Below are 72,089 nucleotides of genomic sequence, written 5' to 3' on the forward strand. Positions count from 1 at the left end.
AAGTCTTTTTCACTTTACATCCCAGTTTATGAGTGAAAGATTTTGTCAAAGAAAACCTAAAGGACCAGTGTAATATGAGAGGAATCATGGAACTTGCTTTGCAAACAACCAATCCAAGTTTGATCCTTAAAAGTACATACAATTTCCCATGCTCCATTTGGAGTTATCCTAGAGTACAGAGCCAGGAGTAAGCCTGAGAACTTGCCAAGTGTAACAGGGAAAGAAAAAAGAAAGAAAAAGAAAAAGAAAAAGAAGAAGAAAGAAAGAAAGAAGAAAGAAAGAAAAGAAAGAAAGAAAGAAAGAAAGAAAGAAAGAAAGAAAGAAAAAAGAAAGAAAGAAAGAAGAAAGAAAGAAAGAAAAAAGAAAGAAAGAAAGAAAGAAAGAAAGAAAGAAAGAAAGAAAGAAAGAAAGAAAAGAAAGAAAGAAAAGAAAGAAAGAAAGAAGAAAGAAAGAAGGAAGAAGGAAGGAAGGAAGGAAGGAAGGAAGGAAGGAAGGAGGAAGGAAGGAAGGAAGGAAGAAGGAAGGAAGGAAGGAAGGAAGGAAGGAAGGAAGGAAGGAAGGAAGGAAGAAAGAAAGAAAGAAAGAAAGAAAGAAAGAAAAAGAGAGAGAAAGAAAGAAAAGAAAGAAAGACAGAAAAAGAGAGAGAAAGAGAGAGAAAGAAAGAAAGAAAGAAAGAAAAAGTGAGAGAAAGAAAGAAAAGAAATAAAGAAAGAAAGAAAAAGAAGGAAAGAAAAGAAGGAAAGAAGGAAAGAAAGAAAGAAAGAAAGAAAGAAAGAAAGAAAGAAAAAGAAAGAAAGAAAGAAAGAAAGAAAGAAAAGAAAGAAAGAAAGAAAGAAGAAAGAAAGAAAGAAGAAGAAGAAGAGGAAGGAAAGAAGGAAAGAAAGAAGGAAGGAAAAGAAGAAGGAAAGAAGGAAGGAAGAAAGAAGAAAGAAAGAAAGAAAGAAAGAAAGAAAGAAAGAAAGAAAGAAAGAAGAAAGAAAGAAAAAGAAAGAAAGAAAGAAGAAAAAGTAAGAAAGAAAGAAAGAAAAGAAAAAAAAGAAATAAAGAGAAAGAAAGAAAGAAGGAAGGAAGGAAGGGAGGAAGGAGGAAGGAGAAAGGAAGGAAGAAGAAAGAAAGAAAGAAAGAAAGAAGAAAGAGAGAAAGAAAGAAGAAAGAGAGAAAGAAAAGAAAGAGAAGAAAAGAAAAGAAAGAAAAGAAGAAAGAAGAAAGAAAGAAAAAAGAAAGAAAGAAAGAAAGAAAGAGAAAGAAAGAAAGAAAGAAAGAAAGAAAGAAAGAAAGAAAGAAAGGAAGGAAGAAAGAAAGAAGGTAAAGAGAAAGAAAGAGCCAAACTCTCCCCTAACAAAGTAAAAATGTGTATGATCATTACAGTTTAACGTATACATGCATAAGGTGTCTTTAAATACATGTGCATAGATGAGGAAATACGTGTTTGTGTTGTGGGGTGGAGAGAAATAGAGGATGAGAGGAAAGAAATATCTCTGTGCATCTATGCACAGATTATTTGGATGAAAAGGACTATAGTTAATATCCTTCTGCCCTTAAAATCAGACACTTAATCACTGACTGCCTTAATACTTGACAAGCCAAGCCTCTATTAATTCTCAGCCTCACTGTTTCAGCATGTGCCGTTTGGAGCAAGGAGCTTCTAGCAAGTAGGAGAACTCACAGTATAAAATACATGGTAAAGGGTGACACCACTTAAAACAGGTCATGGGCTTTGGATTTCATGATACACACAAGAGAGCACAGTGTTTCCGAAAGGCAGTAGCAGCCAAATGGAGGGAAGCATAATCCTTCTAATACGATCAGACAAAGAAAAATGAGTCCTTGACAAATCAGAATATCTAACTCATGACTGTGACTCCATATAGCATAGGTTAAAGAGAAAGTAATTATTTAATCAATACAAGTAGCTAGCATAAAGATATTTCTCACACTGGTTCATACAGCTGCATCCATTTCGCTACCAGTGTAAGCAAATTGACCTATTTCCTCACCTAAATTTCTTCGACATATCTAAAGTGTAAGAACATTACAGGCATGTAAAAGCTGGTGTACACAGTCCTTCCATAAATGTCTGATTAAAAATGGAATTCCTATCTCAAGATAGAAAGATTATAATGGTGCAGATATCAGTCGAATTTGTGTTTGTAGTCTCAAGACTGTCCTAAAACAGGAAACCTTAGATTTGCTTCTGGTTTTCTCAGGCTGCTCCTAAGTAGCCTCGTTGTAGAAAGTATGGCTGCACAGAGACACTTGGGTTCACCTATGGGGACAAGAAAGGGACTTTCAGGTCACTGCGTGCTTGTGAGTTCGAAGCAATCATTCCCTACGAGAGGGACCACATTCGAAAAGGATTGACAGTTTAGACTGAAAACAGCTTTCAAAGAGACTAATCTTATAAAGTATTGCAAATGAATAAGGGCAACAGGAGTAGGTGTTCACCTGACAGTCTCTGCCGTGCAAGATGAGAGCCTGTCTGTACTCACACATGCGCTGACTTAAAAAAAAAAAAAATCCCCTAAAAAAACAACATCTTTGCTACGGAGACGTTTTTTAACAAGTATTACAGAAAGAGAACCAGCTACCAAAAAGAGTTGCCAGGGCCAGAAGGAGCCATCAATCGAAGCAGTTTACATTTCAAAGTTTTTTCCAAGAAGAGTGAAAAACGTCTCTCTGCCTTGGTGAAGAGAGGCGCTGTAGTAAGGAAACCACAGGCTACCTTTCTCTGTCTAGTTTTTCTCCAGAATAGTCCTTTAACCCTTAAATTGATGCCAACCAGTACAGATAAACAGAAGTGTTTGCATCTCGTGGGGCTTGTGCTCTGAGCTGTCTCAATAAAAATCATCTTTCTTGTATGAATTTTCAAAGGAAAGAGACTTTTTTCTTTCTATTGGGCACTCTTTTAGATTAATAAATCACGTTTACTTCCATACTCCATGTTATCTAATAACACGCAACAATTGAAAATACATATCAGTGTTAGAATAATTTACTACCCTTTGGAGATAATTTAGATATGGACTCTTCCTTGTCTGAGATTCTTGTGCAATCCAAAAAGTGAATTTAACAAGAGTTTTATTTGCTCGTCTCTTTAAAACCAATGATTTTTAATTTGAAAGAAAAAGTTTACAGTCGTTACTTTGGTCCAGTAGAGGCAGTGGGGAGAGAGCTCATTAGTTTTAGGCACAATTTTCAAAATTTAGATGTATATTTTTGATTTCAGCTTTTAATTTACTGCTTAATTTTTCCATGTCATTTCTAAACACCAAATCTAATTTCCTGAGGCTATTAGACTCAATTCTATACTTGGATTATTTCTTCTAGAAAGTCGAAAAGAAACATTACGGGGGAAATGTAATTTAGTAGTTAAGATTTGGAAAAAAGAAAATAACCACAAACAGTGGAGATTTTCATCTCTGGCGTAGATCCCAATTAGACATTCCCTTACACATCTCCCTCCACACACATGCCCCTTGTGCCAACAATCTTCTAATTGTGTCATCACAACTTCTTGAACTACAGGCAATTTATAAAACCACAATAAAAATTAGATCCTTGATAACCCAAAAGTATTGCCATTATCATTTTCTTCAAGTGCAATAGAAAAGCTCTCATAAAAAAAAAAAGAACAAAAAAGCTGAAAGCCTCTTCTTTCTCTTTTTGCACAGACATTAAAGTGTTGTTCAATGCGACTATAAATATCAGTCACTATCTTAGATTGATCTATTGATGCAATTACACAATATCACTGAAAGGCATTACCAATTTTCATACCAACATCTGTGTCATTGGTTCTAATGCCATTGGTTCTAATGAACTCCATCTGACCTGGTCAGAGGCTGTCAGCATATAAGGTACATAATTCTGTCAACACTGATCCATTACTTCTGCTCAGTTTGGGGGGCCAGGCCAATAGCGTCAAGTCAAAGATAATTAGCAGCCCTATCAATAACCAGCTACAGGATTTTCACCTAAGTGACAGGGAAGAAAAACCCAGAGGTAGCAATGTAAAGTGGAAAGGGTAGAATCCGTGCATTCTGTGGTTCGAGCAGCTGCTATGGACTATCAGCATCACCAGGAGACCTCATTGCATTAGCATAAATTCAAATGACAAATGCACAGTGCTATTCAGAGACTCATTAATTTGCAATGGGTGCAGTGCTCATGACATATTAGTGCAAAATTCAAATGTCTTTGTAGCAATGTGAATTTAGTTGTGAGACCAAAGTCGCTAAAATGAAACTGTGTGGGTTTTTTTAGCGGTTTATTAAATTATGAACTGTGATGACTATATCCGTGCATCTTTTTAAGCAGATGAGGTCCACCGTGCTCCAGCGGCAAATCGCATAGTTTGTGTTGTTATTTTCCTGTCAGACAATTTCCAAGAGGCAGATCAGATTCGAGACAGTCGGCTTTGCTCCGCTGCGTGCGGACTGAGAGCTCCCCCTTCTGGATAAAAGATATTGACACTAAGAGACATCCTAGCCATTTATTGTCTTCTTTTTGTATTACCAACAGGTTTTCGTGCAAAGAATTTCACTTTCTACCTAACCTCTTCAAAAATCATAATTTTCCACAATTCATTGTAAATGAGCACATATCTCTCTATACAAAATTCAGAGTAGCCACCCACACTAGGAGTAGATCTTTTATAATCTTATATGCAAATATTCCAAGACCTCATCTACCAATATCTTTTAATTACTTAATCTATATATACCAAGAATTTATGCAAATCAGTACTGAAATTTTCATACGCATTAGGTTTCATACTTCTATTAGCAAGGCCATAATATTAACATTCAACTGCATAAAGTAGAAAGCATAGATACATAATGGCTTTTAAACAAAGCCACCAAGTATACATAGTATTCGACTCAGTTTAATTAGACTGAACAAACTCAGATTTGAAGAGATTCAAATTATACCTGGATTATAGAATTCTTATGGACTAATTTTTCTAATTCATGGAATCTCCTGTTCAGTTATTTCAATTTAATTCAATAGATTATCATTGATATACCTATTTTAAAATGGCAAGCTGTATATATACCAATAATGCCTCAAATGAGTACCACAGTATTATGGAGGTTACCTTTCTCTTAAATATGATGTTACTAAAGTATATAAAATGTCAGTAGCTGCTTTTCTCAGTATTCAGAGTTCACAGTCTCCCAGTACATACAATCACATTTATATTATATAAAAACTCATATTCATACAAAGTACTTATAAAGATATACATTTCTGAATAGATAATAGACATCAAACCATATAAGAAACTTCTGAATGAATTGAAAAGCAAGTTACTACTTGAAAATGACTTTCAGGAGAAGAGAAAATCCACAAGTGAAAGATTTGACCTTTGTTTACTTGAAGTACCTAATCTGCATTAGCTTATGAAAAGTATACATTACCAGCTCCTTATAAAAATGTGTTTATCCCTTTCCAAACTTCAAATAAATTATGTAACTTTAAAAGATGTTATGTCATCCTATTATTCACTCTCAACTTAATTATGCAGTTTCTGGGCATTCAGTTGATGTGAGTTAAGGAAAGCTATTCCTCTCAAAGTGATGTATTTTTCAATTTCATTTTACAATATCATTGATGCTTTGTGTTTTCTTCCACAATTAAAAGTGGGATTGCTTGTAATCTGTTCCACTTACTTGCAGTTCAATTGGTCTTGAGTTACTTAGCAGGTTCATTTTATTTTATAGTAAATGCTACAGAGAGTTACATTGCTAATGAGGATTGAGAATAATCTCTTTACATTAAACATCTGGAAAGAGCATGTACTGACCAATATCAGATTTATTACTGTAGCTTGAAGCCATGCTATTGCTTTTGCCTAATACTGCTTCTTTTGTCAAGTACTTAAAATCTAAACTCACAGAATACTAGCACTCATACTTAGTCATCATGAGAAGCAAAGGCTCAGAAAAAGCTTTCAAGCTTACTTAGATCTAATGGCTAAAAAGTAGTAAAATTGAGACAACAGCATTGGTTTCTAGATGTTTCTTCTCAAACTTTAGCACTCAAAATAAAATAAAAATAAACAACCTGGAGCATTTGTGAAAATATATTATTGGGACCTTTCCCAGAGATTCTAATTCAGTTTGAGAACACCTATGGGTAAAAATCAGCATTTTCAGTAAGTTGTTGATGAAGTTGTACTTGGGGGGCTCATCAACTACTAGTTTCTAAGCTGATTTTGTATATTTTGATTATCTTATCTCAAATAAATTTTCTTATCCTGATCAGAAAAACACACTTAATACTTAACCACATCCCTTTGCTGTTGCCTAACAGAGGGTTGATGTAAAACCCCACAGTGTGAAAAGTCTGGAAAGACTCAGAAAAAAAATAAGATAATAGCAAAGTATTCGGTGCTAGGATAAGGTATTTGGGAGCAATAGTAAATTCTATAAAGATGATGGTCACAGAGATGCACCTATATATAGCATGCATGTCCAGATATCAAGGTAGAATACAATGTTAAAATATACCACACAAAGTCCTTTTCTCTTTTCTTCTTTTTTCTTTTCCTTTTCCCTCCCTTTCACCAAATCCCCCTCCACTTTTTACCTCACTCCTTTCTTTTGCTTTCTCCCTTCCATCCTTCTTTCCTTCTGTATCACTTATACCTGAAGCATTTCCTAGAGTTTTTGTCATCACACTAAAGCCAAATATAGTATAGTTCTATGATTTCCAGGCTATCTGACCTCTTTCATTATCTCTTACCATAATCACTTTTCAATTTTATGAGTGTAACAATCTCTGAACTGCAATTTTCTTAGATCATAACAAAATTTAGCTAGTAACCAAATATAGGGATGCTGGATTTATCCCTCCATTGATTTTCCTGATTAGCTATTAATATTTAGACCAAAATAAAAGTTCTTTTCTGACTTTAAGAGAACGTAGCACTCAAAGACTTGAATAAAATTGAAACTCATCATTACCTATATAGTATTTGCAAATTTGGGTCATAAGAGCCAAAAGGAAAAAGCTACTTTGAAATCTGTGCCTGAAGAATCAGCTTAGACAGACAGGAGTAAATTCAAGAGGAATTTCACTCAGAAACTTGCCTATTACTTTGCCTAAAGAATCCAAATAGCTTATTTGATACTTTGGTTTCCTAGCTGTAATTTATTTTCTTTTTTCATGATTTGGTGAGTACTGCATTGTAGGTGCTAACTAAAATATAGAACACACAAACATTGTTTTTAAAGTAATTTCACTTTAGAAACTGAAAATGATGTTAAAAAATTTAGCTTATATATAAAGATACATATTTAGCAATATATACTTAGCTCCTATGTATATAAAGATGTTTTCTATCATACCATTTTATTGGAATAAAAGTATTTCTTTTTTCCTAAGATTTTTAAAAACACATTACCTTTACTTAATCTTTTTAGAAAAAAAATGTATTTTACATAATAGGGTTGTTTCTGTTTAAAGTCCTCCATCCCCAGAAAGCATATCTCTATATCTGAGTCTCTACAGTAGGATATTACATGAAAATATACTTTAATGTTTTATCTAAACATCTATAGAAAAGGAAAAATTTCATTTTCAAATAAGTTCCATACATGAAAGATTTACAACTAATTTAACTGTTTTGCTTATACTTACTTTTCTACCATTGCCCCTATCTTTCAAATTAAACAGTCTCCTAAAAATTAAAATACATTTTGACTTAAGAGAAGGTATCAATCACTAGAGAAACTTTGCTGGACTTGCAATAAGCTTAAGCCAATACATTACATTTGTCATCACTTCACATAGTCCTCCCTCTAGGTCAGCAGAGCTTCCTAATCCCAAATTTGTTCCCATCCTAATTTGTTTTCATCTTATTTTTTCTTCATGCTCAAATCTCATTTATTTGTTTACTATAATTCTTAAAGCTTTGAAATTTCTGGATAGTTCCAGGCATTTAATTTTCTCTAACTTGTACTAGACTAGTTAATGTTTCAAAGATCATTATGAAAGATTCATGAACAACAAAAATGGAATTTGTTTATTCAGGACAAAAGTCTATAGGAATATAATTCTTCTTTACAAGACAATAAAATACTTACTTGTCAGAGGAGAAATAAATTCTGTCCTTTAAAAAAATCATGCAAAATCAAGTTTTATAATTCAGAAGTTATTTGGCAAAAGGTACAATAATGTAAGTAGCAAACAGCTAGCCTCGTGTGAAGAATGAAACAAATAAAAACTATCTATTAATTCAGAATATCTGCTCAACAACTATAGTTTTATTTATACCTTTTCATTTAAAAATATTTGCACACACGCTATTTTTATCCTTTGGTAAAAATAAACTAGGTATTTTCTGATATATTAAGTTTAGTCTCTTTACCTGTTTCTAAATGATCTTCTCTCTGATATTTTTAAGAGTTGTTTTCTCACACTCTAGTTATGCAAAGGCAATAAAAATAAATACAGTTTGTCTCATGAACGAATATTTATTAATGAATAAGTGAACATTCTCTGTACAATTTAAAATTCTATACCCACCATAAAATTCTACCAGAGCATATTTTTGCATGTAAGCCTATTGGTAATTTGATTTTAATAAGAAATCAGTAAAATATGCATATTACAAATGAAGAGAGTACAGGTTCATATATGCCATTTATAGTAAGATTTTTTATTTCAGAGCTTAATAATGAACCTCCCTGGGGAAGATTTAATAAAGCAGGTGCTCATATTGAAGGCAGTTTTGCCTTTCCCTCCCTCTTTCACTTTTACTCCTACCCTCAAAGAGGGGAATGGTGAATCTCAGTAAGATTCAGGACCCATGTGTATCAGGATAAATTTAATAAAGATTATTCTGGACTCTAAACTACCTAAATTGTCAGGATCTCCACCCAGCCCCCTATTTGCTACCAAAGGTGTGTTTACAAGGTACAATATGCCCTGTGAAATTATAAATTATAGGCTGAACATTCTCGCTCCATTCTCACCACAAGAAGTATAAAGCCAGGTTGAAGCAATTTGCGATTGCACATTGTTTCAAATCTAAAGAAATACTAGTTGCGTGGGGGGTGGGTAGAGGTGGGGGTAGTTCTTAACTGTTCTTTTTCTCCTAGAGAACACGGAATATCTAAAACATGTTCAATCCTGTTAATGCTTGTCAAATATTTCACAGTTCAGCTTTGTTCAAATTTTTTACTGACTATGAAAAAATCAGTTTGGTAGGATTCAGATTCTAGAGCTGGGAGAGCTGAAAGAGACCTTAAATAACCTTTTACTACCATGACTATAAATGAGAAACTGAGTCTCAAAGAAATTTCAGAACTTGCCCAAGATTTTGCATAGACTCCAATTTTAAATCAAGTCTGCAGATAACCAGTTTAGCAGCCTTCCCACTACTCAAGTCAATAGATTTTTCTAAAATAATCAAGCAATTTTGAGAAGTCAAACAATGTGATTTCACGATTAAGAGGAAGTTGTTATACTATATCAGGCTTGTGTAGAATTTCGTTTGTTCAGAATTTCACTTGGTACTTAGTCATTATAGTCAAGTAGTATCATTAGATTTCAATTACAGAGATCAATTTTAGTTCATTAGCAAAATAAAATGCTCGAAAGGTCCATGTAATTTCTTAAAAGCTGCTAATTTCAAAAGTGAAATACTTTTCATAAAAAAAGGAAAGAAAATGCGCTGAGGTTAAACCTCAGCTGTTCAAATCTCACGGTCTTGCATTACCCAGGTTTACTTAAAAAAAATGAATAAAAGCATAATTCAAAAATATAAACAGGAAGGTAATCACTACTTCTTCTTAGTTTTAACATCTTTCCTAAAATACATTAGGCTCACAAAAATAAATTATTAGTGTTTTAGGTTCAAACTAAGATGAACAAGAAACCACATAAAGGAAATACCAGATTAAACTTTACAAGAGGAATATTAGCTATTGGTATAAAAAAATGGATGGAAATAAAATAGTTGTTAATAATGCTTTATCAGGCAATTTTAACAGAATTTCTTTTCTAAATAATAAATGTATTTAAGCACTATGATTACAAATATGTTTATAGCTGGGTTTCAGTTATATAAAGGAACACCCACTCTTCACCAGCATTGCCACCATCAATGCCTCCCATCTCCCTCCTCGGGTTGTGGGAGAAAGGAACTCTCATTCACTGCTAGTGGGAATGCCATCTAGTCAGCCTTCATGAAAAACAAAATGGAGATTCCTCAAAAAACTGGAAATGGAGCTCCCATATGATTTAGTCATACCACTAGGAACATAAAAATACAATACAAAAATATCCTTTGCTCAATTATATTCATTGCAGCGCTATTTACAATAGCCAGAATCTGGAGACAATCCAGATGCCCAACAACAGATGAGTGGCTAAAGAAACTGGTACATATACACAATGGAATACTCTTCTGCGGTCAGGAAAAAAAAATCATAAAATTTTCCTATATATGGATAGACATGGAAACTATTCTGCTGAGTGAAATAAGTTAGAGGAAGAGAGAAAGATAATAGTCTCACTTATCAGACTTTCTTAACTGGGTACTATTGTTGCTATCCAGGAAAACTCTAATCAGCTAAGGAGAGCTAAAGTAAAGAAAAGGCAATGTTCACATCTCAGTTGATGCTAATATTATCTCAATAAAATTATATGAGTGTCTGGGATAAAGTAATTGACAAAATATATAAAAAAGCTTTTATCCTTTTGTCAAATATTACAATATTACAGCATCAACTTTGACAAAAAAAGAAATACAAATGTCCAAAAGGCACATAAAAAAATGCTACACATCACTAATCATCAGAGAGATGCAAATCAAAACAACTATGATGTACCATCTCACAGCACAGAGATTGGCACACATCACAAAGAATGAGAACAAGCAGTGCTGGCGGGGATGTGGAGAGAAAGGAACTCTTATCCACTGCTGGCAGAAATGCCGTCTAGTCCAACCTTTATGGAAAGTGATATAGAAATTCCTCCAAAAGCTGGAAATCGAGCTCCCATACAATCCAGCTATACCCTTCCTCACACCTATATTCATTGCAGCACTATTTACAATAACCAGCTCTGGAAACAACCAAGATGCCCTTAAACAAATGAATGGCTAAAGAAACCGTGGTACATATACACAATGAAACATTATGCAGCCATCAGGAGAGATCAAGTCATGAAAGTTTCCTATACATGAATGTACATGGAATCTATTATGCTGAGTGAAATAAGTCAGAGGAAGAGAGATAGAGGCAGAATAGTTTCACTCATCTATGGGTTTTAAGAAAAATTAAAGACATTGAAATAATTTTCAGTGATAAGGGTCGGAAAAACCAGCTCAAGATATGAAGCTCACCACAAAAGAGTGTTGAGTGCAGTTAAAGAAATAACTACGCTGAGAACTACCATAACAATGTCAGTGAATGAGGGATGTAGAAAGCCTGTCTGGAATACAGGCGGGAGGTGGGAGGAAAGAGATGGGGGCATTGGTGATGGGAAGGTTGCATGGTAAGAGGGGTTTTCTTGTTATTACTGAAACCCAACTATAATTATGTTTGTAATCATGGTGTTTAAATAAATTAAAAAACAAGAAAGGAAGGCAGGGGAAAAAGAGAGGAAGGAAGGAAGGAAGGAAGGAAGGAAGGAAGGAAGGAAGGAAGGAAGGAAGGAAGGAAGGAAGGAAGGAAGGAAGGAAGGAAGGAAGGAAGGAAGGAAGGAAGGAAGGAAGGAAGGAAGGAAGGAAATGGAATATTATACAGCACAATAAAATAGAACACAGCTATAAGGAATGTTAAAATCATGCAATTTATTACAGCACAGAACTGAAAGATCAGAGTTCTAACTGAAGAAGTCAGAGAAGGAAGGATAAACACAAGATAATTGTATTTGTGGTATACAAAGTAACTGGATGAGAGAATACAATGTTTTAAAGGGGGACTTACCAGAGTATAGCTAGAAGGAGAAAAACAAAGAAGAAAAAAATCAAGTACAAAAGAGGAAGCAATGGGGAGCAATGGTAAAGGGAATTCTAATACCTGGGTGGTATTCTAGAGTATTCTACCTAGATATACAAACCACAGAGTCAACAACACAGAACAAAAAACTCAAGTTTCAACAATATAACTTGAAAATGTGCCTGTCAAGGAGATGGGCTGGTGGGTAAGAAGGAACCTGGAAACTCTGGTGGAAGGAAGATTGTACTGATGGTGGGATTGGTGCTGGAAAATAGTACATCTAAAACTTAAGAATGAACTAGTTTGTAATTCATGGTGCTTCAAAAAATATTTTTAAAATGAAAAGGGCTAAAGACAGTATAGCAAGGCCTGTTTCAATCCCTGGCACCACATAACAGTTTCCCAAGCACAGGGAAGAGTGATCCTTGAACACAGCCAAGCATAAAGCCTGAGAATCTCCAGGTATGGTCCAAAAACAAAAGAAAGGAAAACTGAAATGACTAGAAGCAAATGTTTTCTTAATAAAAACTACTGAGTAGGAAAATTAATAGGCAATAGTTAAAAGCTTAGCTGTTTTGATTCTAGGCAAATTCTTTTTAAGGAAATGTGCTAAGGTTCTTAAAGAATTTTCAACAACAAATCCATAAACCTTAACACTATTGTAACCATGTTACCTAAGCTATAATTTAAACTATAATTAAAAAAATTGATTTGGAGAATATTAAATTCAAATCATTACACAACAGAAAGGAATTAAAGCAAATATTTGATGTCTTAATTTGCTTGCTTTTGCCATATTACCTCAAATTATTGGTCTTTGTCTAAGCCAAGTGGAACTTACTGAAAGTCTGAGATACCTGAGCATGTTTGTGTGTCTCGTAAGTTCAATGACCTTTTTTAAAATGTGTATTTTATTTTTAAACACCTGCTTTTGTTTTTATGACATTGGATACATAGTTTATATATTTAAAATATTACATTTCTACCATGTTTTTTTCCAGATTTCTCCCTTCTAGCCATCCTCCCCAAATGCTTTAAAGTTTCACAAAAAAAATTCATAACCACAAAAGTTTTGGGATCTTACAACCCATCCATCCTCTCTGTTTCCAGGCTTCTGTTATTGTTTGTTGTCATTCTTTACTCCATCTATCTGATGATTCCTCATTGTTCATTGTAATCATTCCTGGTCATTTTATAATTATTTTAATTCACTCCTCATCCTTTTTTATAATCACTCCACATCCTTTTAATCACTCCACACATGAAATGAATATGGGCTGTTGGGACCGATTGGTCCACGGTGGGCAACTTGCTAGGCAAGCACTATGCCAATGGCTAGAGCTCGGGCCTTAGGTTATTTTTTTAACTCTTATCTCTCACAGAGGCAGTTGTCATGGGCCCATAGCTTGTTCACTGCCTCCAAGCCTTCAGGCCCAGAGAGCAAGCATATCAGATGGCATTTGCCTTTTGCTCAAGGGAAAAATCTCGCAAGACCTCCAAGTCTTCAACGAGCCCCTGAGGACAACCTCCAGGTTAGATTGGCACAGGGCTTTCTTCTGAATGCCTGCCGGACTGAGTCCTGTCGCCTTGGGAAAAAGACGGGTTGCTCATGGGATTTGAAGTAACCTGGTGAAGGCTCTCTCACACTCGGACATGCTGAATAAGTACCAAGCGCGAGACTCCAGTCAGTCCAAAGCAGCAGCTGGGACCCCTACCTGAGTAGGAACCCTTGGTCCTTTCTGACATACAGCAATGCATTCCGGGAGTACAGACATGGGCTCCTGCAAACTGAGATGAGTGAGTGAGTGAGTGAGTGAGTGAGTGAGTGAGTGAGTGAGTGAGTGAGTGAGTGAGTGAATATTCTTGAGGATGGCTATCCCGGAGTAGGAGAGCATTTTCTTGGGGAACACCTCGCTTGTCTTCCAGACCGCTGCTCCTGCAGCTCCACACAGGAACCCTTCTGGCTCCCTGGGTGGCTCCTGTGCCCCTGGACATTGGCTGCCAGGGAGCCCCACAGCTCTGCAGAAGACCAATGACCTTTCCATCACCTGAGCTAACAACTAGGAAGTGGCTTCCAAGAAGAATGCACAACAGACTCCCTTTCCCCACATGATCTGAGAGGTGTCATCTCGACTTATCTATCACTGGTTGCAGCAAAGGTTGAGTTACTGGAAATCAGAACCCTAGTCAGGACTGCCCTGATCTATACTCTGCCATGACACATCCCTTGCAGTTAACACCTCAGCTTCTATGACCACCTCCATCTGAGGACTTTAAAAACTACAAACCTGGCGTCTCCTCTAGTTTCTGTTCTCTGGGTTCCAAACAGGCCTTTGGGTAAGTGCAGCAATCTTTTTTAGCCAATGCTTATTGTCAGTGTTTCAAAATAAATGCCACATATATCAACTAATATATACTCTAAGCCTATAGCAGTTGCATCTTCTCAAGACATCCATTTCATCCAACACTGAATGTGATCAACTTACACTTAAAGAAATACAGGCTTGTAAGAGATCAGACATAGCGGGGGGGGGGGGGGGATGTGAAAACTGCCACTTTAATGTTGATAAGCTGAAGGCACATAAACTCTAAGCTCCTAACAGAGGCTTACAGTCAACGCTGTTAGAAGATGGATGGATGAATGGGTGGATGGTTATATGGACAGACAGAAGAACAGACAGATGGATGGATCAATGAATGGTTGGTTGGTTGGCTGGTTGGTTGGTTGGTTGGTTGGTTGGTTGGTTGGTTGGTTGGCTGGAATCAAGTATGGTGTTTGCTTTGCATGCAGCTAATCCAGATTCCATCCTTGTTTATTTGAGCACCACCATGATGGATTCCTGAGTGCAGACAGGAGTCAGCCCTGAGCACATCTGGGTAGGACCCAAAAATAACAACAAAACCCTTATTGCCATTATTCTTTTTTTAGGTGCAGTGTTGTCTCCCAAGTGCTACCCAGGAAGGCATGGGGATGCTTTCAGCATTTCTTAACCAATAAGGAAAGAAATCCAATGTGAGGACCTGGTGATGCTGGGGCAGGGGGACTCCAGAGCTGCATCCAGGAATGTGTGGGGAACCATTTGGTCCAAGGGATAGAATAGCTAACAGAAGTATGCAAGGCATATTGCTTTAAACCCTGTACTATACTTCCAGTCACAAGAGAAAACGATTTCTTATAAATTTATAAAGATATATAGAAAAAAGTACATACTTGCCTTCATCTATGTAATTAGTGCATAAAGATATATTATTTGCTTGATTTTACAAAGAAAATATCCTTTAATTCTAGAATTGTATCATTTGATTAATTGTTCTGATAACATAAAATATTTTCTTGAAACTGTTAGCCTAGAAAATAGCATTTTAATTTTGTTGCTTCTGAAATAGCAATATTAGCAGGAAAAAAAATCATTACATAATCAAAAAATCTGTTTAGTAATCCTATCATGTTTTATGCAGCCCACATAAAGAATGTATTTTCCAGCGTATAAGACGACTTTTGAAATGAAAACTAGTCAACCAAAAATTGGGGTCGTCTTATACACCGAGTATATCCCGAAAAACGTTTTGATATGCCGCTAAAGGAAAATTGTCTGGATATTGCCACAAAACGAATTTTCCAACTCAGCCCTGCACCAATCACTGCAAGGCTGCTCAGATCGCCTCTCTAACTCAACCAATCCAAGCAGGCTTTTTATGCATGCAAATTAGACAATGTTCTGGACCCAAATCTACACTGTCAAAAGCCTGCTCAGATTGGCCAGAGTCAGAGAGGAAGTCTATTACAGCGAATATAGGCCTAAACCTATGTTTTAACTGTAAAATTAGGGTGTTGTCTTATACGCCAGAAAATATGGTACTTGGTTTCAGTCTTACGTACAAAACTAACAGTTACTCGTGTGGTAACCACTATTTTGTTTTTAAAAAATATACTCTTATTTAATAAAAATATAAAGAAGTTTCTGGATCACACAGCCTTTTGATCCAAGTGATTTACATTGCTTGTTTTTTATAGACATTGCTTGTTAAATTTGCAAGATATATGTACACATACACACAAAGTCCTGGAATCAGTCTCTCCACAACTCTTCTGGGAGTACATAAAAGGAAATAAATACCAATATTCAACTTGGGGGATATTATTTAAGCATATATGTCTGTGTATTTCCCCCTTGGAAGTTGCTTGATGAAAGCAGATTTGTGAAAAGTTTAACTAACTGAGTCAATTGCTCTAAGACATAAAGAGACTTCATTTTTTTTAACTCTATTATTTGGGAAAAGCTTGATTCAATGTTTAGTTTGAAACAAAAAGGTTTAAATAAGTGGTTGGAAAGTATACTGGATGGCAGTTTTTAACAATCTTGCTTTTTTTACATAATGTAACATACTAATGGACTACATTTTTCTTTGCTTTCTACTGTTAACTTTGAAAATAAGCAAGATACTGCCCAAATCAAAGCCAAAAACACCACAGGGTTTCTGGCTGTGAAGGGACACTTCATGCATGAATGTGGGAAAGGAAAAAGTTGATAAACAGCCAGTTGGGATGTGTGAAGAGATTATTTTTATTTCATGATGTTTTTAGTGTATAGTATCTCAGATGTTCAAAAATATATCACTGTGTCTAAAAGTCTGCAATTCCTATAGTAGATATTAACCCACGTAGTAAATCTAAAACATTTATAATAGAAATGTTCTCCCTCATCTTCCCCTCTACCCTTCCTGTCTCCCCTCTCCCCTCTCCTTTCTTTCCTCTGCCTTCTATCCTTCATCTCTTCTTTCTCTTTCTTCTCTTCTCTCTCCTTCAAACCTAGAATGCTTAAAATCAAGGTTCACAAAAATCATGTATAGACCCATTAGAATTTTAATGAATGGGCATGTGAAATGAGACTCCTAAAAAAAGTGAAATAGATGCTGCCCCTCTGCTATGCTATCTATTGTTATTTTTATTTCTTTCCTAGTCAAAATGTCTGGTACTGCAAAGTATTTCCTTTACTAGCTATCCTCTTACCATCATCGAATACCATGCTATTGTGCTCAGACCTCAATGTTCACAAAGATCAAATTGGATCAAAACTGGAAGGGCAGGAAGGGAACAAAATGAACAAATTATAATCTGCATTCTACTGTTGCTTCTATAGAATTTTTGTGATTATCTGTAAATACACACACAATATGAATATCCTGAGTCTACACTGCTAAAAATTATCTAATCGAAGTGCATAACTTTAATATTTTTGTGAAGTTTCCTCTGTGACCTACGCAGTTTTTGTACACATAAAACATTACCTGTGCTAGTCTTGTTCATTAGATCATTCTTCTCATTGCCATTGCTTCTGATAATTCTATTATGACCTTGAATTTTTCATTATTATTTAAATGCCTGCCAGTTTATAAAACATAAGTTTAATAAAAATATATTGTAATTATTTTATTTAATCTATAAATATGTTTTTGCTTCAAAGCATAAATAGGAAGTTAATTTGTTTTGCAAAATAAATGCCACAATAATGGAAAGATTAAAATATTCAAATTTTTCTCAATAAAGGACTGAATGGAGACTATTTTCATCTGACATATTAGGGGAACATAAAAATATAATTAATCAACTCAGGTAGAATCATAATTGTAAAGTGTACTTCTAATCTATTCAATGCTTGGATATAGCCTTCTCCCTAGATAACCATTTTTATCACCATAGATGAGTTTTAAAACATTCATATCAATGAATATTCTATGCTATTACATCATAAATTTGTTTCAGTGAACATTGAAGAGAGTTAAAGTTTGTGAAACAGAGATACTTAAAATCTTACAAAGTAATAGGAGTAGTTAGAGCATAGACTATACCTCTAGGTGTTCCAGGCCCATTTATTATTTGAAAATAAGAAAACCCATGATGAAATTTGTTTGTCAAGTTTTTCAGTCTAAAGAAACCAAAGGAAAAAATTAAATATTTCTCATTTAATCTTGGAAGCTAGTTGATATAAATTTCTAAAATGACATTGGTAACACAGACAGCTTTCCAAAATCATTGCCGCTCTTCTGTACTATGCAAAGAAGATCCTTTATAATGTATAGAGTTTTTCATAATAAATAAACATAAATTAATTTCATAAAAATAAAATACTTTTAAAGAGAGAAAAATGTGTGTGTTTTAAGAGTTTCTTTTTTTTTTTTTTTTTTTTTTGGTTTTGGGTCACACCCAGTGACGCTCAAGGGTTACTCCTGGCTATGCGCTCAGAAGTTGCTCCTGGCTTGGGGGACCATATGGGACGCTGGGGCACCAAACCGCGGTCTGTCTTAGGCTAATGCTGGCAAGGCAGACACCTTACCTCTAGCACCACCGCGCCAGCCCCTTAAGAGTTTCTTTTTATGTTTGGTTTCTCACTGAAAATATGGAAATAAATTCTTCTTAAAGTGGTGAAACCTCTGAAAGATGTTGATACTAGACTAATAAATAATAAAGATTAGCAATAGTTCCTTGTGTATTTTTTTAATTTTTGAGCCATCAGACCCTGGGTTTACTCCTGGCTCTGTGTTTGCATATAACTCCTGGTGGGGCTCAAGGGATCATTGGGGAGCTTGAAATTGAATTCCAGTTGACTACACACAAGGCAAGTGCCTTAACCTACTGTTATCTCCCCAGCTCCTTCATATGTAAATTTTTGAGGTTGGCAAATTCGAAATAAACTTCATAATGACTAAGTGGCACCCAGAAACCTGTAGGATCAAAATAAAATTTTTAACTAAAAAGTTCCCTGTTTAGCCTTACTGAGTGAAGGAAGTGGTTAGATACTAGTTTTCTTCTTGAATGCTTCTAGTTGAAAAATAAAAGACATTCTAGTGCCTCAATCTATTGAGAAAACAGTACCAGACATACATAGTCTCACTTAACTGTGCCTGAGTTACCTACACTTACAATTGTCCTGCCTATAAAATGAATTCCATAGTTCCTTAAAAAAAAAGTTGAAGATAGAATTTCCCATATTATGTAATGGTATGGGAAATCCTCTCCAAGGATCTCCCCTTAAAATTGAAAATATATGTTCAAACAAAAACTGGTACACGAATAAGAGCATTATTGAAATTAGTCAGAAGCTGAAAACAGCCCAAATGTCCATCATCAGAGGAATATATATACCAAGTATGATATGTCTGTTCATAGAATACATTCAATTCATGAAAGTTAATCAAGCATCAATAATGCTATAACAGGATGATCATAAAATGATGCTAAACATATTATGCAAGACAAGGTAAAAATTGTTCACTTCATTCACATGACATATTTGAAATAGGAAAATATATATAGTTACATAAAACTGTTTCATGATTCCCAGAGGCTAGGAGTGAGGGCAATGGGGACTGACTCCTCAGTTTGAGATTTCTCTTTGGTAAGGAAAATACTTTGAAACTAGATCATGGAGATTTTATACTAAAAAACAACTACATTATATATTTTGAAGTATTTAAACAGAAAGTTTCTGCCACATGCATTTTACCTTAACTTGTAAAATAATAAAAATCATATTTTCACATATTTTCATACGTGCTCTGGCCCTGAAAATCTTCAGGGTTGGCAAACCTGAAGTGAGAGCAGGACATGGAGGAACCCTCTCAGATGCCAAGTCTTCAGAGCTGGCAGCTGAAATTCTGCACAGCAGTATCAGAGGTATGCTGTGTTCTAGCAGGGCAAAGTCCCTTAGCAATATTTTAAGACTGCTAACACCTTTAAAAGATGCCAGTTGCAGCCCTAAAGATAAAATCCTGTTATGTTGTCTTCTATTTAGATAAAAGCAATTTTATAAAGAAAAAATTACTTGACTTCTTGGAATCCAGTTTCCTAGAAAACTTCTAGTTTACATCTACTTAACTAGTACAATTATTTGTACTATTCTGTCCACTTTCAAAGCCTCCAATAAATTATATGGTTACCCTCCTTCAAAGACACCATTTTCAGCTTCTTCTCTAATTACGCAATTGGAGTTAAGTTTTATTTTTTGTGCCATCTGCAACCCAATTCTTTGACAGGTTGATTATTGTGTCTTCTTTTGCTCTCATTTATTCTTCCTATCCTATGGTAGAGAGTTTCATTTCTGGGAACCAAAACGTTAGGATGATGACATGTCAGATTATACCACATATTTTTGTATAGCATATACTTTTAAAAGTAGTTTAATCCAGGGACAGAGAGAGGATACAGTGGATAAGGTGCTTGTCTTTCAACTATAATTTAATCCCTGGCAATTTAAATGGTCCCCCAACCACCACCAGAATATTTCCCTGAGCACAGAGCCAGGAGTAAGTCCTGAGCACTATGAGGTGTGGCCCAGAAACAACAAAACAAAACAAAAAAAAATCAAAAAACATTTTTAGGGGCTGGCGAGGTGGCGCTAGAGGTAAGGTGTCTGCTTTGCAAGCGCTAGCCAAGGAAAGACCGCAGTTCTATCTCCCAGCATTCCATATGGTTTCCCCAAGCCAGGGGCAATTTCTGAGCACTTAGCCAGGAGTAACCCCTGAGCATCAAACAAGTGTGGCCCAAAAAAACAAAAAAAAATTTTTTTCTTAAATACATAGTTAATGGGGCCAGAGTGATAGCACAGTGGTATGGCATTTGCCTTGAACACAGCTGACCCAGGATGGACTTCGGTTCAATCCCTGGTGTCCCATATGGTCCCTCGAGCAAGGAGCAATTTCTGAGCACATAGCCAGCAGTAACCCTTGAGCGTCATCGAGTGTGATCCAAAAAATGTAATTAAGCTCACTTTGAGTTAAACCCTGATGTTAATAAATGGCAGTAGTAAACCAACTTTCGATGAAACTTTGTTCACATCTATTGTGTTAGGATCAAACTTTGGATAATTCTTTTGATAATTCTAACATTGTACTTGGTAAAAAAAAATAATAATGATAAAATAGTAGTTTTTTCTGTTTTTATTTTTGGTTAGGTGGCCACACCAAGTGGTGCTCAGAAATTACTCTTGGCTTTGTAGTTAGAGTTCACTCAGTGGAACTTGGGTGTCTACATGGGGTATAAGGCATGTGCTTCACCTGTTGTGCTATCTTTTTGGTTCCATATAGTTATATGGTTTTTTACTTACTCTTACAATATATCTTCATGCAAGACTAAATAGAGAAAAATAAAAAAAAAAGTTGAAAAGACTAAAACAGACTGCAAAGCTTTCAAACTATTGATCACATCCAATTTAATGCATTAAAATGTTCTTTCTTCAATTTGAAATACGGAACTGGAGTACTGGTACAATGAGTAAAACATGTTTGCCTTGTATGTAGCCAATCCAGGTTCAATCCCTGGCACTTCACATGGTTCACAACTTGCTAGGAGTGGTCAGTTCATGAGCACAGTGTTAGGAGTAATCTCTGAGCACAGCTTGGTGTGGCCCACAAACTTTTAGAAGTTTCCTTTCATCTGAAATTTAGTGACTCAATCTTAGACCATTAATGCTATCCTAAACAAGATATACTTAGGCAATTGGGTAGCTGGATTCCTTGACTAGAGCAAAGTCTATCCTAAGAAAAGTTTATTATTATTGCCAATATTATTACCTATATTAACAATATGCTTGAAAAACTAGTGATGCTGCATCATTGTTCCCATGAAATGGGTGATCTTAATTGCCATTTTTTTATTATTAATAATTTTTATTTTGACCAAAGTGGTTTACAAATAATTCACAGTAGTATTTCAGGTACATAGAGACATTGAATCAGGGGCATTCCCACCACCAATGATGTCCTCCCTCCACCCCTGTTCCCAGCCTGCATCGCATATTGCCCTTCCTTTGCCTCCTGGGCTGCTAGTACAATCGGTCCCTTCTGTGTAGATTGGGTATCATTTCTGTTGTATTTGGCTTTGGATTTGGTGTTCAAGTCTGATCATTTTTTATTTCTACTCAATGTTCATACGACTGTTTGGTCTTGGTGCCCTCCATTATTTCCCCCTCTATTTGAGAGGCAGAACAAGATAGTTCAAGTTATGTATTTCTGTTTTAAGGTAAAAGGAAAAAAGGAAAAAAGAAAAAAAGGGTAAAAAATAAAAAGAAAAAAGAGAAAAGAAAAGAGAAAAGGGGGAGCAAAAAATTCAATAGAGCAAAACACAAACAACAAAATGGGAGGGGTCCTTCTAAAGACTATAAATCTCATTTTAAGAAGAAAAAAAGGAAAAAAGGAAGGAAAAGATAAAATTAATACAAGAAAAATCAAACCCAAAATAAAACAAAACAAGAATGAACAAATAAAAAAACCTGCAAAGCACCACAGCATTGCCATTTTTTTAATGAAAAGTAATTTTCATTATGAAAATGTAATTTTTCTAAACCATCAGTTATCTGTGACTCACTATGGTGCCAAGTTTACCACATACTATTGCTTCATCTCCAGCTCTCACTATTTTAGTTAGTTCATTCTTTCTTTTTACTTTCTTTCTTCTTTCCTCTCTTTACTCTTATTTTGTTCTTTTTCTCTTTCCTTCTTTCTTCTTTCTTTCTTTTTTTTTTTCTCTTTCTACAGTACTAAAGGCTTGCTCCTTGATTTATGTTCAAGAAGTATAGCTGGTTGGGCTCAGGGAATCACATAGGACTCTGGTTATCAAACCTATGTTGAGCACATGCAAGGAAAGCACTCTACTACTGACTATCACTGTAGTCCCAATATCCATAATTCATTATATTCCATAATTTTTTCTGTCCAAATAGGCTTATTGGCATTTTTTTACTTGTTTTCACTAACTCTCTAAATTAGTTATTCATTTGAAAACTTAAGAAATTGAATAAGAACAGGAATGCTGAGGGGAAAAAATTAACTGAGTTTAGGATCAGTGAAGGTAGAAGAATGACAAATTTTATTAAATGAATTATTTTGAAACATTATACTTTAGGAGGGTTTAGTTTTTTACAATTAAAAAATGTGCACAGAAATTGTTTTGAAGACTGCTAAAATCTTGAATATTTTCTTTCTATGCACCAGCCATCATTTCTGCAGAAGAGTTTCAAGTGAACCTTACTTTATAATTTAAAAATCTTTGAAAAATAAATTACCTTACTGAAAAAAAGTTTTGCTTTAAAATAATGTAATAGGAATATTACTATAAGACAAAACAAAATTTGATAAAATTTTGATTTGAATGAAACAAAAAGGTAAGAATTACGAGTCGGGACCAGAGAGATAGCAATAGACAAGGCCACAGTGCTCATTAAAGACTTGTGTTTAACTAACTTTTGTTCTTTTCCTGTGTTTCCAGGAAATATCATCTTAAAAGGCCAGTATGTGAGAGAGAGGAGATAGATGAAAGGCATCTGATAAGGGAAGAGGAAGGGAATAGTTAAACAGCCTATTCTTTCAGAATGTGAGGATTTTCCCTTTACTGGGGAGCAAAAATTGACTTCTCAGGAAAATTTAACACTTTCCTACATATAGTTAAGATATTTAGCACTTAAAAAATGGTGATTAAAAAATCAGCTAATTTTTTTTTACTGAGTATACTGTTCACTGGTAGAAACCAGGAAATTACTCCTTAAACTTATCGTGACTGATAAGTCAGGAAGAAGAGCTGTCCATTAAAATGATGTAATAGAATCTGAAATTCAAAAAACGTTATGTGATAGAAGTATGTGATAGGGAGGTATGTCATAGATGGAAGTTTGACAGTAAACAGTTTAGGCTGCAATAACTACATTGAGAACTATCATAACAAAATGAATGAATGAGGGAAATAGAAAGCCTAGAGTACAGGTGGTAGTGGGGTGGGAAGGAGGGAGATTTGGGACATTGGTGGTGGGAATGTTGCACCGGTGAAGGGACACAACTACAATAATATTTGTAATCAAGATGTTTAAATAAAGATATTAATTTAAAAAACAGAACAAAATGTTTATTTTTATTTGTACAGTTTAAACCTAAAATATATTAAAAATCAACAGCATCAGCTATGCATCTTAACCAGGGATTCTCATATGGACCTCCAACCAGTCAGGTATTTTGGGCACTGCTGCCTGTCTTTCTTAGTCACATACTCCTCCCAGGCCCACAATGCAGTTGTGTAGGATGTGTGCTGCAACTCCAACTCACCTCCTTTTCTCTATAGCTCAACTCCTCCTCTCAGTCTTGGGCAGAGGTCCTCAAACTATGACCCACCAAAAGCAGGCCCATAGTTCCCATTGAAATACTGGTATGTTCATTGATTTAAGTTTACTTGTTCCTCATTTTAAATATTTTATGTTTCCATTTTGGTTTTTACTTCAAAATAAGTTACATGAAGTGTGCACAGGAAATTGTTCATAGTTTTTTTTTTTTAAAACTAGTCCAGTTTTGCTCCCTGTGCGGCTCGGGGGAGACAGGGTTTTCTGTGCGGCTTGGGTGTGAGTTTTGCCCCCTTGTGCGGCTTGGGGGAAACTTGGTTCCCTGTGCGGCTTGGGTGAGAGTTTTGCTCCCTTGTGCGGCTCGGGGGAGACAGGGTTTTCTGTGCGGCTTGGGTGAGAGTTTTGCTCCCTTGTGCGGCTCGGGGGAGACAGGGTTTTCTGTGCGGCTTGGGTGAGTGTTTTGCTCCCTTGTGCGGCTTGGGGGAAACTTGGTTCCCTGTGCAGCTTGGGTGAGAGTTTTGCTCCCTTGTGCGGCTCGGGGGAGACAGGGTTTTCTGTGCGGCTTGGGTGAGAGTTTTGCTCCTTGTGCGGCTTGGTGGAAACTTGGTTCCCTGTGCGGCTTGGGTGAGAGTTTTGCTCCCTTGTGCGGCTCGGGGGAGACAGGGTTTTCTGTGCGGCTTGGGTGAGAGTTTTGCTCCCTTGTGCGGCTCAGGGGAGACAGGGTTTTCTGTGCGGCTTGGGTGAGTGTTTTGCTCCCTTGTGCGGCTTGGGGGAAACTTGGTTCCCTGTGCAGCTTGGGTGAGAGTTTTGCTCCCTTGTGCGGCTCGGGGGAGACAGGGCTTTCTGTGCGGCTTGGGTGAGAGTTTTGCTCCCTTGTGCGGCTTGGGGGAAACTTGGTTCCCTGTGCGGCTTGGGTGAGAGTTTTGCTCCCTTGTGCGGCTCGGGGGAGACAGGGTTTTCTGTGCGGCTTGGGTGAGATTTTGCTCCCTTGTGCGGCCTGGGGGAGACTTTGTTTCCTGTGCTGCTTGGGTGAGACTTTGTTTCCTTGTCGTCAGGACCGACTCCCCCCCCCCCCAGTGAGTCCCTTCCCCCGGGTGGGCGCCTGGAAAGGCAAGTTGAGCAACCGGAATAGTCGGGGGAGATAGGGCCAGCTATCTGGACTCTCAGGTGACCTAGAGCAATCCACCCCCTTGGGCCCTGGAGCGGATCAGGGACTCCCCAAGGGTGAGGGCAGAGCCTGAAAGGGTAGACTGAGGGAACTTCTTCAAGGGAGGTTTGGAGGGGGCGGAAATCCATTGACTCCCAGAGAAAGGAGGGGGGATTGAGAGCTAGGCTCAACAGCGCCAGTAACCATTGTGGCCAGGAGTGGAACTGCACCGCTGACAGAAATAAGGAGCAGAAAAGGGAAAAGACCCACAGCAGGAAGGCTGAACTCTAGGTAGCAAAGGGGAGGAGAAAGGGCTAGGCTCAACAAACTCACCCAACAGGCCCCTCTAGAAACACCTTCAGGAAGGGGTCAAAGCAGGCCAAAATTAGAAGCCACAGCACTCCAAAATACACCATTAAATACAAAGAACAATGCGTAAAGCAAGGAAATCGCTAATAACTGGAGACACCATGACAAACCCTATCAAATTTCCAAGTCCACCAAAACGCACAGATCCACGGGAAGAAGACCTAAAAGCTGTCATCAGGAAGGAAATGCAAGAATTAATAAAAGAATTGAAAGAAACCCTAGCAACCGAGTATAAGAAATCCATGGACGAACGAATCAGCCAAATTAAAGAAGAAATGTCAAAGAACATGAGAGATTCCATACAAAAAGAAGTGAAGGACTTAAAAGACAAAGTAGCAAGTCTTATGAGCAGAAACACAGAGTTGGAGAAGCACATCGAAGAACTCGAAGGAAAACTACAATCAAAAAAAGATCAAGAAACCAACAAAGAAATAAAAGGCAAAGCACTGGAAGGAAAAATCCAATATCTAATGAACAAAGACAAAAGAAACAATCTAAGAATTGTGGGTATACCAGAAGGGGAGGAAATAGGGAAGGGGGCAGAACAGGTAGTCAGGGATATAATCACAGAGAACTTCCCCACACTCTGGAAAGACACTTCAGGACAAATCCAGGAAGTCAAGAGAGTCCCTAATAAAATAGACCCTAATAAACCCACACCAAGACACATAATAATCCAAATGGCAAAAAACAAAGAGAAAGAGGAACTCCTAAAAGCAATAAGGGAGAAAAAAAACCTCAAGTACAAAGGAAAGGACATAAGAATCAAACCGGATCTTCCATTTGAAATAATTCAAGCAAGAAGACAGTGGAATGACATATTTACACGACTGAATGAAAGAAACTTCCAACCCAGGGTCCAATACCCAGCAAAACTATCATTCATATGGGAGGGCAGACTAAAAACATTCTCAAACATGAACGAACTTGAACTATTTGTGCAAACTAAGCCGATCCTAAGCGACTTACTCAGAGATGAATTACACAATCCAAACCCCCGATTGTAACAACAACCACTGCACACAATACAACTGCACAACAGTCCTCTCTATCAATAATTTCCCTAAATGTGAACGGACTAAACTCTCCATTTAAAAGACACATAGTAGAGAACTGGGTTAGGAAAAATAAACCGGACTTCTGCTGTCTGCAAGAAACACACCTACAGCTACAGGATAAGCACAGGCTTAGAATAAAAGGATGGAAAGTAATTATTCAGGCCAATGGAAAACAAAAAAGAGCAGGGACAGCCATTCTTATATCAGACCAAATTGTATTCAACCTCAAGAAAGTGATCAGAGACAAAGAGGGACACTACTTACTGATCAGGGGAACATTAGATCAAGAAACACTAACCCTGATCAATATCTATGCACCTAATGTAGAGTCAGCAAAATATGTGGGGCAACTACTGGCAAACCTGGAGAAACACATGAAGGGAAATGTGATAATAGTAGGGGACCTCAATACTCCACTATCACCACTGGACAGATCCACCAAACAGAAAAATAACAAAGAAATAAGAGCTCTAAATGAAAAATTAGAAGATTTAGGGCTAATAGATTTATATAGAGCCCTCCATCCCAGAAAGCAGAATACACATTCTTCTCAAACCCACATGGAACCTTCTCCAGAATAGACCATGTATTAGGATACAAAGCCAACCTATATAAGACCACAAAGGTAAGGATCATAAGAAGTACCCTTTCAGATCACTATGCAACAGAGGTTAAAATTGATGTCAAGAAGAAGCAATGGAGAAAAACTAGTACCTGGAGATTAAACAACATCCTGCTCAACAACAGCTGGATCAAAGATCAACTCAAGGAAGAAATAAAAAGATTCCTTGAGACAAATGACAATGAAGAGACAACATGTCAAAATTTATGGGACACAGCAAAAGCAGTAATTAGGGGGAAACTCATAGCAATAGAGGCCTATGTCAAGAAACAGGAAAATAACAAAACCAACAGTTTAAAAGATCACCTCAAAGAATTGGAACAACAGCAACAGAGAAATCCAACCACAACCAGAAGGCAAGAAATAATAAAAACCAGAGCAGAAATAAACAACATCGAAACCAAGAAAACAATACAAAAAATCAATGAGACCAGGAGTTGGTTTTTCGAAAAAATAAACAAGATAGACAAACCATTGGCAAAACTCACCAAAAAAAAGAGGGAAAACACCCAAATCAACAGGATCACAAATGAAAGGGGAGAGATTACAACAGAACCCCAAGAAATACAACATATCATGAGATCATACTATGAACAACTATACTCAACTAGGCTAGAGAATCCAGTAGAAATCGACAGATTCTTAGACAAACACCCTCTTCCAAGACTGGAAAAGGAAGATCTAGAAAGCCTAAACAGACCAATCACCTCAGAGGAAATTGAAGACGTAATTAAAAAACTCCCTAAGAACAAAAGCCCAGGCCCAGATGGATTTACAAGTGAATTCTATCAAACATTTCAAGAAGACTTACTACCACTTTTCCATAGGCTTTTCCAAACCATAGAAAAAACAGGAATCCTCCCCAACTCTTTTTATGAGGCTAATATCACACTCATTCCCAAAGAAGGCAAAGACACCACCAAAAAAGAAAACTACAGACCAATCTCACTAATGAACTTAGATGCAAAGATACTTAACAAAATCTTAGCAAACCGAATTCAGCACTTCATCAAAAAGATCATACATCACGACCAAGTGGGATTCATACCAGGAATGCAAGGTTGGTTCAACATACGCAAATCAATCAATTTGATACATCACATCAACAACACGAAAGACAAAAACCACATGATCATATCAATCGATGCAGAGAAGGCATTTGACAAAAATCCAACATCCTTTCATGTTAAAGACACTCAGAAAAATAGGGTTAGAAGGAACTTTCTTCAAGATAGTTACAGCTATATATGAAAAGCCAACAGCCAACATTATACTTAATGGCGAGAAACTAGAAGCATTCCCACTAAGGTCAGGAACTAGACAAGGCTGTCCACTCTCTCCACTCTTATTCAATATAACCTTAGAAGTCCTAGCAATAGCAATCCGACAAGAGAAGGGAATCAAAGGAATTCAAATAGGGAAAGAGGAACACAAGCTATCTCTATTTGCCGACGATATGATGATATACATTAAAAACCCTAAAGAGTCCACAGTAAAACTCCTAGAAACAATCAGCCAATACAGCAAAGTGGCTGGATACAAAGTCAATACACAAAAGACAGTAGCGTTTCTATATACAAAAATGAAGTTGAGGAGAGAGAGATTAAAAATACAATTCCATTTAAGATAGTATCAAAAAATATCAGGTATCTAGGAATCAACCTTACAAGAGAAGTGAAAGACCTATACCAGGAAAACTTCAAAACACTCCAGAAAGAAATTGAAGACGATCTAAAGAAATGGAAGAACATCCCATGCTCATGGATAGGTAGAATTAACATAATCAAAATGACTATACTACCCAAACTCCTATATAGATTTAATGCAATCCCTATCCAAATCCAGACACAATTCTTTAAAGAATTAGAACAATCATTAACAAAATTCATCTGGAACCACAAAAGACCCAGGATAGCCAAACACATACTGAAAAACAAGAAGCTGGGTGGAATCTCCTTACCTAACTTGAAACTATACTATAAAGCCATAGTAATCAAAACAGCATGGTACTGGAACAGAGACAGGACTTCAGACCAGTGGGTCAGGACAGAATTCCCAGACATAAACCCCCAGATATACAGCCAACTAATATTTGATAAAAGAGGCAAGAATCTGAAATGGAACAAAGAAAGCCTATTCAACAAATGGTGTTGGCACAACTGGAAAACCACATGTACGAAAGTGAAAATCAACCCATACCTCACTCCTTATACAAAAGTCAACTCAAAATGGATCAAAGACCTTGAAATCAGACCCGAATCTATAAAGTTTATTGAGAATAAAATAGGGAGAACACTCGAAGACCTATATATCAAAAAGGTCTTTGAGAATGGAGCACCAATGGCAAGAACCTTAGCAGCAAACATAAACAAATGGGACTACATCAAACTAAAAAGCTTCTGCATGGCAAAAGAAACCTTACTTAATGCAAGAAGACAGTTAACAGAATGGGAAAAAATCTTTTCACTAGACATATCAGATAAAGGGCTGATATCTAGAACTTACAAAGCACTCAGAAAACTGAGCCCCTCAAAACCAAACAAAGCCATAAAAAAATGGGGAGAAGAAATGAATAGACACTTCTCTGAGGATGACAGAAGGATGGCTAACAAACACATGAAAACATGCTCACCTTCACTCATCATCAGAGAGATCCAAATCAAGACAACAATGAGATACCACCTTACACCAGTGAGGATGGCTCACATCAAAAATACTGAGAACAATCTTTGTTGGCGTGGATGCGGTATGAAGGGAACTCTCATCCACTGCTGGTGGGAATGCCCCCTAGTCCAACATCTATGGAGAACAGTCTGGAGAGTACTCAAAGAACTCAGAATTGAGCTCCCTTTTGACCCAGCAATTGCACTCCTAGGTATATACCCCCAAGTTGGAAGAACATTCATTCCAAAATACGTGTGCACCCCACTATTTATCGCAGCACTCAGTATAATAGCCAAATCTTGGAACCAACCGCGATGTCCAACAACAGATGAATGGATCATTAAGATGTGGTATCTATACACAATGGAATATTACATGGCAGTCAGAAATGATACAATCACAGATTTTGCAGCAACGTGGATGGACTTAGATCATGTTATGTTAAACGAAGTAAGTCAGAAGACAAAAGATAAACACAGAATGGTAGCACTATTCTGAAGCACATAGAACATACATCTCAATCACAACTAATACTTAACAATCAAATAACAGGGTCTAACAGGGTAGAAACTCCAACCACTGTAATAGTCAACATATACCTCGGAACAGTGCCCAAAACACATGAAAAAGGAACAACACAAACTCGCGACTGCACATTATACCACAAAGAAAACAGCAACACCAGAACAGCAGCATAGAGAGAACAGGTACGTAATTAACCTTCTACAATAATGGCCCATAATAATCATGTAGAGATTGTATACAGGAACACAGGTAAAGAATACCAAGGCAAACCACTGGCTCCAATGGAAACATCCCATAAAACTACGTATTAATGCCTCTATCTTACTATATTTAAAATAACCTCTCAGCTTTTCTGTCCACAGGCGTTCTTGGATACAAAGGGCGGACAAGCTAAGATGGCAACTCGGGATACCACACGAGATACCATACCCAGTTTGCACTACGAGTTGGCCCTGAGAAAACTCTTTAACATACACTTTATCCCTAGGTTTACCTTCTTTTAGGGTTTCAAGCACGTGACCAGTCAGACCACCGAAGCAGTAACAGCGACGTACAGACCCAAACTACATGCTCTATTCACTGAACACATTCAAGCAAACCAGCATTCCCTTGCTATTTTCTCTCTTCTCACCACTTTCTTAGTTATTTTTTTCTTTTCTATTGTTTTCTTTACTTTCTATCCTTTCTCTTCTCCCTTTCTTTCTAATGTATTTTTCTCTTTTCTCCCTCCCTACCCCTTCCATACACCTTACCCTTTCCCCCCTCTGGAACTATCCCTCCACCCCTCAATCCCATCCACACCTCCCTCTATATTAAAACACTTCACCCTCAGTCCTTAATCTATTAGGCAACAAGATCGACCTCCTACCCCAACGAACCAGTACCCAGCACCCAAGAGAAGGGACACCCAGTCAAACCCACACCTCGTCCCGGGCAAGAAAAGACAGCCAACTCCCCTGCGGACTCATGCTGTGAGGCCCTCCCTACCAACTCCCCCTAACATGGACTGTTTCTTGAAACCGGACCTAGGTCCAAAAGTATCCCCAATGCAAGGACTCTTCCAAGACCTCCCTGCCGCAAATTTTTACCAACCTGAAGAAGGTCAGGGGGTGTGATAGGAAGATGCCTGGGAACCCACACATCACAAGAAAAACCCAAAAGACAATGGGAAAAACTGTACTTCCAACATAGGCATAAGACCTGTAATACACCACTTCGTTATCTGTTCTCCCCCAAATGTAAGGTAGTCTTTTGCACCACTTTGGTCCTTTAAAAACTTCGCTAACTCATTTTTGTTCTTTTTTTTTTTTTCCTCTTAAATTTATTTATTTATTTTTTAAATGTTGGTCCTATATATACATTTGTGAGCACATACGTTTTTATTTATTTTATTTTATTTTTATTATTATTATTATTATATATATATTTTTTTATCATTTTTGGGTATGTGACCTGTGTCTGTTATCCCCTCTGTCCACCCCCAACCACACCGACAATACAATGTGGCTCCACCTCCCCCTGCAAAGACACACTAAATAATGGGGAAACCTTACATATAAAAAAAAGAGCTCTTATCTACTAGAGATGGGAACTCATAGTTGTTTACAATACAGGGGTATCTCCTACCTTGAAAATATGTCATGTGGAATCACTTAGACCTCAGATGATTAGATGCCATTCATCCAGCCTTGAACCCTGGATCCCAGACATAGAATCGGCACAGCTCTTCACAACAGCTACAGGAAACAAACTCCATCCGGAACAGCCTTAATACTGCGGGGTCAACAACAAGGACCAGCTCTAACATGATATCCTGACAAAGAGGAAAATGTGAACAACTTGACCTTAGAGCAGATTAGCCTACCTTACCAGCTAACGACAAGACAAAACCAGAAGGACTCGGCACCCTTTGGTAGGTCCAAAAGCCAGATCGTGACTTACAGATGACTGGCTACTAGAACCACGACCAGACAGTATACATCTTGGGACCAATATAAAAAGCCCTAGTTTAGGGTTTGAACTATGACTTGCACAATAAGGCATGATCCCCAGTCCCAAAGGTCTGACAGAGACAACTGCAACAGAATGGGCCTTCTGGAAGCACAAAGAAAGACGCTAACCTAGGTGCCATCCTAGGTTCAGTGCAAAGACCAAGGTCACCAACCACAGAAGATGGACTAAAACGACACTGAGGTAACAGAACCTCTAGAACCACAAAGACTGACCTCACCATAAGTCCTACCTCAGTATCTGCACAGATCCTGAGGTCCTCTAAACACAGAGCTCTGAGTGTATCACCCTGGGACAGAACAGAAGTCTTCCACACGCCAAAAAACACCACCAGGAGAATAAATGATCCTGAGCAAAGTCTGGAGCTGATCCCATGACAGTATACTCAAGGACGGAGAAACCCCATATTTTCTTAGGCCATGTGAATTCCTTTCGAATGACCCCAATATTTACTGTGCCAGGGCAGGAGGGGAAAAAACCAAAATACAAAAAGCACAAAAACTTAGTATTTTATATATATGTATATATATGTGTGTGTGTATATATACATATATATCTTTTACCTTCATTTATATTGTTATTATTATTTTTATTTACCTATCTATTTTGGTTCGATTTCTCTGTTTGGGTGTGATTATTGAAAATCGTCGTCCCCAATTATACTTATTTTTTTTTATTCTTTTCTTTTCCCTCGTTATGTGCTATGCCATGTTTCTTATTCTTCAAGACCATGGCGTGTTTTTGGTTTGTTTGCTTGTTTTTGTTCTGTTTTTTGTTTGTTTGTTTGTCTGTCTGTTTTGCTTTGTTTTTTCGGCTGTTTTTTTGTGGTGCTTATCGATATAGCTGGAGTCCTCACTGGATAATTGACACTTTTTTTGGTACTGGTGGAGTGTTTCACCTTCTTTCTCTCCTTCATCTCCCAAATCGATGATGAGAAGCCTCTAGAAGGATTCCACCCATTTTGGGAGTATTAGACTCTTACCCCAGTTTATTTATCTTCTCCTTCTCAGGCAAAAACCACGCAACTTGAACTAGCTAGTCCTGCCTACAGTTAGAGGGGGAGATAAGGGAGGCATCAAGACCAAAACAGGTGCAAGACTACTAAGTAGTGGGTTGGATACAGAGGGGACCACATATTCTAGCCGCCCTGGGGGTGAGGGAAGAGGAAATGGGAGGTAGGACAACAACGGAGGGGTAGGGAGGACAATTTGGGGATGGGAATCCCCCCTGATTTATGTAAATATGTACCTAAAATGTTATTGTCAACAATATGTAAGACACTATGATCAAAATAAAAATTATATTAAAAAAAAAAAAAAAAAAAAAACTAGTCCAGCTCTCCAACAGTCTGAGAGACAGTGAACTGGCCCCCTGTTTAAAAAGTCTGAGGATCCCTGACGTCTGATTTTCTAACTATGTGATCTCAGGTAAATTGTCCTTTACACTTGGTTTAATGTTTTATGAATTTGGATAATATTTCTCATTTGTAAGGGTTAGAACTGTGAAATATTATATATATTTTTGTGTTCATCCATAAGGGAGTCAGGGACCTTATGTTCCTCTATCAAATAAAGTCAAAAACATATACAACTAGAACCATCAGTATTATAAGCATGAGATAATAACAATTAAACTTAAAAATTAAATTGCTAAAGAGTCAATGTCAACAACACTGGTTTTAGGCTCAGGGACTTTGTAAAAACTTGTTTGGCAGCTAGAATGACTTTTGTCACTCAAGTCTTAGCTTCATATTTCCACCTCAGAGGAGCTTTAGCAATGTATTATTTAATATGCAGTGTAAGGCATCAATAATTAGTCACCATTAGATAACTGACATTAATTCATAACCTACATGTCAAGCTGTAGAGTTCTCAAAAATTTTTATTTGCTAATTTGAGAATATCCTATTTTTTCTTCTAAGAGAATTGCCTGAGAATTAGGATCTTTTTACCACTGTGTTGCCCTAATACTATAATAATCATAGGTATATAACAAATGCTTATTCAACATGTATTGAAATAATTAACACAAATAGCAAAGGAAGAAATTACTTCAGCAGTCTCAGGAAATCTGGAAAGCCTTTGAGGAGATCTTATTTAAAAATGGAAGAACATAGCCAGAAAGATACTGCATGGGTGTTTACCTCCCATGCTCTCTACACCAACTCTCTTCTTGGCATAACAGTCTCTAAGCACCAGTGAGAATGACCCCTGTGCACAGAATCAGGAGTAGCCCCTAAGTACCAATGGATGTGACCCAAAAAAGTCCTTTCTCCTCCCCCCACAAAAGACAGAAAAGAATAGTTGGTCAAAATTAAGCTTGGAGTTCAAATCTCAGATCTTTCTCTTAACATAATACAAGTCTTATGACTTACAGCAATTTTTTTATTAATCTGTTCAATATCATCCTGATAGGGTTTTCATTGGCTTAAACTAAAAATTCATAATAAAGACATTTTGTCAGGCTTTGGCACATAATAGTTATATGTAACTTTAGAGTTCCTTAGAAAATACATTGTAGGTTACAAATCACAAAATAAATTTAAACAGAAATTAAATAAAATAATTATATTTTTTCATTATTTTACATACAGATACATAGAATTCTAAGAATTGTTTTCGATCCTAAGAAAGATTCAACTTAATAGTTTGTTTTTTTTTTCTGACAACCAATTCAATATTTCTTCCTTCCCTTTTTCCTTTTTTAAATTTCTTTAAAGCAGAGAGTTTAGAACACAACTAAAAGTACTAGAACATAAAAAATAAAATAAAATAAAAATACTAGAACATGTGTTTTGCATGCAGTATCCCCAGTTCAATCAGCACTACATGGTCCCCCAATCATCTCTGGGAGGATCCCTAAGCATCAAGGCAGAATTTGTCTCTGAGCACTGCCAGGTACTGCCTAAAATAAAAAAATAAAATAAATTCTACCCAAGTAGAGAAATGGGGTGAAGTAGGTTATCTACCATGTCTTTGAAACCAACTTTTACTACCTCCTAAAACGATAAACTCTAGATTAACAACCATATTTTAGTCTGTTATTTTAATAGCATGCCTTAAAATGCAAGACTAAACCCTTATCTTCACTAAAAATGTCCAGTCTTTAACCACTTTTTATACTTTTGTCTCAAAAATAAATGCTCAGGGTTTTTAACTTAATAATGGTCAATTCAAAGGAACACGTCTGAGTTTGATTATTATTCTATAAATGTTAAAGGCTTTGTTCTCACTGGAACAGTGTTAGTAACAGAGTGCAGAGTGAATTTGGAGGCAGATGGAAGTTGGAAGTCACAGGAGCACAGGAGCCTGATGTCTGTGTTCATTAAGAAAAAGAATAACCCTGAATGCTGTAAGGTTTGGAGGGGTTCATGTTCACTCTACAAGCTGTGAAGGGATGACATAGGGGTAGTGAGAGATGCATTGTAAACTGGTGGCTTCTCAAAAGTAAATAAGGGAAAGTGTAAGTCTCAAACCACACAATCTATATAAACAATATTAATTAAATACCTTCTGTCATGCTTTGCTGAATGCTAGAAAGAACAAAAATAAGAGTAAAAAACGTAGGGGATTTAGGTAATGTCTCACTGGCATAGAGTGCACAGCTAGCAAGCTGGAGGCTATGAATTTAATACCTCATGCCACTTCTATGCACCAAGCACAGTACCAGTAAGCCTGCTGTTTGAAACACGTAGTTCCTACCCAATGTGCAATTTTGAAAGCATTTCACCCAGGTGTGTAGGGGCACCACTGTTGCATTAAATAATTAAGAATGGTGCTGGATGGTGAAGGATGGAGGTGGATGGAGAAGGATGGAGAGATTTTTCTCTCCCATCCCAGGCCACGTGGCTCCGCAATCCCCATTCAGCTGCCGGGTCCCAGGTTTAGGTGAATGGCGGATTCAGACTCATCCAGAGACAGGCATCAGGAAGTATCAACTTTATTCATGCCCTATTCACCACATGTGTGTGGCCTATATCATAACCTTTCAAACACAGCCATTCTTAGCTAGCCCTGCATCTTAACTCCTTTCAGCCATCTTCCCTTTGACCAAAAGGGCAGACACCCAGAAAGCCAGAGCCCTAATCCCCTGGGTCAAAGGCCTTATCTACCTTTTCCAAGACCCCTCCCAGGAATGGGCAGGGTCTTGCAGGTAAGGTCAAGTTACCTAGGGAGAAAGGGTGGGGGATGAGGCTTCACACCTCAACTAATGATGTGCAAGCACCACAACCCTCCCTGGTCATTGCACAAACAAAAGCAGATCAAAGGAGAACTAGCTGTAACCAGCTAGATGTAACTAAACGTAACCAGCTGCATCAGGCCAGCTCCATAGACTCACTTGTTCTCAAAAGAGATATTAATTCAGCCATGAAAAATTATGGGTACTCCAGCAGAATAGCTAAAAGCTGTCAATCTCAGGAGGAGAGGGGGCCTAAGCCTCTGCCCTACCAAAACCACGCCTTCTGTATCCATTATCCATGTCGCTACATTGCCTATAGCCCTGCTTCACCACTTTTTGATTTTCTGTAGATACCAATCTGCTTAACTCCAGGTATCTGGGCTGATATCACTGGGATATTTTTGAGTGAGTATAAGCACTCATACCCACACCCACACCCAGCACCTTCTTGCACTTCTAGGAGGCCTGGCAGCTGAAATCCCTCCACAAAAGTCACAGTATCAGTAATAGTGCTTGGAAATCCTGGACAACCTCATTTGCTTAATACTGTCATTCCCATAGGAACATACAAATTTAGATTTCAATGTGTAGCTGAAGTCATTTAATGTTCATAAACAAATAAAATAACAGAATGCTCATCTAGCAACAAGAGCTTACTAAAACCCTCTGCCAATGAATTAATGACCTCATTGGAGGGAGAAAAATAATTTTCACAAATCTGCTTGTCTCTGTACTTATTTTTTTCTTCTCTCCTCTCCCCTGTTCTTTTTTCTCTCCATTCTTTTTCTTTAATAATTTTGCTCTCATTTTTCTGGAAACAAATATATTATGATCAACTATGTCAGCCATATGTTATGTATTCTATAAATAAATAAGTTTAAAAGAGGAGAAATTGTGGGGCCAGAGCAGTGCCGCAAGCAGTAAGCCTAGGACGGACCATGGTTCAATACCCCAGTGTCCCACGTGGTCCCCCAAGCCAGGAGCAATCTCTGAGCACATAGTGAGGCAAAACCCCTGAGCATCACTGGGTGTGACCCAAAGACCAAAAAATTAATTAATTAATTAATTAATTAAAAATAAAATAGGAGAAATTGTAAATAAAAGGAGAAAACGATTAAGATCAGGAGAAATATATAAATGTATAGAACTAAAAATCATAGAACTGAATAGACATGATTTTTACCCCATAAATTCATGGTCTCGTATAGAGAATGGCAATGAGCCACACAAACACAAAATATCCATACAAGTTAATAACTGATATTTCTGCTGGAAACAATGATACATACTATTAAAAGAACATAAAATGGGCCCGGAGAGATAGCACAGTGGCATTTGCCTTGCAAGCAGCCGATCCAGGACCAAAGGTGGTTGGTTCGAATCCCGGTGTCCCATATGGTCCCCCGTGCCTGCCAGGAGCTATTTCTGAGCAGACAGCCAGGAGTAACCCCTGAGCATCGCCGGGTGTGGCCCAAAAACAAACAAAAAAGAACATAAAATAACTGGATTTTCCTTAATAGATATTTGACACTTCATTTCGTAGGGGTGGAGTGTTTCACCTTCTTTTTCTCCTTCGTCTCTCAAACCGATGACGAGAGCCTCTAGAAGAATTCTGCTTATTTTCGGCTTATTAGACTTTTACCCCAGTTTATTACTTTTCTCCTCTTCAAACAAAATCACATAACTTGAACTACCTACTCCTGCCTCCCAATTAGAGGGGGAAATAAGGGAGGCATCAGGACCAAACAGGTGTAAGACTACAAAGTAATAGGATAGGTACAGAGGGGACCACATATTCTAGCAGCCCTGGGGGTGAGGGAAGAGGATATGGGAGGTAGGACAAAAACGGAAGAGTAGGGAAGACAAACCGGTGATGGAAATCCCCCCTGATTTTATGTAAATATGTACCTAAAATATTATTGTCAACAATATGTAAGCCACTATGATCAAAATAAAAATTATGTTAATATAAAAAAATAAATAACTGGATTTTATATGGGCGTGGAGGTCAAAAATATTATCTTTGAAAAGGGGACATTTGAACAGAGATCAAACTAAACCACTAACCAGTTTATTCTTTAACATGCTTATGTCACATTTCACTGTGGGGCACACTTGGATATGTTTATTTGATACAAATTGCAGAGCCCGCATAAATATGTTGAATTAGGTGATAGTGAGGAATGAATATACAAAATATTCCAGAAAAAAATGTGTACACAAAGAGCCTGAGTCGGCAAAGACACAGTGTGTTGATGGAACAGATAGAAAACTAACTTCATAACCAAATTTGCTCAGAAGGTGAGCTGGATCACCCTCCAGTCAAATTTAGATAGCATTCTTACTCACAAAATCTCTTACTAGGATTAAATCAAAGAGATAATCCTGGTAAAACACATAGTTCAGTGCCTGGCACAAAATTAAGTATTCTTTGAGTGTCCTCTATAATTACCAGCATCTTTAGCATCTTTTACCTTTAATGTTGCTAATGCAGGAACTATTTTCCTGTTTTCTATTATATCTAGTTAGTTTTGTTTGTTGTTGTTTCTCATTGTTCACCACTATAATAACTTCCTTTGAATTTATCCACACATATTTATCTTGTGTTTGTTTTTCACAAATGTAAAGCATTTAGGACTTCCACCCCTGGTTAGTTATGAATAATGTTGGTTTGGGGTATAGAATATTAGAGGTGACTATAAAATCAAAAGCCATGGGGAATGGCTAGATGGGGTCCTTGGGACAGGGTGATGGGAAGTGGCACTTTGTTGTGGCTGATATTAGAACAATATATGCATTAAACTACCATTAAAGGTGTTGTAAATTGTGGTGCATAAATAATAAATTGGGGAAATGTTGTTTTAGTAGCTAAAATAAATAAAAAGTAGTCTTATTATTACCTATGAAAATGTTAAGAGAGGATTAAATTAATATAAGTGAAGTATAGTTTAGAATTATTATATCTTCCAGAATAATTAATTGTAGTGTAACTAAAAGTAACATCAGACAGGAACTCCAAAATACCAAAAGCTTAGATAGGTTAACTCCATTGAATAGGAAAAATCTCCGTAATATGTGCTGAATAGTAGAGAGCGTACCTCACGTGTGAGACACTCTGAATTTGATCTCTCCAAAACTACATGTTGGTGGCTCTGGAGATAATTGGGAACACTAGAAGGAGCCTCTCAACACTTGCCAAGATAGTATGATAACTCATTGTAAGTTGTTTGCTGAGATGTTTTCTAAGTGTTAACTCAACTTTAAATTCTCAATAGCAATTTAAGGTTCCAATTCTCTGGAAAGATGATAGATAGATAGATAGATAGATAGATAGATAGATAGATAGATAGATAGATAGATAGATAGATAGATAGATAGATAGATAGATAGACAGACAGACAGACAGACAGACAGACAGACAGACAGACAGACAGACAGGTTTTCGGTTTGGGGACCAGACCCGATGATACTCAGAGGTTACTCCTGGTTCTGCACTCAAAAATTGCCCCTGATTTTGTAGGACCATATGGGACACCGGGGGATCAAACATCGGTCCGTCCTAGGTCAGCTGTTTGCAAGGCAAATGCCCTACCGCTGTGCCACCACTCTGGCCCCAAATTCTATATTTTTAAAAGGAAATGTTTTATGTTTTATGTCCTCTGTACACAGTACATGAGTGCCACTCTAAAAGAATTACTTTACCCCTGTATTTTTGGCCTCAAGCAGCAAAGCACCCTAGCATTCTAGCATGCGATTGAACCAGTCTAGTTGTTAAGGTCACTTGAGCACTTTTTAGGAACCCCTATCTCCAAATTACTTTTAATTTCTGCTTGGGCTATCATAGCAAATTATAAGACAGGTTGACGTGCACAACAAAAATTATCTTCTCACAGATTTGAGAACTAAAATGTCTAGGATTACAATTAAGTTTTAGGCAAGATCTCTCTTCCTGATTTACAGATTGCTGTCTTTACATTTTGTCCTCATGGAGATTTGTGTGTGTGTGTGTGTGTGTGTATGTGTGTGTGTGTGTGTGTGTGTGTGAGAGAGAGAGAGAGAGAGAGAGAGAGAGAGAGAGAGAGAGAGATCTGACCTCTTTTCCTTTGAATGGACCAGTCCTGTCCATTAGGGCCCTATTTTTTTGTAATTTAATCACCATGAATTAGACAGTTATTTATGATTAAAAGGTTATTTATGATTGAGCTTCAGACATACAATGTTCCTCCACTGATCTCTTCACCAGTGTCAACTTCTCCCAATCAATGTCACCAGTTTCCCTCCTGCTACCCATGGAGGCAAGCCTGCCTCCGTGACAGAGGGCCCTACTATTTCGACCTTGTTTAGCCTTAATTATCTCCTTCTAGTTACTGTCTGAAGACAGTCTCTTATGCAGTTATACTTTCAACAAAAAGACTAGGAGTGGGAGGTACCATTTAAACTATAGCAGTAGCTAAACAATAGTCGATGGAAAAATTCTATATGAGAATAAATTTCTGTATCAAGATAGTAAAGTGAAGAAACTTTTTCTTTAAAATATATTATTTGCAAATTTCCTTTAAAATTCATTTTGTTTTGTTAGCTACATACCCTTCACGTCCAAGTGTGGATAAAAGTGTCTTTCTGAAATTTCTCACCTGCATCGACTTGCAATCTGGAAGAACAGACTTCACACTCTTTCAAAAGATATTTAAATTTTCAGAGTAGCTCAACTGTTGTCTCTAACTCCAATTCTATGCTAGAGAAATTGATGCCTTTTACACCATTGAGAGTCTGTGTAATCTTGAAAGTTTTCACTTAAACCGATGAAGGAAAAGAGGTCATTGTAGATATAGCCTCAATGGTAGCTTCTATCAAGAAAAAAAAAACTTTAGAATTCCAAAAAAACTAATTGGAACCCTGAAGCAGATGGGAAAAGCAGAAATTTCTGAGCACCTCCGTGACCTCATTACAAGCATAATGAAGGAGGCAACGATGGAGTTAATTAGAATAGAGGCAAGAAAAAAGATTAAATGAGAGTACAAAAACAACAAAATGTAAGTCAGAGAAAGGGAAGCATTCAGCAAGAAATAGAATATGCTGATCTCTGCAAAACTATTCAGAACCAAGGGAGATGGAAGCTAGAATCAAACAAAAGGAATAGAAACCAGGTGGCCACTGAGGATGAAAAGTCTGTAGAAAACACAAAGAGCAGGCACCTGGGAAAGAATTACCAGATATCTGCATCAAGCAGAAAATATAGGCCTAAAAGCCAGCAGAATTTAGCTGGTTATACAAGAGAAGAGTTTCTCAGTTGGGAAATTCTAATTGTATGCCTGAGTAAGTGATGAATTAAATTCTAAGGTGTCTTTTTTATGGTAGGAGGCAAGGTGTCATACCTGGCAGTGCTCAGGAATTACTTCTGGCTCTGTACTCTGGGATTACTCTTAGTGGTGCTCAGGAACCATTGGGCTGTCAGATAATGAACCCTAATAGGCAATATGGTGGTACTCTATACACCCTACACCTTACCCATTATACTATCTCTCGAATTCCTAAAGTGCTTAATAGTCATCACTTAACTAAGTCTAAATTCTTCTCTTGCCAACTAAGACCATAGTCATTATCATTTTCTAATCCAAGGACTATTACTCAAACTAAATACAGAGACAAAAATGATATTTAAAGATGAACTATTATTTTTGCAAGTAATATTTTTCCTTCAACTACAGGATGAGAATAGCACATTTTAGAACTTGTTCATTAAACACTACTTTGCTTAATGTGTGATTTGTCCATTTATCTGTGCCTGAGCCAGGAAGAAATTTTTTTCATAGCTCTAAAATTTACTATTACATGTCTGTGGCAAAAAGTATTCTGTTTTCTGATTCAAATATAATTATGCTATTTGAGTAAGCTGATGGTATAAATTAGGAGGAAAAAAATCAGGAGACCAACTTCTAGCAAGTTCAGATTAAAATCTCATTGAGGAAACTAACTACAATACAATGACTATACAATGAGTTTCCCAAATATTTTTTGGTGTTGACAATACTCTGTAAATGTTCTAAAATTGAGTTGAAGTTCGATTTCAAAGAAACCATTAAATTATTTTTCATGGTTCACTTTTATATTTTAGTGAAGGTAGATAAACTTAAATGTCTAGTTCCTTATGTACCTTCAAGGATGTACAATAAGCAGTTACAGAATTGACCATTTTTGCTGGATTCATACAGTGCTGTGTATCAAATGCAAGATTTTTTCTCATTTATGATTACTGCATGAGAAGGTCAAGAGTATCTTTTTCACATATACCAGTGTTTAAATATTGCACAGTCTTATTAAATTTATTAGTAAATAAAATATTTAGTGCAGCAAAATTCTTTACAGCAAAAAGAAAATCAAAATTTGAAATAGAAATAATTAGAAGGTTCAAATTAGGTTCAATGTGATGATATTTTTGGCAAAATGAACAGAATGTAGTTCCTCATAAGTAAAAAATGTTTTGATGGACATCCTTTATCTGCCTCATAACTACTATTTTCTAGCATTTATCATCTGCCAGAAAGTCAGAACCTTGGATTATTAATCATAATTTTTCTAGTTCAGTAATCTCTTCTAATTATTTGCCAAACCAATTCCAAAAATCTATTTCCAAAAAAAACATCTATTTGTCTATCCTGAGACTGTCTTGAGATTATTTCTAACTCAGATAGGCAAACTGACTGTTTGTTTTTTTTTAAACAAATACCAACATTTATTTTCTCAGAATTGCTCTCATCTTCCAAGGTTGCCATCTGTAAATTAACAGTCCCATGTCTTTATACTCTCTCCTCTAGCTTTCTTCATGATGATTTGTGTTTCTTAATAACCTTGTATATTCCTTCTCTTGCCTGACAACTTGGATCCGAACTGCATTGTGAATTGTAGTTATTTGTACTTGGCTTTGCTTTTGGATGATGCTCATTCTATGTGAAATCACCACTATTTGAAGATAGGTGTTTGTCATTTTGATTCGCCCATACAAAAATACAATGGCAACCACGGAAAGATGTTCTGTCTAGATTACCTACCCAAAAGTTTCTATGTAACCAGCTGCTTCTTCTTGGCTCCTCCATTTGGGGATCAATTTGAAACATTTGTCAACCATATTCAGGCCACAACACTGTTTGATAATGCTTTTTCCAATTCCTCATTTGATTTTATCACATTTCCTTCTGTGTTCTTCCCACCTTCTATCATTCCTCGGAGAGCTGCCAAACACGCCCACCCTTCATTTGCAATAGATGTCCTACTTTATAAATCAACTCAGAATCATTTGCAATATTAAGTCTTTTATGTTCAGAGCCTCCTGGGGCAAGTAGCACTATCTGTAAACCTGAAATTGGAAATGCCCAAACTACACCCATCTGTAGTTCTAGCAATTAAAGCCATGCACAATTTTCCAAACAAATATGACAGGATCAAAGTAATTTCCAAATTTACCTTCTGGAAATTTTATGTTTACACTGGTTGCATTAGAAAATTATATGAATAAAAATGAAGAAAGTAAAGAATGTGAAATATCAAAGGTAAGCAGAAGAAAAAGTAAGTTAATGGCATCCAACTGAGCTTATGAGGATCCTGGAAGACATTTGAAATACTACTGAAAGAAGGTGTGAAAGCAGCATCAGTGATGAGGAAAACATCAGAGTAGATAAGCCACAGTAAGCAGAAGACACAAACATGAGTGAGTAAATAGAGCATGGTGAGAGTGAAGCCCATTGTTCCTTAGAACGAGCTCAAATGTGGTTACAGTTACACTGTAATGAGCAAAGTGAATGGATGGAACTGGTTGAACTGACATGCTGGAACCAACACTCATGCCTTGACAGCATTGAGAAAGACACAACACAAGAACACATGGTTGACAAACCTTACTTGCGTTTCAAAAACAAGTCACGCAGGAGATAGTCAGAAGAAGGACAGACAGAAGAACAGACATAGTATAGTCTACTTATATGCAGCATATAAAGAACCATTTTAGGTGAATAACAAATGCAACAGAAGCACTTGGATGGAAAGTGTGGTGCTGTTATATGTCATGTATGAAATGCTACTAATTATTTGAATACAACAGTGTCTAAAATAAAAATAAAATTTTACAATTATAACAAACAACAATCACTTAGTGCTTGCTTCAGTAGCACTAAATAAGAGATGCAGAGAAAATTGGCATGGCTTCTGCATACAGCTAATACTCAAATTTGTGAAGCATTCCGATTTTAATGTGATATCAAGTTTAATACTGTATACTCGAGACATAACAAAATTTAAAACATAATTAGAAATAGAAAGAGGCAAAAGAGGGGAGAAGGAAGAAGATAATTATATTCTTACCAGGACAGAGCAATAGTATTGTGGGCAGGTGCTTGCCTTGCAGAAGGCCAACCTGACTTCAAACCCCATACTGCCCCCCAAAACTTTACAGCAATAATCTCTGAGAGCAGTCAGGAGTAACCCTTGGACATTGCCAGATGTGACCCAAAAACAAAATCAAAAAAGCATATTCTTGTTTTCTTACCTGAAAAAAATATGACATTCTGTATACATTAACTATCTTTACAATTAAAACTGTGCTTGGGAAATGCCCTCTACGTACTTAAAATCTATATAACACCTACCTATTTTATTGGCTTTCTTCATTCCCAGTTTTTTCTTTGCTCTAAGACATGAAAGTCTACTTTGTTCATTGATAGTGTAAGTTATTAACACAATAGTGTATAATAATTATTTATGTAGAATAATTAAATATAGAAATGCTGTGCTACTTTCTTTTCCAAGGCTATTGTGTTTAATCAAGCCTTGGGGTTCTGAGGAATGCCAGTGTTTAATATAAATTAAGATTACAGGATTAGGGGCCAGCGAGGTGGCGCTAGAGGTAAGGTGTCTGCCTTGCAAAGCGCTAGTCAAGGAAGGACCGCAGTTTGATCCCCAGCGTCCCATATGGTCCCCCCCAAGCCAGGGGCAATTTCTGAGTGCTTAGCCAAGAGTAACCCCTGAGCATCAAATAAGGGTGGCCCCATAAACCAAAAAAAAAAAAAAAATTACAGGATTAAAATTCAGGATAAGAAGTAATGCAATGATGAATTTTCAAATAGTTCTATACTTTCCTTTCTGAGAATCTATAGTTCCAACTCTACAAATATTTATAGTACATAACTTTTTTATTTTTCTGGCTTTTTGGCTACACCCAGCTGCACTCAGAGGTTACTCCTGACTCTGCGCTCAGAAATTACTCCTGGCAGGTTTAGAGGACCATATGGGATGCCAGGGATCAAACCAGGATGGGCTGTATACAGGGCCAATGCCCTATTCGCTGTGCTATCAATCTGGCTTTATAGTATTTAACTTCTTTTTTTTTTTTTTTTTGGTCTTGGGTCACACCCAGCAGCTCTCAGGGGTTACTCCTGGCTCTATGCTCAGAAATCGCTCCTGGCATGCTCAGGGGACCATATGGAATGCCGGGATTTGAACCACCGATCTTCTGCATGCAAGGCAAATACCTTACCTCCATGCTATCTCTCCGGCCCCAGAATGTAGCTTTTAAAAGATTTTTGCTGATATTTTAAATGTACCAAGTAGGAATTAATTTTAAATAACACAGTTCTTCTGTTTCTACTATTATTTCCTTGGTGTCACATAAGTGATTCAAATTGAAATTGAAACAGATTATACAGTATGATAAAATAAGACAACACTTATATTATTATAACATCAATATCTCTGAAATAATTCATATAAAGCATCAAATGCTAGCCCAGAGACCATGGGACAGAGTAAAATGTTCAATTCTAAAGTATATTGATCTGCAGAATTCAAAGCAAAAGTCCCACTCAATCTATAGTAGTCTATACTCTAGGTAGTCCTAGATCCAATGTCTATAATTCAGGCAAATTTCACTAGAGATATAACCTTTAACCAAATTAATTCTAAGGTAGGTTAGATGTAGATTTACCAAGTACTAAAGTACTATTAATCTTAATCTTAATCTTCACATAATATCCATCTTTGCTGTGAAATGCCCAGATATTCTCAAATAAACTGGTAAATATTAGATGACATTTAATATAAGCAAGCCAATTTAATATTTTGAATTCATTTCTTTCCTGAATATAGCATCAGAGATGTAAAGCAAATGTTCTAATTGTACATTTCCTCTAACCCAACTCATTCTATCATTAAAACAGTGCCTCCTACAATTTTGTCACTCCCACCTGTCACTACTAATGTTGTAGTTGTGTAGGCATAACCCATGTGCAGTCAGGTCCAAATTAAAAATACTCTGGAAGTAAGTGTTCCTTTTGACTGTACTTTTCTATCTACAAACAGGAAGACATCAAATCTGGGCAAAATCTGTATCTCTTAGGACATTTTGTCTTAAGCATTTCCCTCACACTTCTATATCTTCATAAAATTGCTTTGTCATTAAAGCAGTTAAATTCTAAACTAAAAATATCAAAGGATCATAAATAAAGAACAGTGTAAACAGTTCGTTATTCCAAATTAATGTATTTTCTACTATATTTCTTTGCATAGTTGCAAGATTTAAAGGAGTGTCCGACGCAGCCATGAAAACAATAAATATTACCTAGAAGTGAAACTTACATTATTATCTATTTAGAACTTTTGGTAACAACGTGAATATTTCAAATATTGCATTGGTTGATGAATCATAAATCCATCAAAGAATTTATTTTTCCTAAATCCTAACTTCCAAAACATTTGGAAAATTGCCTCAAGGTAGAGAGAGTTGTTGCCTTTGTCACACTGTGCATCTAAATTCCCAAGATGATTGATTTAACGAGGTTTGCACATCAGAAGCCCTTTCCATTGTTAGAATAAGAGGAAATCACAAGAAAGATTAATGCCCTCTGCGTGGTGCCACTATATTAAAATGTCTTTGAAATGTCTTCACTCCAGGAGCACTTCCTATCCATGCCCATGCATAGTAAAGTTGGTCTCAATGTAAAGTTTATTAGTTATGGCCCATGAAATTGTTGTGCTGGAAATAAACACCTACTGCATTCTTACTTTTGAAAGCCAGTGGGCTTTCTAACAAAAATTGATTTCACAGTCTCCAAGGGGCTTGCTAGAAAAGCCACTCACAGGGCCAGCATGCTATCTAGGATCTTGTCACTACATTGCAGTTGAGTAAATGGGAGGCAAGTCCTGAACACTTAATCAGTTGAAAGGCTTCTCATACTTAGAGGTTTCCCCCAAACTTTTTCAAAGGTGACAGAATGTTTCCTTACCCTTATCTTCGCTTCTTCTTCACTGATACTGAAGAAAAGAAAACCATCAGGTCCCGAGTTATGAACCGTTGAGATGATAAGAGAGTCCTGCCTGAATTTGTCCCTTCTCCTAGCTCTCTGATTTTGTATTTCAGGGGCTGGAGCAATAATACAGTGGGTAGGGCACTTGCCTTGCCTGTGCCAACTTGGGGGTAGAGTCAGCATATGGTTCCCTGATTCCACCAGAAGCTATCCCTGAGTGCTTCCGGGGATTCCACCAGGAGAGATTCCAGAGATGAGACCTGAGCACTGCCAGATGTGGCCCCAAAACAAACATAAATAAAAGTTTTGAAACGATTTTGGAAAATAATTTTAGTTTTTTGGGGGAGTCACACCTGACTGTGCACAGGGTTTACTTTGGTTCTGTGCTTGGGGATCACTCATGGCTAACTTTGGGATTATACGGGGTGCCCAAGATCAAACCCTGGTGGGCTTTGTGCAAAGAAAGCTCCTTATCTGCTTTCAACTCCCAAGAAAATAAGTTTTTTTAAATAAAAACTTAAAAAAAAAACCTTTAAAAAAACTGATCTTGGGGCCAAGAAGGCGGCGCTAGAGGTAAGGTGTCTGCCTTGCAAGCGCTAGTGTAGGACGGACCGCGGTTCGATCCATCGATCCATCAGCGTCCCATATGGTCCCCCAAAGCCAGGAGCGATTTTTGAGCGCATAGCCAGGAGTAACCCCTGAGTGTCAAATGGGTGTGGCCCAAAAACAAAAAAAAAAAACTGATCTTAATCTATCGCATACAATCAATAATTCCACTAATGAGAGTTACTGGATACTTATATGCTTTGTACTAAAATAAATACTGAGATATGTATATACATATATATATAAATTAATAAACCTTTCAAAGTAGTTATTGTTTCATTTCCATGAAACAAAAACATGCTAGATATGTATGAGACCATATTAAAAGGCGACATATATCAAAAGTACGTCTCACAAATGACATAGAAGTCACACATCAAATATTAAACTACAAGCATAGAAACAGAAAGTTTCCTATTATCACTTCCATCTTATTTCTGGTATGCATTTTTTGCCTCTTCACTTTTATTCACTTCTTCACTGGATCCTCTGATCTGATCTATAGTGTTTTGTTTTCTTCCCTTCATTCACCCAAGAGATTCTTTCCTTAAAGCCCCACTGAAATCACACATCGCCCCTTACAGTTCCAAACCCTATCAGTCTCCCACTTATGTATACTCTTAGAGTTTTTCCCACTTTACTTTCACTCTTCAGAAAATAATGTATGATACTACGTGTTACTGTTTGCTTTTGATTAATTTTATAAAGATATTTAAGTTGCAAACTTCCTAGGTGTAGGAAATAAAATAACTTTCGTTTCTCAGTAGTACTACTTTTAGTAATGCTTTTAGTAACATTACTGGCACTGAATAAATTCTTACACTTAATACTGAGCAATTGAATTTGTATTAGAGTGATTTATTATCAAAAGAGCTTGATGAGAAAGAAAAATAGCATAATATATTCCTAATATTTTAAAATATTTCTCTTCTTGAAAATGAATATATTTAAATCAGCTATAAGAAGTGAGAGCTAAGGAGATGTTGCAAAGTGTTGGAGTACCTGATTTGAGTGTTGTAATTTCAAGTTGGATGGCCCCTAAAACTTCTAAATGTAATCTCCCTCACAACAAGCTAAAAGAAACAACTGGTATCAAAGAAATTTAAAAAATAAACAAACAAAACAGCAACAAATGTATTAAGTGTTCTGGTAGTTTAAAGAATCCAGAATTCTAATCCTAGCAGTCTGTTCCTTTCCACATCTTTTTTCCATTCTGCACTTCACACTAGTCCTTTTCTTTTTCTTTTTCTTTTTGTTTTATAAAAACAATTTTATAATTTTAGAAAAATGATTTATATTTTAATTAATAATGTTTCTTTTTATATATCTTTATTTAAGCCCCATGATTACAAGCATGTTTGTAGTTGGGTTTCAGTTATAAACAGAACACCCTCCCCATCACCAGTGCAACGTTCCCACCACCAATGCCCCCTTCTTTTCCCACACCTGCCTGTATTCGCAACAGGCATTCTACTTCTCTCATTCTTTAGCATTGTCATGTTAGTTGTTAGTGTAGTTATTTCCCTAAAAGCATTCACCACTCTTTGTAGTGAGCTTCAAATTGTGAGCTAGTCCTTCCAGCCCTTCCAGCCCTTAACTCTATTGTCTCTGGGCCTTATTACAGTAATGTCTTTATATTAATTACTCAAGTGGTATTGACATCTTTTCACCCAGTTTCTATCATAACTTTTCTCTTTTCTTCTATTCTGTGACTTCCTTTCACCTAGTTTTCCACACACATTTTTCCTGAAACACTAAAATAAATTAAAATAATAACTATATATTCTCTTTAATTTGTAATAAATTGAACCATAAGCAATCTCATTTTGTAAGTAACTTTTATAAATATATAATAGTGTGTTTTTACAATTTGTTTCTCTAGAAACATCGGTATCTTCCATTATTGTTTTAAGTTTATAAAAAATGAAAAGTAACTTTATTTGTTAGCATTAAAAGTCACATTCAGAGTATATAAAAATTTTTGGTACTTTGAGTAACTTTAAATCTTCAGATTTAAAGATGGTCAGATGTGATTGCAATGCATAAGCAAAAGGCTTTTTCCAAAAAATGAGTCATAAACTTTAATTCTAGTGTAGATATACAATTACAATTCTTTGCATATAACCAATAGAAATCTAGAATAAGCATTAAAAGTAATTAATGGAAGAAATATAATCATTTATATTTTTTTTAATTTAGAGCTGGAGTGATAGCAGAATGGATAGGATGCTTGCCTTGTACACGGCCAACCAGGATTCAATCCTTGGCATACCATATGGTCTCCCAACCACTGCCAAGAACAATTTCTGAGCAAGAAGTAACCTCTGAATACTGCTGTATGGCCAAAATAACAATAATAATAATAACAATAATTATTATTTTAATATAATAAGATAGCTAGCTAGCTCAGTTCCATATCATATGACTAGTCATGTAAAAGATCTAGATAGAATCTTATCCTTGCTACTATATGTTAATAAGCATCACTAAGTATGGTCCTGATAGATCCTAAGCACTGCCCAGCTCAAAAGTTAAAATGTTCTGGGGCCAGAGAGATAATGCAGCAGGCATGGAGCTTGCTTTGCAAACAATTGACCCAGATTCAATCACTTACACCCCATATGGTCCCCCTAAGCCTGCCAGGAGGGATCCATTAGTGTAAAGCCAACAGTAAGTCCTGAACATTGCCAGCTTTAGCCCCAATCACCCCCACCAAAAAAAAAAAAAAAACTGAACTCTCTGGCAGTCACACATCATAACTGAAAAGTGATCAATTTTGATCAAGCTGATCAAACTGATCAGTTTGATCATCCACAGTCCATAGCTTATATTAAAGTTAACTCTTTGTTTGTTTTTTGTTTTTGGTTTTTGGGCCACACCCAGTAACGCTCAGGGGTTACTCCTGGCTATGTGCTCAGAAGTTGCTCCTGGCTTGGGGGACCATATGGGACACCGGGGGATCGAACCGCGGTCTGTCCAAGGCTAGCGCAGGCAAGGCAGGCACCTTACCTTTAGCGCCACCGCCCGGCCCCTAAAGTTAACTCTTGATGTTGCAGATTATATATAAATATATCATGACATGAATTCACTCTGATAGTTTTAAACAGTGTAGTTTCACTGAAGTTTTGATGAATGTAAAATAATTTGAGTATATTATAATGTCATGATCATTTCACTATTCTAAAAATATTCTCTGTGCTCTGCTTCTTCCTTCTCCCCCACAAACACTTAGAAATCACTAATATTTTACTGTATCCAAAATTTTACCTTTTTTATGATATAATATCATTGAAATTTTGTATTTTATTTGGAATATCACAGTAATAAATAGGGGCCGGGGAGATAACATGGAGGTATGGCATTTGCCTTGAATGCAGAAGGACGGTGGTTCAAATACCAGCATCCCATATATCCCCAAACCTGCCAGGAACGATTTCTGAGTGTAGAGACAGGAGTAACCCTTGAGTGCTGCTGGGTGTGACCCAAAAAGCCAAAAAATAACAGTAATAAATAGTTACCTTATTAGGAGGACATCAATTTGGTAATGAAATCATAAATCCTTTGGGACTAGAATATAACTACCTAGGGATAAGGAGCTGAAAGTTACTTCAAGTTGAAGAACAATGCCCTGTAAAAGTGAGTTTCTCTGTTCAATACCTGGTGTCCCTGGACCCCAAAAGCATCAAATATTGCTAGGCCTAAGTATGGAACATCTCACAAAAAAGACTTTCTGTGTGAATAAGGTAACTTGAACAGCAGGATCTGAATGATACTCAGATTGGTTTCCAGTGGAGAGTCAGGCTATGTCACTTTAAAAGTGGCAAGCCAACGAAGCAGAAACAGGTTTCTGAGCACAGAGCCAGGAGTAACTCCTGAACACCATCGAATGTGACCAAAAAACAAAACCAAAATTTGATTTCATAATGGAATAAACAGTATAAAGTGATAACAATCCTTGGCCCTCACTTGCAGAACTGAAACTATCAAGTAAAAGGAAGTAGTAAGGGACAGGTGGATGATGAAGAAGAAGAAGAAGAAGAAGAAGAAGAAGAAGAAGAAGAAGAAGAAGAAGAAGAAGAAGAAGAAGAAGAAGAAGAAGAAGAAGAAGAAGAAGAAGAAGAAGAAGAAGAAGAAGAAGAAGAAGAAGAAGAAGAAGAAGAAGAAGAGAACTAAAAATAGAAAGAGTATATTGGTGGAAAATCTTAGACATTTTGGTGGTAGTGACATGAGAAAGGTAGGTACATCAAAACAGACAAAAGTCTATTGTAATGATAGAACCTATGCTATAATTAAGAATTTATTAACTTGGGGGACCAGAGTAATAGTACAGCAGATAGGGCATTTGCCTTGCATGCAGCTGATCTGGGTTTGATCATGATATCCCATATGATCCCTGAGCACAGAAGTAGGAGTAATCCCTGAGCACTATTGGATATGGTCCCCCAAAAAAATAATTTATTAGTTTTGAATAAAATAGTACAAAAATCAAATTTTAAGGAAGCCAAATAGTACTTATCCAAGCTAATTGCAAAGCTCATTTTAGTATATTCATTTAATGTGTTCACGATTAAAACTAAGGAGATAATGAGAACATGCCTCTAGACTATAATGTTCTATCATCCATTCTATTTGTCTATCTGCTAACAATTTCTCTGCCATTTTATCAGGAATAATGTCTAAATTATTTCAACTAGAGATCAAGCATGGTCTTTCAAGAAAAGCTTAGTTTCTACTAAACTCCCAAAAAATGATGCTGGGTCCAAGTCGTTAGGTATTTCTATTTCCCTTGCAAAGATCACTTAGGAATGGGGGCACATTCAGCACTAACCAAAAAGAACTAATGAGAAACTTCCTCAGAGGAATGAATGGGAAAATCTTGTTCCTATAAGAAAAGGCCACAAGAGACCCCAAGGATGAATTCAGTGGGAAAAATATCACCCTCATATGTGGGAGTCTACCTGAATTCCATCTCCAACACTGTCCTGCTGATAATGGAGTATGATCTTCCTGTTCTGTATACCACAGCCAAGTATGCAAAACCTCCAGCTAACAATTAAAAAAACAAAACAAATATAGTGGTAGAGGGGAGGGAATTCAATAGGAAGAAATACATATGCATTAATTATCTTTATTGCATTTTAATAAACAAATATTAGCTTCAAAATTTTCTTCTGAATTGTTTTGGGTTTTTGGATTACAATAGGTGGTAAACTCTAGGGTCAGTACTGTCTGGGCTCAAGTGACCATTTGGTGCTATGGATGGAACTCAAGTCTATCACATGCAAGGCAAGTACCTTACCTTCTGTGCTGTATAAAGAACCAAAATTGTCTTCTTTATTCAAGAATCCTAGTAGTAAATGTAAAACCCTTAAGAGAAATAAAATGAATAAATGCTATTCGAAATAAATCAGAAAGAATAAGAAAAATGACAGATTATGTCACTCACTGATACTGAGATAAACAAAGCAAGAAAATAAAAATAATGTCCAATTTACAAAAATTATTAGAGTCTGACACCAAAACTAAAGTTGTCTAAGTAGGGAAAGGAGTATGGAAGAAAATTAATTTAGAATGTGATGTAGGAGGCCGGAGAGATAGCATGGAGGTGAGGTGTTTGCCTTGCGTGCAGAAGGACGGTGGTTCGAATCCCAGCATCCTATATGGTCCCCCAAGCCTGCCAGGAGTGATTTCTGAGCGAAGAGCCAGGAGTAAAACCCAGAGCACTGCCAGGTGTGACCCAAAAAAATAAGAAAAGAATGTGATGTAAGAATAGTAAAGTTTTGGTGGTGGTCATGGTATTGTAATATTGTACTACTAAAACTTATAGACATGTAAACTTTCATAAACTGGTACCATCTCAATAATGATTGAACATTTTTAATGTAAAAAGGAATGTACATAGATAGTACAACAGGCTAGAAACATATTTTGTGGTCAAGAAGCCTGACTTCAATCCCCAGCACTGTGTGTGAGAGTACCGCCAGGTGCTACCCCTATGCACAGAACCATTAGTAGCTCCTCAACACCTTTTGGTGTATTCTAATCAATATAAATAACATAAATTTAATATTAATATAAAGGAGTTATAGTTATAGTTAAAGTTTATGAGAATATATCAATAGATGCAAAAACATTATGCAAAATTTGGTGTGGAAATTTATAAAGAATGGATCTAATGACAACTGCCAAATCCATTGATGAATTTAGTATTATGAACCATAGAACCATATGAACCATAGAAACCAAATATTACTGCCTTCTGACATGAACATTTACGAAGCACAAATACCACTTACAAAATATTTTTGCAAAATAAAGAAAGTGAAATTAAATTTGTATTTATGCTGGTCTCTGTAATTAAATGTTTAATTTAGGAAAAAAGAGGAAGAAGATCAAACAAAATGTGTTACAAGGAAGCAATCATCTAATTCCAGAATGCAAATCATTTTCAGGATAAATGACTTCGTTTCTTCAACAAAACAAATGCAAAGGAACTGTTATAATTTAAAAGAAATTTGGAGAAGCATAACAACCAAATGTAGGCCACAGACCCTATTTGAATTCTTTTCTGTTCATTAGATGCATTAAATTGAACACTTGTTAGTGAATAAATTATTTTAAATAATTATTTTTATATGTGACATAGATGCTATGGTTAAAAAAAAGCCTGTATTTTATTTTTTAAAAATTATGTGACAATATCTTATGCCAATAAACTTCTGGGGTGAGGCCTTTTTGTAATCAGGTCAAGGATTTTTTCCCATTTTCTCCATTTTTTCTGGACCTATGCAAACAGTGGCGATTGCCACTATCACACCTTTACTATATTTTTTTACTCTTATCCTTTAAGGAAAAAAATACAACTTACTGAACTTAAAAACAAATTACTGTAGTAGAATGCCTGTCTTGAATATAGGCAGGGGATGGGATGGGGGGAGGGGGTAATGTTGCACTGGTGAAGGGGGGTGTTCTGGTTATGACTGTAACCGAAATATGATCATGTTACTTAAATAAAAAATATATTTAAAAAATGATGTGAAAATACTTGGAGATAAAATGCATGATGTTTGCATTAATAGTCTTAAGAAAATATAATGAAGGTAGGGAAAAACTGAAACAGATTGGCAAAATGTCAAAATTGCTGAAACTAGCTAGAAATTGCAAGCTTGAAATTTTCCAAAATTGAAAGATTTTGGAAACATATAAAATATATGACATAAAAAATAAGTACCCTCTTCTATCTCTATGCATTTTGATGTCCCAGGATGGCAGATTAGAGAAGGAGTAAGAAAAATTCAGTTATTGGTAGTCTAGCTATTGAGTAGCTAGATTAGACAGCCCTAAAATCATTTCCATTAGTATTTTGCTGTATCAGGTGACAAATGTTTTATCATATCAGCTCATTTTAAGATGAGTTTTCTATTACTTTGTAACCAAAATGATCTGAATGATTCAATATTATATAAAGTCACTCTATTACAATCTTTTAAATTATGTATTTTTAATTAAACAAGTTTACATGTTCATTGATACAAGTTATTACATGCTCATTGGGGGGCAGAATAGAAAATAATAAGCCATACAGAGTAATTTGTCCCTTTATGTGTTCTCCATCTCCCTCTGCTTCTCAGAGGCAACATTTTGATTTAAATGGGAATATTTGCACCTCTGTTTGTCCAGATGCTACTATTTGTGAGCATTTCTTTGTGAGTCCATGTGCTTGTATAGCTATGTACAGAGGGACCAAATTCTACAGGGACAAAGAATTTGTCTTTCTATTCACCTATAATTGGCCTCTGTCTCTGGTTAATGTAACACTGTAATATCCCCAATCTCAGCAAACGGTTGTTGATAGATTCTATTGGTGTTAAGAAGAATGGCTGGACTTGAAAGAATCATTTGCAAACAGCACACAAAATGAACCCCAAATCTGCAAAGACAGTAGTTCATCTTCCCCACCCCCACAGAAAAATAACAATAGATCATAAGCACAGACACCAGCAGGTGTGCAACATGCAAATGGCAAGCATGGAAACCGAAGTGACTGACATTCTGAAGACATTTTCCAGCAAGATAAATTGTCAAAGCTGAGAACAGTTGAACAGCAGGGCACAGCAAAGAGGCATTACATCTTCACATTTCAAGTCATTTGGCTGTGCACAGCAGAGTTACTTATAAAACTTAGTGAAGAGAAATCTACATTAACGCTTGAGCCATCCATAGGACTGCATTTGGTTAGGAGAGAGGGCATATGTGCCCATCTGTTCCGGATCTAGCTACCTTCCCAACCTTCCCTCTCTTGTCATTTTTAGAATGTAAACATTTTGAATGTAGGGAGGAACTGGGTTCTGTGGTATGTTCTGAACCGTTTCCAGCACTTTGAGCACTTAGAACATTTTTAAAGAATAAAAACATTTTGCATTGGACTGGAGGGAATGGAACTTCCCCTTCATTTGCTAAAATGAGAATATCTTTTATTCACCAAAAGCTGTTCTTTGGCTGACCAATTTAGTAAAAGAATAAAGAACTCCTCCTCCCATACTTAAAAGAGACCTGTTCTTAAACAATGAAATGGTAATTCAAGGAGCTTGTAGCAGTAGATCACCAATAAAAAGTATGCCTACTAAAGAAGAAAAGTAGTTTTAGTATTGGATGTAGCCAGCAGTTCTGCTGTGTGGGACCAAAGTCTATCGTGCATATTTCAAAGAAAAGTGCATAGGACTGGACCAAGCATTTATAAAAGGAAAATAAAGGATTTCTGTTTACACAGGTTATGCTTAAAAATTGGGAAAGTGATGGGTGTCAACCTTGTAGAATCTTAAAATAACAGTAATCTGTTACTTAAAAAGTAAATCATAAACATTTTAAGTTCCTTTTAAATTTTTTCTACAGACATTATTGTTAAAGGCAAAAACGTAAAAAACAAAGAGTCCATGATACAGTAATAATAAAATATTAAAAGCAATACAAATATCTATCAAGACTAAAACTTGAGTTATACCTAGCATATTCATAAATGAAATACTATGCAACTAAAAAGAAGAATAAAAACATTCCGCATAATTATGGATCTGAGTGACAGAGTGTTAAATTTTTTACATACAGAGTACTATGGAGTTGAAGTGATAGCACAGCAGGTAGGTACTTGCCTTGCACTCATCTAACCAGAGTTTGATTCCTGACATCCCATAGAGTCCCCTGAGCCACCAGGAGTAATTCTTGAGCTCAGAGCCAGGCGTGAGCTTTTCTAGGCATGGCCTAGAAACCTAAATAAATAATTAAAATGTTTCTTTATAAAAATAAAATATAAATATCTATATGTATCGTGAATATTTTCATAAGGCAATTCAAAAATGACACATTTGAAATTTTATAAGTACATGGAAAGAGTGAGAAAATTATTAGAAAACAGAATGAAGGGGCCGGGCGGTGGCGCTAAAGGTAAGGTGCCTGCCTTACCTGCGCTACCCTAGGACGGACCACGGTTCGATCCCCCGGCGTCCCATATGGTCCCCCAAGCCAGGAGCGACTTCTGAGCGCATAGCCAGGAGTAACCCCTGAGCGTCACCGGGTGTGGCCCAAAAACCAAAAAAAAAAAAAAAAAAGAAAGAAAACAGAATGAAGTAAAAAGTTGGGGTACATGCTTTAATGCTAGAGCCCTGACCTTAGGCTTAACCTTCAGTATCACATGGTCTTTCAGAGACTGAGCAGGAAATATCCAGCTCAACCAGGTATAGCTCATAAACCAAAACAAAAAGTAACTGGAAGAATGATTTTCATTGTACAATTCTTCAGTTTCCTATTTGAGCATGTGATTATTATTAAATATTTATTTAAAAATATTTCCTTTGTAAGCCTTAATTAAAATGGAAATTAATTAAATAGTTAAAATGTTATCTTTTGAATGATTTTTAAATGTACTTATCTAACTACTGCAAAATTAAGACAATTGCCCTCCAAATAAATAAGAAAATAATTGAGCCAATAAAATGGATATAAGTGTACAATACACTATTTTTCCCTAGGCAGCTGATAACTTGAATATATAAATATTTGAAATGGTGAGTTACTAATGTAAAATGAAAGATGTAACCTCAGGGGTAGAAATGAATTCACACGGGAATGGCTACAATTTAGAGGAAGAAAAATACATATAGTCAGACTAATGCTAAAACCTCAATTGCGTCCATAGAGACTGTAAACAAGAAGTCTAGGTGAGTGACAAACATGATAAGATCTCCAACAATGAATGCTAGTTTATATGTGCCACCCCATTTATGTCAGTAACTGTTGTATTTATGGAATATATAGATGATCTCACCCAGAGGCCCTATTTTCATAGGAAATAAAAGTATGGCATAAAGGACAACTCTGCCCATTGCCACTGGCAAAAATAAATTTTGAGACTAAGATCCAATCCAAGAATGAATGCCTATAGGCCTCTGTTAAAGTTTTTAACCTTATTCCTATTTTTTATATCCTTATTTTCTGTTTCTCAAAAGTTTTTGAAAATATACACCTCTACTAGAGTGAGAAGTAAACTCTCTCTTCAGCTCTCTGTTAAGATAATATGGATCTTTTCCCCCTTAATAGTGCACTAAAAATTTTAAGTACTATTATTGTCTTCATTTTACTCTTTTCTTATTAAAATGTCTTAAGGAAATCATAACTGTCTCTAGAAATGACCCTGAGTACAGAGCCAGGAAACACCCCAAGCTCCTCTGCATGTAGTCCAAAACACCTTCCAAAATATATGGAAACAGATATTTTTATGAGGATCACATGAAAAATAAGGCAATATTACACAAAAAAGTCATGAACAGAAGTGATAAGATAGCTAACATATTTTCTACTTAATTTATATATACATTAATTATAAATGCAAATCAATATAATGTAAGCATAATGTCTTCTTATAGTGATAAATAATTCCACATTGTGATTCACATAAAAATGTTTTACTTGAAAATGAAGGCACTTTTTATAATCAGGGAAAATACACTTGGGAAAATTGATGTCTCTCCAAATAACCCGCAGAGGCATAAAGATGAGTTAATAATCAGAATGTCATTTCAGATGAGTGTGAGCTATCACATGTACTTAAAAAAAACTATGATGAAAACAAGAAAATATGTGTCAAAAATCATCATTAAAACGACTATTAAATGTTTTGTTTTGGTGCGTGATTTTTAAATTAGTGTTTATTTCTAAAATTCAGATTACAGAATATACTAAATGACATTATTTCATTTGTCTGTCATTATTAAATTTTATGATCAAGTGTCTATCTGTAGTCACAATTTTTTTCCACAAAATGCTATTTTTTATTTGAATAAATTTATATAATCCATAATTACACAACTGCCTTCTATTTTTTAATTTTTATTTTATTGAAACCATTGTGGTTTATAAAATTCTTCATAGTTGGATTTCAGACATACAGTGAATCAGGGCCAATACTACCACCAGAGTTGACCTCTCACAACCAATGTTCACAGAGTGTATCCTATACCACCAGCCTTTGCCCCTGGTCTGCAGTCTAACAAGCACTTTTAAAGTTTAATTTGTTAAAGTTTTCTTCTTTTTATTCCATTGTTGTTGATTTTGGCTGGGATATTTAGTTCCATCCTTTTTTATTTTTACCAATCCACTTGAGTTTAGTCACAATTTTTAAGATATTCTTTAAGACCCTGTGTAAGACTGTAGTTATGCTGTGACTGAAAAAAATTCAAATGCAGTGATTTAACTGTTGTAACAATTTTTCTATACAACCCTAAATATCCAAAAGAAGATGTTAAAAGCTCTTAAAGGATGGAAGGCTCTTGGAGAATAAAAGGAATAGAGATTTCACCAACAATCATTCACATGGAATATAAAGCAAGAGCTTTCAGCAAAGGAGAATTAACGGCCGACTGTTTTTTTGTTGTTGTTGTTGTTGTTGAATATTTCTAATTCTCTCTGGAAAGATTTTACATTGTCTTAAGAACTCACCCCAACACCATTTACTAGTTATTACAAAGGGGGGGATGCTTAGAAACAGCCAAAAGCAAAAAAGCTTTTCCCATCATGGCAACCTTTTGAAAAATCACAGTGCATGGGCCCAAGTGATAGCACAGTGGGAGGTAGGTAGGTAGCCTTGCATGCTGACAACCCAGGTGAACACAGTTTCAATCCTCAGCATCCTATATGGTCCCCTGAGTCAGTCAGGAGTGATTTCTGAGTGCAGAACCAGGAGTAACCTCTGAGCACCACTAGGTATGGCCCAAAAAGCCAAAAAAAAAAAAGTATCAGTGCTGTCATATACTCAGATCTTTTTTGGTTCCAAACCAAGCATCCTCACTATTAAAATGCTTTCTGTACTTTACAAACTTTCTACTTTCCACTTTCCCCATCTTTCTTCGATAATCTCACATGTGAGTGTTCCTCTGAGAGTGCCACATCAAGAAAAATGTGTGACACAAGTTAAATCTAACTAGCAAAACCTGCCTAAGAAAAGTGTCTCTCTTAGTGGGAATAATATCATGCTGCAACCAATATTTCAGGCAATTATATGACTTAGCCATCACTATTTCTACTTTTTAATTCTCAAATTACATTTATAATTAGGCATAAAGATTTTAGCATAATATTTTCTTTTCTAATTACTTTAATACTTACAGAATTCCATATTAATAGCTACAAAATTTTATCTGGTTGTGTTTAGTCTACCCTACCAATGAATTGGAATGTTGACTTTATCTTTCCAGTTGATCCTATTATCCAATGTATTCACCATAGTTCAATATTAATGTTAAATATAATTTAAATAGACTTGGGTACTTTCCGTGGCACTTTCACTAGAAATAAAATCTTAAAAATTAAAAACAGTGATTAATTAACCCAGCTTCTTTCATGTAGTTGCACAATAATACTCAACTCATTGTTAGTCATTAATTTGATAACTTATCATCTAATTAATATCAAAATATTACCTATGCATTCTATAATTTTTCAAAGCATATAATGGAAAAAGATGTCAAATTATTAGTAGCCAATCTTCATTATGAAGTATTTCATCAATTTAATAGCTAAATGAAAAAGCATTATTTACAAAGTATTTTTGATGCTGCCACCCAGAGATTATATTTCACATTTTTAAGTATCATGTCACAAGTTATTTCCTTATACAAACATATAGAAACTTATTCTTATAATCTTAAATTATAGGATTCAAAGGCCAGAGTTATAGCACAACTGGTAGAGCATTTGCCTTGCACAGGGCCTCCCTTGCTTTGATTCCTGGCTGCCCATATGGTCTGCCAAACCAGTAAAAAATGAACTTTGAGCTCGGAACCAAGAACAAACTTTAAGATCAGCCCAGTGTGGGTTCACACCCCCAACTCCACCAAAAGCAAACAAAAAATGGAATTCAACTATTATAATGTGTGAAATATTAAAAGTTTAAGTATATAGAAAAATCACTGAATCTTCGAAGAAAAACATGAATGAATCTAATATGTAAAAGATAGGAAAAATTGATTATTCAATTTCAGTGGAATCAGTGTATTTTCTTAAAGAGATACAAAGAAATAAGGCAACCTAGTAGTAAAGGACTTTTAAACATGTACCTTACTTGAGTTACACAAAATATCCAGTGCATTTGACTTTAAATGACTTCTCTTTCTACCAACATCTGTTACCTCATTGGCAAATATAGGTTTAGAAAATCCAAAGTGTAGGAGAAAAGTTCTACTCTCCCTTGGTTATAATATTATCAGTAGTGAAAGAAAGAGGAAAAGAAACAAGAAGGAAAGGAAGGAAGGGAGGAAGAAAGGAGGAAGAAAGAAGAATAAAGAGAAAGAGTAAAAAAGAAAAAGATAAAGAAAGAAAGAATGAGAGAAATAAATAAGATAGAAAGAATAAAAGAAAGAGAAAAGAGAAAGAAAATAGAGAGGAAAGAAAAGAAAGAAGAAAGAGAAAGAAAGAAAGAAAGAAAGAAAGAAAGAAAGAAAGAAAGAAAGAAAGAAAGAAAGAAAGAAAGAAAGAAAGAAAGAAAGAAAGAAAGAAAGAAAGAAAGAAGAAGAAAGAAAGAAAGAAAGAAAGAAAGAAAGAAAGAGAGAGAAGAAAGAAGAGAGAGGAGAGAAGAAAGAAGAGAGAAGAGAGAGAAAGAGAGAGAAAGAGAGAGAAAGAGAAGAGAGAGAGAAGAAAGAAGAGAGAAAGAGAGAGAGAAAGAAAGAGAAGAAAGAAAGAAAGAAAGAAAGAAAGAAAGAAGAAGAAAGAAAGAAAGAAAGAAAAGAAAGAAAGAAAAGAAAGAAAGAGAAGAAAGAAAGAAAGAAAGAAAGAAAGAAAGAAAGAAAGAAAGAAAGAAAGAAAGAAAGAAAGCAAGAAAGCAAGAAAGCAAGAAAGCAAGAAAGCAAGAAAGCAAGAAAGCAAGAAAGCAAGAAAGCAAGAAAGCAAGAAAGCAAAGAAAGAAAGAAAAAGAAAGAAAGAAAGAAAGAAAGAAAGAAAGAAAGAAAGAAAGAAAGAAAGAAAGAAAGAAAGAAAGAAAGACAGAAAGACAGAAAGAAAGAAAGAAAGAAAGAAAGAACGAAAGAAAGAGAAAGAGGGGCCGGGAAGGTGGCGCTAGAGGTAAGGTGTCTGCCTTGCAAGCGCAAGGGTAGGACAGATCGCGGTTCAATCCCCTGGCATCCCATATGGTCCTCCCAAGCCAGCGCGATTTCTGAGCGTATAGCCAGGAGTAACCCCCTGAGCATCAAACGGGTGTGGCCAAAAAAAAAAAACGGAAGGAAGGAAGGAAGGAAGGAAGGAAGGAAGGAAGGAAGGAAGGAAGGAAGGAAGGAAGGAAGGAAGGAAGGAAGGAAGGAAGGAAGGAAGGAAGGAAGGAAGGAAGGAAGGAAGAAGGAAGGAAGGAAGGAAGGAAGGAAGGAGGGAGGGAGGGAGGGAAGGAGGGAGGGAAGGAAGGAGGGAGGGAGGGAAGGAAGGAGGGAGGGAAGGAGGGAAGGAGGGAAGGAGGGAGGGATGGAGGGAGGGAGGGAAGGAAGGAAGGAAGGGAGGAGGGAAGGAAGGAGGGAAGGAAGGAGGGAAGGAAGGGAGGGAGGGAAGGAAGGAGGGAAATAAGGAAGGAAGGAAGGAAATAAGGAAGGGAGGAGGGAGGGAGGGAGGGGAGGAGGGAGGGAAGGAAGGAAGGAAATGAGGGAGGGAGGGAGGGAGGGAAGGAAGGAAATAAGGAAGGAAGGAAGGAAATAAGGAAGGAAGGAAGGAAATAAGGAAGGAAGGAAGGAAGGAAGGAAGGAAGGAAGGAAGGAAGGAAGGAAGGAAGGAAGGAGGAGGAGGAAGGAAGGAAGGGAGGGAGGGAGGGAGGAAGGAAGGAAGGAAGGAAGGAAGGAAGGAAGGAAGGAAGGAAGGAAGGAAGGAGGAAGGAAGGAAGGAAGGAGGGAGGGAGGGAAGGAAGGGAAGGAAGGAGGAGGAAGGAGGGAAGGAGGAGAGAGGAGGGAAGGAGGGACGGAAGGAAGGAGGGACGGAAGGAAGGACGGAAGGAGGAAGGAAGGAAGGAAGGAAGGAAGGAAGGAAGGAAGGAAGGAAGGAAGGAAGGAAGGAAAACCTCTTATTTCTTGTAAACATGTACATTGATATCGTATAAAGAAAACCTATAGACAGCATCAGGTAGCCTAGGATGAGAATATCTCAAAAAGTCTAAATCTCAAACCAGGTGTGGTTGCAGTTTGGTCTATCTATCACCCTATCAAAAGAAGGATTCTGTCGATCACCCTCTGTTTTCATACTCCTGTTTCTTCTGCTCTAACCACTACCAAGCCAGCTAAATCTCTCTGTACTGAATGTCTTTTGCTTTCTGCATCTGCATAGCTTATGCTTGCTCACAACTTATACTCTAAGTGACGATTGCTTACTCGCTGACACTTCAGCTCACTCAGCTCTTCTGCTGCTCATAAAATAACTGCTGCTTTCCCTGTATATCTTCATAAGAAGTCCTTGAATAGAACATCTGAGTTGCCCTAAATAATCAACATCATCTACATTTTGACAGAACTTTCATGTAAAGTAACCTCATAAGCTATTCATTGCATAACCTAAAAGCAAGCTGCACTGCACCTACACAAATGTCCTTAGACAACTGTTCAACCAGCTGTGACAAAAAGATGGAGTAGGTAATGCCAGAATATCAATAAATGGGTTAAAATGAATATGTGACTTTCCCTTTACAGAGGGCTGCCTGTAAGCAGAACCATCTCCTTTGGACAAAGCCATAGCTGGTAAGAACTGTGATTGGCCTGTATTGCATGCTGCTCTTCCTTAAAAGATAAAAAAAAATGTAACTTAAGTCTGTGGTGGCTTTTGGAGGCAGAGGAGCAATTGGCAGAAGAGTGTCATTCCTTGAAGATGGCACTTATTTTGCATGACTTTAGGATGATGCTTATTTTCCCTAAGCATCTAATTTCCCTAAATCATGGAAAGAAAATAAATCATAATATGAATACTGTTAGTGTCCTCCAAAAACAATAAAATAAACTAGGCTAGAGTAAGGTTTATGTCATTCCATTTAAATGAAGGTATTATGAAAGTAATAAAATAATAGAAACATAACATAAAATTACATGATGTATTCTTGATACCAAGTCCACTTAGCCTTATTAACATTTTCAATTCTCATATGTACTATGACTGAAACACTTGAGGAATAAGTTTTGTGTTCAAGGGGGCCAGAGAAATAGCACAGTGGTAGGGCATTTGCCTTGCATGCGGCCCACTGGCACAGTCCCAGGCTCAATTCCTGGCATCCCAGATTGTCCCCAGAGCAATTGCCAGGAGCAATTTCTGAGCACAGAGCCAGGACTAACTCCTGAGAGCTTACACTGCCGGGTGTGGCTCAAAAACAAACAAACAAAAATTGTGGCCTAATATCTGATAAATGAGATTCACTCTATTCTTGAAGGAGATATAAACCAAGCTATGAAAAATGATGGGTACACTAACATCAAAACTGAAAACAAGAGAGATAGGCAGTCTCCACTCTGCCTAAGCCTTGCCAGTGGCAACCACCACCCAAAATTGACAATTTACCAATGACCCAATTTAATCACTGATCTCTGCAGAGATGCTACCTGACCAAAACTCCAAATAGTATATAAAATTATTATATTATGTATATTATGTAAAATTAGCTGTAATATTAGCCAGAGTGCTTGAAATTCCTGGACCATATGGCTACTTACATACTTACATGACTGCATGAGAACTTCATATTTTTCAATATTATCATCCCAATAGGAACAAACCAATTTAAATGTCAAAGTGGAATAAAATCTACATCATGTTAATGAGCAAACAAGTAATAGAAAGACCAATTAACAGCAAGTAGAATAGTAAACATTCTGACAATGACCTAATTGTGAGATACAATAATTTTTATAATTGCAATTTTATTTTTTAAATTAATTTTATTACTTGTAAGCAAGCAATGTAAGATATATTATTTCATGCCTGACAAGGGGCAGGTTTGAGAATGGGTGGAAATTTTGGGGCAAAAGTGGAGGGAATTTTATGTTGTGGTGAGATTGGTGTTAGAACATGGAGTGGCAGAAACAAATGTATGATGAGCTACAATATAAATCATGGCCCTTAAATAAGATAATTTGTAACTTAAAAAATATAACCTGATAAATGACAGATGAGATTTAAATTATAAACAGTTTGGTTCTTAAACTGCTTATGATTCTACTTAAACCACTGTAAAGTCTACTTAAACTATGACCTTTTTTTGTAACTCTTCACCAAGTTACCAAAAATAGAACCTAGTTTGCGGATAGGAGGTTGGTATCTATTTTTTAAAGGATAAACTCCCAGTGGGCAACTTGCTTTGGTAAAGGCGATTTGATTAAAATTGTAAAAATATCAGAGAATAGTTTCTTAATCATCTACTTTAAAATAAAATCTAAATATCTTTCTAAATTTGGGGATTTGTAGAGGTGGTATGAGTACAGTATTCAGGGATCACTCCTATCTCTGTGCTCATGAATCAATACTGGGAGTGGCTGAACAAACAAACATGGTGTGAGGGATCTCACCACGCTCAGCCACATACAAGACATGCAAACCTTAATTATCTCTGCAATCCCAACTCTCTAGACTTTAAGATTATCCTTCCCCCAAAAACAAATGGTCTCCATTCCTATTACTCTCTGAATCAAAGTGGAGAGAATGTTTTTCATCAGGAAATGGAGAAAAGATAGGAATTATAGTCAAGCTGTGAAGCATGTAACAGTGGCTGCTCTATCACTTGACACACATGCACACCAGGAGAACATATAGCTTTCCATCTAACCTTGCCTAAGTTGGTGGCGCAGTTCCAAATGATGCCAAAGCATTTATTTCTACTCTTATTTTTAGTAACCTGGTAAAGTAAGTGGATCTTTAAATATTATGAATTACAGCTTCCCACAAGTCAAGTGGACATCCACGGTCATATCAAAAGATAAATGGTGAGAAGTAGTGAGAATTCAAGGTATCTCCCTCCAAATTCTGTATTCTCCCCAACATAAATTTATGAGAAACAACACTAGTGTTTTAAATGATAGCTTAATGGGACAGGATTTTTAGATCTAAGATAATATCCAAGAATATGACCTTTGGGGCCAGAGTAGTGGCACAAGCAGTAAGGCGTCTGCCTTGCATGTGATAGCCTAGGACGGACCACAGTTAAATGCATCAGCATCCCATAGGGTTCCCCAAGCCAAGAGAGATTTCTAAGCACATAACCAAGAGTAACCCCTGAGCATCAACAGGTGTGGCCCAAAACGCCCCCAAAAACTGAATGTGACCTTTATGGTAACTCATAACTTCTGACTTCTTGTCTAATACTAGAAATTATTTGCTTTTGAAGATATTGATCTATTTTTATAGTTACCAATATCTGACACTAAGAGAAATGTCTTAAAGTATAGTGAAATTTTGTTGATCACATATTTGAATATGTTTTCATAGAGGAAAGTTTTGTACATTGGTTAAAAGGAATTTAATTTATATTTCAATTAACATGCCAATTAACATTAATTGACCTAAATCTATTCAAATGATCCACCAAAGCTGATACCAATAGTGATAATACTTAATTCTATCAGGACTTCTTTATAATAAAACCTTATTTTAAGATGAATTAAACAATTCTTTGATTCTAAGTTATAATCAAGCCATTGCTTAAATTTCTCAAGAGATTTTGCTCTCGCTAGGAAATAATATTTTTACTTCAATAGTAAAATCACATTTGACCAATTTTTTTCTTTCTTTTTAATAATTTCTATTGGGGCCAATATGAATTACAAGTCTTTCACTGTATATTTAAGGTATATAGTGACAGTATTAGGGCAATTCCCACCACCAGTGTTGACCTTCCTCTGCCATTATTCCCAGCATGCATCCCTTTCCTCTACACCAGGGGTCTCAAACTCAATTTACCTGGGGGCTGCAGGAGGCAAAGTGGGTGAGGCAGGGCCACATAAGGGATTTTACAAAAAAAAGTCCTCAAACGTCATTATTAACAGTTTTAATTATTTCTTCTGAACATGAACAATTAGTGAAGATCATGAACAGTTCTTCTGAACATGCCATCTTTTGCCTATTTCTTGCTGCCAGAGACTTGACAGTGCTTCTCACAAATCAGAACTACATTTGGATTTAGAGAGGAGGCAGTTGAGACCCTCAGTATGGCTTGAAGATGATCATCATTAAGTCTAGACCTGTACTTTGACTTATTGAAGTTCAATGTGGAGAATAACTTTTCACACAAATATGTGCTCATGGTGGGCTTGAACATTCGGGAAAGCTCAGGGAAGCTGGGGGCAATTCTCTCAAAAAATTACCCATGTATGTCTGCTTTTCCACTAATCTCCCTGAACATGGCTTTGAGATCACAGTTGCATTGCAGGCTAATGAGCTTCATTTGAAGCACAGGAGGGGCATCTTGCACATCAAAGGAAAAGGGGTCCACAAAAATTTGGAAAGTGGTTCTATGTTTTTTGAAGTCTGCAAATCTGTGATCAAATTCCCTCTCTAGCTTAAAAATAGCATCAACATATTTCTCACCACTGAATGGTATGCCTGCATTCACAAGTTCTTTGTATGCTGGGGAATGGCAAAGGTTTTTCTGAGAGAGCTGGGATTTCCATAAAACAAGTTTTGTGGAGAATGCTCTCGTGTTGTCATAGGCAGCACTGATAAGCTGTCCCGGGCCTTGTAACATCTTGTTTAGTACATTCAGCTTATGTGTGATGTCAACAAGAAAAGCTAAATTCATGAGCCATTTGTGATCACTCAACTCAGAAACGGCATTCCCATCCTTCTCCATGAAGGCTTTCACTTCTCTCAACTCAAAAAATCTTTTCAGGACATTTCTCCTGCTGAGCCAACGTACCTCGGTAAAATAGAGCACATCTCCACATTCTCACTCCATTTCCTCTAAAAAAAAAAAAAAAAAAAAGGCATGGAACCTCCTGTGCTTTAAGCCCCTGTATCTGATTTGGTTGATGCATTTCACAACAACAGACATCACATTGTCACACAGCAGGCATTTACTGCAAAGGGTCTGCTGATGGATAATGCAGTGAAGAGCAATGGCCTTCTCTACACCCTCCTCTTCAAGTTTTTTTGAACAAGTGCCACCAGTCCATTTTTCCTCCCTGTCATCAATGGCATTTCATTGGTTATTATTCCAACAAACCTCTTCCATGGCAAACCTGCATTCTCAATGGCATCACACAGATGCCAAAATATCTCATTAACAGGGGTCTGGCCATGCATTGGAATTATAGTGAGCAGCTCCTCTGTCACTTCAAAATTGCAATCAACACCACAGACATAAATTGTGAGCTGCACAGTGTCTGTTATATCTGTGCCCTCATCAAGAGCAACTGAGTATGCATCAAAACATTTGGCTTTCTCACACAGTTGATGATAAATGTCACTTGACATGTCAAAAATGCGCCCTGCCACAATGTTGGCAGAAAGGCTAATTTTGCTAAACTGACCTTTCTTTGCTGGACAGATAATACTTGCAGCCTGTAACATGCATTTTTTAAACAAACTTTCCTTCTGTGAATGGTTTCCCTGCCTTAGCAATCATCTCACTAACCATGTAACTAGCTTCGACTGATGCAACGTTCTTTTTGGTTGCTTTCTTGAAGAAATATTGTTGCCTCATTAGACATGTTTTAAGACTGGCAACCAGCTTGGCTCTCTCATTTCCTTGATATTTTTGCACATTCCTCAGCATGTTTAGTTGAATAATGGCGTTTCAAGTTGTATTCCTTGTGCACTGCAACTTTCTCTGAGCAAATAAGACATGTGGGGATGCCCCTGTGCTCAACAAAGAAATACTGCATCTCCCACTTTTCCTGAAATTGTCTGTGCTCATCATCAATCTTTCTCTTCACTGCAGGCTTTGATGAAGTCATGATGAAGGTATGACAAAATCTAATTCTGTAATAACCTTCTCTCCTTTAGGCCTCTGATAATGCAAGGGACAGCGGGCAGGAGCAGCGGAAATGACATCTGCGCTAGGTGCAAAGTATTCGCGATTATTCGCTTACCAAATATTCACAATAAAAAATCGCATTAGTAAGAAAAAATCGCAAAAATTGCATTAAACATTTGCATACCCCGAACGGAACTGCTCGGGGTATGCGAATGTTTAATGTGATTTTTTTCTTACTAATGCGATTTTTATTGCAATTATTTGGTAAGCGAATAATCGCAAATACTGTGATATTTGAAGCCCGACACATGCCACAAAATTTTGTTATGGAGGGCCACAAATGACCCGCAGACTGCAAGTTTGAGGCCCCATGCTCTACACTTAGCCCCTTGGACTGCTTAGGTAAGAGGTCCCTTTTGTGAATAGATTGTTGTAGTTTGGGCCCCTTGATTCTATTATCATTGACTTCCGGGTTGGGTATTTAGGTCTATCGTTTTTTTTATTTCTACTCAATGCTCATGAGACTGCTTTACCCCCTGATACTATGCACTTATTTTCCTCAATTTATAGGAGACAGAAATTTGAGGCCTGAACAAGATGATTAACAAAGCAAGCAGGAACCCCCTATCTAGAACTATAAATATACATTTAAAGAAGAAAAAAAACATAAGAAAAAAGAATAAAGGCTGATATGTTTTTGAGGATTTTTTTGTTGTTGTTATTTTTTACATATGCACACTAAGTATTGGAAAATAAAAAGGAAATTCCTTTACACTAAGAGATACAGGTTGTTTCTACCCTTGAAGCATACTCATGAAACCAACTACAAGCTCCAGACATGTTCATTGTCTTTCTTTATGGTGCCAGGAAAAATTGTGCTCAGTCTTGGTAGTCAAAGACCAGTCCTCTGTAATTAGAGATCTTGGTTTTAGCACAGATCTTAGGATTGAAGTCTAGGATAGAGTCTTTCCTTATGGTCCCAGGAGTTCTGCTCAGTGGCAGTTGTTGTAGTCAGTCTTCTGTGTAATTAGTGACCCTTGGTCACATTTAACCAAATATTTTGAATTTAAATAGTTCTTTTTACTTTAAAAATAAAAATGTATTTTTACTGGAAAATATTTAGTTTGTATTATACTATCTTTTCTCATTTTGGGGCTACACTTGGAGGTGCATAGAGGTACTTCTGGCTATACATTCAGAAATCACTCAGGGAAGCTTATGAGACACAAGGTTTATAATTTAGGTCAGCCATGTATACAGAAAGCACCTTACCCACTGTAGTATCTCTTTAGCCCCAACCCATTATACTTTATCATACATGATTAACAGTTTCCTAATTTCTTATTCATCTCAAAACTGTACTGAATACATGGTTTGAGTCATAGGGATACTAGAGATAAAATAATGGACTAAAAGGTTTTTTAATCCTTGCCTTCATTTTTGGAAGTGGCATGTATATTGAATAGTTTCCATCATCCACCTAAACACGCACCCCAATACCTCTAGCCTCAACCTGGTTTCCCTGACCTGCTTCTCTGCTCTAAACAAAACCAAGCACTTGAGAACCTAAAACAGAATTTCTATGGACAAGTTGGACTCATCTTTCTGGCCTCATTCCTATTTTCTTGTTCTCTTTTTTGTTTGTTTTGTTTTGGTTGAGTTTGGTCTTGGTTTTTTAGTCACACCAGGCAATGGTCAGACATTTGACTGTGCCCTCAGCAATCACTCCTAATAGTGACCAGGGGACCATATAAGATGCTGGAGATCAAACCCAAGTTGGTTGCATGTAAGGCCAGCACCCTTTCCACTGTACCTGTGACCCTCATTTCCATTTTCTGGTGAGACAATGACACATATCAGGAATTCTAACTAATGAATCTGAAAATTCAGATAGAAAATACAAGATAGTTAATGAACAGGCAAGAGAAAGAGAGAATTAACCATTCAGAAATGAGAGTAGATTATCAAGGTTATCAGAGCAACTATTCCCCTTAACTAAGAATAAATTGCAAAGTAAAGGCACTCTGGTTTGAAAGTACTGACAATCATTAGAACATTTTGATAAGCATCTATGTCAGTGCACATTTCCACAAGACTCCT

The sequence above is a fragment of the Suncus etruscus genome, chromosome 2 (genome assembly GCF_024139225.1).
Source record: "Suncus etruscus isolate mSunEtr1 chromosome 2, mSunEtr1.pri.cur, whole genome shotgun sequence".
Lineage (NCBI taxonomy): Eukaryota > Metazoa > Chordata > Mammalia > Eulipotyphla > Soricidae > Suncus > Suncus etruscus.